Source organism: Saccoglossus kowalevskii, chromosome 1, assembly GCF_978046115.1.
Source record: "Saccoglossus kowalevskii chromosome 1, keSacKowa6.1, whole genome shotgun sequence".
Lineage (NCBI taxonomy): Eukaryota > Metazoa > Hemichordata > Enteropneusta > Harrimaniidae > Saccoglossus > Saccoglossus kowalevskii.
The window spans coordinates 40705960-40778048 of NC_140641.1; positions in this window are offsets into that span (position 1 = coordinate 40705960).

Below are 72089 nucleotides of genomic sequence, written 5' to 3' on the forward strand. Positions count from 1 at the left end.
CAGTTGACCACCATGACTGCATAAATAGTCAGTCGTGTGGGTGTAGGTGTTTGACAGTAGAACACCATGACTGCACGAATAGTCAGTAGTTTGGGTGTAGAAGTATGATAGTTGACCACCATATCTGCATGAATAGTCAGTAGTGTGGGTGAAGTAGTATGACAGTAGACCACCATGACTGCATGAATAGTCAGTAGTGTGGGTGTAGTAGTATGACAGTAGACCTCCTTGACTGCATGAATAGTCAGTAGTGTGGGTGTAGTAGTATGACAGTAGACCACCATGACTGCATTAATAGTCAGTAGTGTGGGTGTAGTAGTGTGACAGTAGACCACCTTGACTGCATGAATAGTCAGTAGTGTGGGTGTAGTAGTATGACAGTAGACCACCATGACTGCACGAATAGTCAGTAGTGTGGGTCAGGTGTAGTAGTATGACAGTAGACCACCATGACTGCATGAATAGTCAGTAGTGTGGGTGTAGTAGTATGACAGTTGACCACCACGACTGCATGAATAGTCAGTAGTGTGGGTGTAGTAGTATGACAGTTGACCACCATGACTGCATGAATAGCCTGTAGTGTGGGTGTAGTAGTGTGACAGTTGACCACCATGACTGCATGAATAGTCAGTAGTGTGGGTGTAGTAGTATGAGAGTAGACCACCATGACTGCATGAATAGTCAGTAGTGTAGGTGTAGTAGTATGACAGTAGACTACCGTGACTGCATGAATAGTCAGTAGTGTGGGTGTAGTAGTATGACAGTTCACCACCATGATTGCGTGAAAAGTCAGTAGTGTCAGTGTAGTAGTATGACAGTTGACCACCATGACTGCACGAATAGTCAGTAGTGTGGGTGTAGTAGCATGCCAGTTGACCACCATGACTGCATGTATAGTCAGTAGTGCGGGTGTAGTAGTATGACAGTAGACCACCATGACTGCATGAATAGTCAGTAGTGTGGGTGTAGTAGTATGACAGTAGACCACCATGACTGCATGAATAGTCAGTAGTGTGGGTGTAGTAGTATGACAGTTCACCACCACGTCTGCGTGAATAGTCAGTTGTGTGGGTGTACTAGTATGACAGTTGACCACTATGACTGAATGAATAGTTAGTAGTGTGGGTGTAGCAGTATGACAGTTGACCACCATGACTGCGTGAATAGTCAGTGGTGTGGGTGTAGTAGTATAACAGTTGACCACCATGACTGCGTGAATAGTTAGTAGTGTGGGTGTAGTAGCATGACAGTTGACCACCATGACTGCATAAATAATCAGTCGTGTGGGTGTAGGTGTTTGACAGTAGAACACCATGACTGCACGAATAGTCAGTAGTTTGGGTGTAGAAGTATGACAGTTGACCACCATATCTGCATGAATAGTCAGTAGTGTGGGTGAAGTAGTATGACAGTAGACCACCATGACTGCATGAATAGTCAGTAGTGTGGGTGTAGTAGTATGACAGTAGACCACCTTGACTGCATGAATAGTCAGTAGTGTGGGTGTAGTAGTATGACAGTAGACCACCATGACTGCATTAATAGTCAGTAGTGTGGGTGTAGTAGTGTGACAGTAGACCACCTTGACTGCATGAATAGTCAGTAGTGTGGGTGTAGTAGTATGACAGTAGACCACCATGACTGCATGAATAGTCAGTAGTGTGGGTCAGGTGTAGTAGTATGACAGTAGACCACCATGACTGCATGAATAGTCAGTAGTGTGGGTGTAGTAGTATGACAGTTGACCACCACGACTGCATGAATAGTCAGTAGTGTGGGTGTAGTAGTATGACAGTTGACCACCATGACTGCATGAATAGTCAGTAGTGTGGGTGAAGTAGTATGACAGTAGACCACCATGACTGCATGAATAGCCAGTAGCGTGGGTGTAGTAGTGTGACAGTTGACCACCGTGACTGCATGAATAGTCAGTAGTGTGGGTGTAGGATTATGACAGTAGACTACCATGACTGCATGAATAGTCAGTAGTGTGGGTGAAGTAGTATGACAGTAGACCACCATGACTGCATGAATAGTCAGTAGTGTGGGTGTTGTAGTATGAGAGTTGACCACCATGACTGCGTGAATAGTTAGTAGTGTGGGTGTAGTAGCTTGACAGTTGACCACCATGACTGCATGAGTAGTCAGTCGTGTGGGTGTAGGAGTTTGACAGTAGACCACCATGACTGCACGAATAGTCAGTAGTTTGGATGTAGAAGGATGACAGTTGACCACCATGTCTGCATGAATAGTCAGTAGTGTGGGTGAAGTAGTATGACAGTAGACCACCACGACTGCATGAATAGTCAGTAGTGTGGGGGTAGTAGTATGACAGTAGACTACCATGACTGCATGAATAGTCAGTAGTGTGGGTGTAGTAGTATGACAGTAGACCACCGTGACTGCATGAATAGTCAGTAGTGTGGGTGTAGTAGTGTGACAGTAGACCACCATGACTGCATGAATAGTCAGTAGTGTGGGTGTAGTAGTATGACAGTTGACCACCATGACTGCATGAATAGTCAATAGGGTGGGTGTAGTAGTATGACAGTAGACCACCATGACTGCATGAATAGTCAGTAGTGTGGGTGTAGTAGTATGACAGTAGACCACCATGACTGCATGAATAGCCAGTAGCGTGGGTGTAGTAGTGTGACAGTTGACCACCATGACTGCATGAATAGTCAGTAGTGTGGGTGTAGGATTATGACAGTAGACCACCATGACTGCAAGAATAGTCAGTAGTATGGGTGTAGTAGTATGACAATTGACCACCATGACTGCATGAATAGTCAGTAATGTGGGTGTAGTAGTATGACAGTTGACCACCATGACTGCATGAATAGTCAGTAGTGTGGGTGTAGTAGTATGACAGATGACCACCATGACTGCATTAATATCAGTAGTGTGGGTGTAGTAGTGTGACAGTAGACCACCATGACTGCATGAATAGTCAGTAGTGTGGGTGTAGTAGTATGACAGTAGACCACCATGACTGCATGAATAGTCAGTAGTGTGGGTCAGGTGTAGTAGTATGACAGTAGACCACCATGACTGCATGAATAGTCAGTAGTGTGGGTGTAGTAGTATGACAGTTGACCACCATGACTGCATGAATAGTCAGTAGTGTGGGTGTAGTAGTATGACAGTTGGCCACCATGACTGCATGAATAGTCAGTAGTGTGGGTGAAGTAGTATGACAGTAGACCACCACGACTGCATGAATAGTCAGTAGTGTGGGTGTAGTAGTATGACAGTAGACCACCATGACTGCATGAATAGCCTGTAGTGTGGGTGTAGTAGAGTGACAGTTGACCACCATGACTGCATGAATAGTCAGTAGTGTGGGTGTAGTAGTATGAGAGTTGACCACCATGACTGCGTGAATAGTTAGTAGTGTGGGTGTAGTAGCATGACAGTTGACCACCATGACTGCATGAGTAGTCAGTCGTGTGGGTGTAGGAGTTTGACAGTAGACCACCATGACTGCACGAATAGTCAGTAGTTTGGATGTAGAAGTATGACAGTTGACCACCATGTCTGCATGAATAGTCAGTAGTGTGGGTGAAGTAGTATGACAGTAGACCACCACGACTGCATGAATAGTCAGTAGTGTGGGGGTAGTAGTATGACAGTAGACTACCATGACTGCATGAATAGTCAGTAGTGTGGGTGTAGTAGTATGACAGTAGACCACCGTGACTGCATGAATAGTCAGTAGTGTGGGTGTAGTAGTGTGACAGTAGACCACCATGACTGCATGAATAGTCAGTAGTGTGGGTGTAGTAGTATGACAGTTGACCACCATGACTGCATGAATAGTCAATAGGGTGGGTGTAGTAGTATGACAGTAGACCACCATGACTGCATGAATAGTCAGTAGTGTGGGTGTAGTAGTATGACAGTAGACCACCATGACTGCATGAATAGCCAGTAGCGTGGGTGTAGTAGTGTGACAGTTGACCACCATGACTGCATGAATAGTCAGTAGTGTGGGTGTAGGATTATGACAGTAGACCACCATGACTGCACGAATAGTCAGTAGTATGGGTGTAGTAGTATGACAATTGACCACCATGACTGCATGAATAGTCAGTAATGTGGGTGTAGTAGTATGACAGTTGACCACCATGACTGCATGAATAGTCAGTAGTGTGGGTGTAGTAGTATGACAGATGACCACCATGACTGCATTAATATCAGTAGTGTGGGTGTAGTAGTGTGACAGTAGACCACCATGACTGCATGAATAGTCAGTAGTGTGGGTGTAGTAGTATGACAGTAGACCACCATGACTGCATGAATAGTCAGTAGTGTGGGTCAGGTGTAGTAGTATGACAGTAGACCACCATGACTGCATGAATAGTCAGTAGTGTGGGTGTAGTAGTATGACAGTTGACCACCATGACTGCATGAATAGTCAGTAGTGTGGGTGTAGTAGTATGACAGTAGACCAACATGACTGCACGAATAGTCAGTTGTTTGGGTGTAGTAGTATGACAGTTGGCCACCATGACTGCATGAATAGTCAGTAGTGTGGGTGAAGTAGTATGACAGTAGACCACCACGACTGCATGAATAGTCAGTAGTGTGGGTGTAGTAGTATGACAGTTGACCACCATGACTGCATGAGTAGTCAGTCGTGTGGGTGTAGGAGTTTGACAGTAGACCACCATGACTGCACGAATAGTCAGTAGTTTGGATGTAGAAGTATGACAGTTGACCACCATGTCTGCATGAATAGTCAGTAGTGTGGGTGAAGTAGTATGACAGTAGACCACCACGACTGCATGAATAGTCAGTAGTGTGGGGGTAGTAGTATGACAGTAGACTACCATGACTGCATGAATAGTCAGTAGTGTGGGTGTAGTAGTATGACAGTAGACCACCGTGACTGCATGAATAGTCAGTAGTGTGGGTGTAGTAGTGTGACAGTAGACCACCATGACTGCATGAATAGTCAGTAGTGTGGGTGTAGTAGTATGACAGTTGACCACCATGACTGCATGAATAGTCAATAGGGTGGGTGTAGTAGTATGACAGTAGACCACCATGACTGCATGAATAGTCAGTAGTGTGGGTGTAGTAGTATGACAGTAGACCACCATGACTGCATGAATAGCCAGTAGCGTGGGTGTAGTAGTGTGACAGTTGACCACCATGACTGCATGAATAGTCAGTAGTGTGGGTGTAGGATTATGACAGTAGACCACCATGACTGCACGAATAGTCAGTAGTATTGGTGTAGTAGTATGACAATTGACCACCATGACTGCATGAATAGTCAGTAATGTGGGTGTAGTAGTATGACAGTTGACCACCATGACTGCATGAATAGTCAGTAGTGTGGGTGTAGTAGTATGACAGATGACCACCATGACTGCATTAATATCAGTAGTGTGGGTGTAGTAGTGTGACAGTAGACCACCATGACTGCATGAATAGTCAGTAGTGTGGGTGTAGTAGTATGACAGTAGACCACCATGACTGCATGAATAGTCAGTAGTGTGGGTCAGGTGTAGTAGTATGACAGTAGACCACCATGACTGCATGAATAGTCAGTAGTGTGGGTGTAGTAGTATGACAGTTGACCACCATGACTGCATGAATAGTCAGTAGTGTGGGTGTAGTAGTATGACAGTAGACCAACATGACTGCACGAATAGTCAGTAGTTTGGGTGTAGTAGTATGACAGTTGGCCACCATGACTGCATGAATAGTCAGTAGTGTGGGTGAAGTAGTATGACAGTAGACCACCACGACTGCATGAATAGTCAGTAGTGTGGGTGTAGTAGTGTGACAGTAGACCACCATGACTGCATGAATAGTCAGTAGTTTGGGTGTAGTAGTATGACAGTAGACCACCATGACTGCATGAATAGTCAGTAGTGTGGGTCAGGTGTAGTAGTATGACAGTAGACCACCATGACTGCATGAATAGTCAGTAGTGTGGGTGTAGTAGTATGACAGTTGACCACCATGACTGCATGAATAGTCAGTAGTGTGGGTGTAGTAGTATGACAGTAGACCAACATGACTGCACGAATAGTCAGTAGTTTGGGTGTAGTAGTATGACAGTTGGCCACCATGACTGCATGAATAGTCAGTAGTGTGGGTGAAGTAGTATGACAGTAGACCACCACGACTGCATGAATAGTCAGTAGTGTGGGTGTAGTAGTATGACAGTTGACCACCATGACTGCATGAGTAGTCAGTCGTGTGGGTGTAGGAGTTTGACAGTAGACCACCATGACTGCACGAATAGTCAGTAGTTTGGATGTAGAAGTATGACAGTTGACCACCATGTCTGCATGAATAGTCAGTAGTGTGGGTGAAGTAGTATGACAGTAGACCACCACGACTGCATGAATAGTCAGTAGTGTGGGGGTAGTAGTATGACAGTAGACTACCATGACTGCATGAATAGTCAGTAGTGTGGGTGTAGTAGTATGACAGTAGACCACCGTGACTGCATGAATAGTCAGTAGTGTGGGTGTAGTAGTGTGACAGAAGACCACCATGACTGCATGAATAGTCAGTAGTGTGGGTGTAGTAGTATGACAGTTGACCACCATGACTGCATGAATAGTCAATAGGGTGGGTGTAGTAGTATGACAGTAGACCACCATGACTGCATGAATAGTCAGTAGTGTGGGTGAAGTAGTATGACAGTAGACCACCATGACTGCATGAATAGCCAGTAGCGTGGGTGTAGTAGTGTGACAGTTGACCACCATGACTGCATGAATAGTCAGTAGTGTGGGTGTAGGATTATGACAGTAGACCACCATGACTGCACGAATAGTCAGTAGTATTGGTGTAGTAGTATGACAATTGACCACCATGACTGCATGAATAGTCAGTAATGTGGGTGTAGTAGTATGACAGTTGACCACCATGACTGCATGAATAGTCAGTAGTGTGGGTGTAGTAGTATGACAGATGACCACCATGACTGCATTAATATCAGTAGTGTGGGTGTAGTAGTGTGACAGTAGACCACCATGACTGCATGAATAGTCAGTAGTGTGGGTGTAGTAGTATGACAGTAGACCACCATGACTGCATGAATAGACAGTAGTGTGGGTCAGGTGTAGTAGTATGACAGTAGACCACCATGACTGCATGAATAGACAGTAGTGTGGGTGTAGTAGTATGACAGTTGACCACCATGACTGCATGAATAGTCAGTAGTGTGGGTGTAGTAGTATGACAGTAGACCAACATGACTGCACGAATAGTCAGTAGTTTGGGTGTAGTAGTATGACAGTTGGCCACCATGACTGCATGAATAGTCAGTAGTGTGGGTGAAGTAGTATGACAGTAGACCACCACGACTGCATGAATAGTCAGTAGTGTGGGTGTAGTAGTATGACAGTAGACCACCATGACTGCATGAATAGCCTGTAGTGTGGGTGTAGTAGAGTGACAGTTGACCACCATGACTGCATGAATAGTCAGTAGTGTGGGTGTAGTAGTATGACAGTAGACCACTATGACTGCTTGAATAGTCAGTAGTGTAGGTGTAGTAGTATGACAGTAGACTACCGTGACTGCATGAATAGTCAGTAGTGTGGGTGTAATAGTATGACAGTTCACCATCATGATTGCGTGAATAGTCAGTAGTGTGGGTGTAGTAGTATGACAGTTGACCACCATGACTGCGTGAATAGTCAGTGGTGTGGGTGTAGTAGCATGCCAGTTGACCACCTTGACTGCATGTATAGTCAGTAGTGCGGGTGTAGTAGTATGACAGTAGACCACCATGACTGCATGAATAGTCAGTTGTGTGGGTGTAGTAGTATGACAGTAGACCACCATGACTGCATGAATAGTCAGTAGTGTGGGTGAAGTAGTATGACAGTAGACCACCATAACTGCATGAATAGTCAGTAGTGTGGGTGTAGTAGTATGACAGTTCACCACCACGTCTGCGTGAATAGTCAGTTGTGTGGGTGTACTAGTATGACAGTAAACCACCATGACTGCATGAATAGTCAGTAGTGTGGGTGTAGTAGTATGACAGTAGACTACCATGACTGCATGAATAGTCAGTAGTGTGGATGTAGTAGTTTGACAGTAGACTACCATGACTGCATGAATAGTCAGCAGTGTGGGTGTAGTAGTATGACAGTAGACTACCAAGACAGCATGAATAGCCTGTAGTATGGGTGTAGTAGCATGCCAGTTGAACACCATGACTGCATGTATAGTCAGTAGTGCGGGTGTAGTAGTATGACAGTAGACCACCATGACTGCATGAATAGTCAGTAGTGTGGGTGTAGTAGTATGACAGTAGACCACCATGACTGCATTAATAGTCAGTAGTGTGGGTGAAGTAGTATGACAGTAGACCACCATGACTGCATGAATAGTCAGTAGTGTGGGTTTAGTAGTATGACAGTTCACCACCACGTCTGCGTGAATAGTCAGTTGTGTGGGTGTACTAGTATGACAGTTGACCACCATGACTGCATGAATAGTTAGTAGTGTGGGTGTAGTAGTATGACAGTTGACCACCATGACTGCGTGAATAGTCAGTGGTGTGGGTGTAGTAGTATAACAGATGACCACCATGACTGCGAGAATAGTTAGTAGTGTGGGTGTAGTAGCATGACAGTTGACCACCATGACTGCATAAATAGTCAGTCGTGTGGGTGTAGGAGTTTGACAGTAGACCACCATGACTGCACGAATAGTTAGTAGTTTGGGTGTAGAAGTATGACAGTTGACCACCATATCTGCATGAATAGTCAGTAGTGTGGGTGAAGTAGTATGACAGTAGACCACCATGACTGCATGAATAGTCAGCAGTGTGGGTGTAGTAGTATGACAGTAGACCACCATGACTGCATGAATAGTCAGTAGTGTGGGTGTAGTAGTATGACAGTAGACCACCATGACTGCATTAATATCAGTAGTGTGGGTGTAGTAGTGTGACAGTAGACCACCATGACTGCATGAATAGTCAGTAGTGTGGGTGTAGTAGTATGACAGTAGACCACCATGACTGCATGAATAGTCAGTAGTGTGGGTCAGGTGTAGTAGTATGACAGTAGACCACCATGACTGCATGAATAGTCAGTAGTGTGGGTGTAGTAGTATGACAGTTGACGACCATGACTGCATGAATAGTCAGTAGTGTGGGTGTAGTAGTATAACAGATGACCACCATGACTGCGTGAATAGTTAGTAGTGTGGGTGTAGTAGCATGACAGTTGACCACCATGACTGCATAAATAGTCAGTCGTGTGGGTGTAGGAGTTTGACAGTAGACCACCATGACTGCACGAATAGTCAGTAGTTTGGGTGTAGAAGTATGACAGTTGACCACCATATCTGCATGAATAGTCAGTAGTGTGGGTGAAGTAGTATGACAGTAGACCACCATGACTGCATGAATAGTCAGCAGTGTGGGTGTAGTAGTATGACAGTAGACCACCATGACTGCATGAATAGTCAGTAGTGTGGGTGTAGTAGTATGACAGTAGACCACCATGACTGCATTAATATCAGTAGTGTGGGTGTAGTAGTGTGACAGTAGACCACCATGACTGCATGAATAGTCAGTAGTGTGGGTGTAGTAGTATGACAGTAGACTACCGTGACTGCATGAATAGTCAGTAGTGTGGGTCAGGTGTAGTAGTATGACAGTAGACCACCATGACTGCATGAATAGTCAGTAGTGTGGGTGTAGTAGTATGACAGTTGACGACCATGACTGCATGAATAGTCAGTAGTGTGGGTGTAGTAGTATGACAGTAGACCAACATGACTGCACGAATAGTCAGTAGTTTGGGTGTAGCAGTATGACAGTTGACCACCATGACTGCATGAATAGTCAGTAGTGTGGGTGAAGTAGTATGACAGTAGACCACCATGACTGCATGAATAGTCAGCAGTGTGGGTGTAGTAGTATGACAGTAGACCACCATGACTGCATGAATAGTCAGTAGTGTGGGTGTAGTAGTATGACAGTAGACCACCATGACTGCATTAATATCAGTAGTGTGGGTGTAGTAGTGTGACAGTAGACCACCATGACTGCATGAATAGTCAGTAGTGTGGGTGTAGTAGTATGACAGTAGACCACCATGACTGCATGAATAGTCAGTAGTGTGGGTCAGGTGTAGTAGTATGACAGTAGACCACCATGACTGCATGAATAGTCAGTAGTGTGGGTGTAGTAGTATGACAGTTGACGACCATGACTGCATGAATAGTCAGTAGTGTGGGTGTAGTAGTATAACAGATGACCACCATGACTGCGTGAATAGTTAGTAGTGTGGGTGTAGTAGCATGACAGTTGACCACCATGACTGCATAAATAGTCAGTCGTGTGGGTGTAGGAGTTTGACAGTAGACCACCATGACTGCACGAATAGTCAGTAGTTTGGGTGTAGAAGTATGACAGTTGACCACCATATCTGCATGAATAGTCAGTAGTGTGGGTGAAGTAGTATGACAGTAGACCACCATGACTGCATGAATAGTCAGCAGTGTGGGTGTAGTAGTATGACAGTAGACCACCATGACTGCATGAATAGTCAGTAGTGTGGGTGTAGTAGTATGACAGTAGACCACCATGACTGCATTAATATCAGTAGTGTGGGTGTAGTAGTGTGACAGTAGACCACCATGACTGCATGAATAGTCAGTAGTGTGGGTGTAGTAGTATGACAGTAGACCACCGTGACTGCATGAATAGTCAGTAGTGTGGGTCAGGTGTAGTAGTATGACAGTAGACCACCATGACTGCATGAATAGTCAGTAGTGTGGGTGTAGTAGTATGACAGTTGACGACAATGACTGCATGAATAGTCAGTAGTGTGGGTGTAGTAGTATGACAGTAGACCAACATGACTGCACGAATAGTCAGTAGTTTGGGTGTAGCAGTATGACAGTTGACCACCATGACTGCATGAATAGTCAGTAGTGTGGGTGAAGTAGTATGACAGTAGACCACCACGACTGCATGAATAGTCAGTAGTGTGGGTGTAGTAGTATGACAGTAGACCACCATGACTGCATTAATATCAGTAGTGTGGGTGTAGTAGTGTGACAGTTGACCACCATGACTGCTTGAATAGTCAGTAGTGTAGGTGTAGTAGTATGACAGTAGACTACCGTGACTGCATGAATAGTCAGTAGTGTGGGTGTAATAGTATGGCAGTTCACCATCATGATTGCGTGAATAGTCAGTAGTGTGGGTGTAGTAGTATGACAGTTGACCACCATGACTGCACGAATAGTCAGTAGTGTGGGTGTAGTAGCATGCCAGTTGACCACCTTGACTGCATGTATAGTCAGTAGTGCGGGTGTAGTAGTATGACAGTAGACCACCATGACTGCATAAATAGTCAGTTGTGTGGGTGTAGTAGTATGACAGTAGACCACCATGACTGCATGAATAGTCAGTAGTGTGGGTGAAGTAGTATGACAATAGACCACCATGACTGCATGAATAGTCAGTAGTGTGGGTGTAGTAGTATGACAGTTCACCACCACGTCTGCGTGAATAGTCAGTTGTGTGGGTGTACTAGTACGACAGTTGACCACCATGACTGCATGAATAGTTAGTAGTGTGGGTGTAGTAGTATGACAGTTGACCACCATGACTGCGTGAATAGTCAGTGGTGTGGGTGTAGTAGTATAACAGCTGAACACCATGACTGCGTGAATAGTTAGTAGTGTGGGTGTAGTAGCATGACAATTGACCACCATGACTGCATAAATAGTCAATCGTGTTGGTGTAGGAGTTTGACAGTAGACCACCATGACTGCACGAATAGTCAGTAGTTTGGGTGTAGAAGTATGACAGTTGACCACCATATCTGCATGAATAGTCAGTAGTGTGGGTGAAGTAGTATGACAGTAGACCACCATGACTGGATGAATAGTCAGTAGTGTGGGTGTAGTAGTATGACAGTAGACTACCATGACTGCATGAATAGTCAGTAGTGTGGGTGTAGTAGTATGACAGTAGACCACCGTGACTGCATGAATAGTCAGTAGTGTGGGTGTAGTAGTATGACAGTAGACCACCATGACTGCATGAATAGTCAGTAGTGTGGGTGTAGTAGTATGACAGTTGACCACCATGACTGCATGAATAGTCAGGAGTGTGGGTGTAGTAGCATGACAGTTGACCACCATGACTGCATGAATAGTTAGTAGTGTGGGTGTAGTAGCATGACAGTTGACCACCATGACTGCATAAATAGTCAGTCGTGTGGGTGTAGGAGTTTGACAGTAGACTACCATGACTGCATGAATAGTCAGTAGTGTGGGTGTAGTAGTATGACAGTAGACCACCGTGACTGCATGAATAGTCAGTAGTGTGGGTGTTGTAGTATGACAGTAGACCACCATGACTGCATGAATAGTCAGTAGTGTGGGTGTAGTAGTATGACAGTTGACCACCATGACTGCATGAATAGTCAGTAGATTGGGTGTAGGACTATGACAGTAGACTACCATGACTGCATGAATAGTCAGTAGTGTGGGTGAAGTAGTATGACTGTAGACCACCATGACTGCATGAATAGTCAGTAGTGTGGGTGTAGTAGTATGACAGTTCACCACCACGTCTGCGTGAATAGTCAGTTGTGTGGGTGTACTAGTATGACAGTTGACCACCATGACTGCATGAATAGTTAGTAGTGTGGGTGTAGTAGTATGACAGTTGACCACCATGACTGCGTGAATAGTCAGTAGTGTGGGTGTAGTAGTATAACAGTTGACCACCATGACTGCGTGAATAGTTAGTAGTGTGGGTGTAGTAGCATGACAGTTGACCACCATGACTGCAGGAATAGTCAGTCGTGTAGGTGTAGGAGTTTGACAGTAGACCACCATGACTGCACGAATAGTCAGTAGTTTGGATGTAGAAGTATGACAGTTGACCACCATGTCTGCATGAATAGTCAGTAGTGTGGGTGAAGTAGTATGACAGTAGACCACCACGACTGCATGAGTAGACAGTAGTGTGGGGGTAGTAGTATGACAGTAGACTACCATGACTGCATGAATAGTCAGTAGTGTGGGTGTAGTAGTATGACAGTAGACCACCGTGACTGCATGAATAGTCAGTAGTGTGGGTGTAGTAGTGTGACAGTAGACCACCATGACTGCATGAATAGTCAGTAGTGTGGGTGTAGTAGTATGACAGTTGACCACCATGACTGCATGAATAGTCAGTAATGTGGGTGTAGTAGTATGACAGTTGACCACCATGACTGCATGAATAGTCAATAGGGTGGGTGTAGTAGTATGAGAGCAGACCACCATGACTGTATGAATAGTCAGTAGTGTGGGTGTAGTAGTATGACAGTAGACCACCATGACTGCATGAATAGCCAGTAGCGTGGGTGTAGTAGTGTGACAGTTGACCACCATGACTGCATGAATAGTCAGTAGTGTGGGTGTAGGATTATGACAGTAGACCACCATGACTGCATGAATAATTAGTAGTGTGGGTGTAGTAGTATGACAGTAGACTACCATGACTGCATGAATAGTCAGTAGTGTGGGTGTAGTAGTATGACAGTAGACTACCATGACTGCATGAATAGTCAGCAGTGTGGGTGTAGTAGTATGACAGTAGACTACCAAGACAGCATGAATAATCAGTAGTGTGGTTGTAGTATTTTGACAGTTGACCACCATGACTGCATGAATAGCCAGTAGTGTGGGTGTAGTAGTGTGACAGTAGACCACCATGACTGCATGAATAGTCAGTAGTGTGGGTCAGGTGTAGTAGTATGACAGTAGACCACCATGACTGCATGAACAGTCAGTAGTGTGGGTGTAGTAGTATGACAGTTGACCACCATGACTGCATGAATAGTCAGTAGTGTGGGTGTAGTAGTATGACAGTAGACCAACATGACTGCACGAATAGTCAGTAGTTTGGGTGTAGTAGTATGACAGTTGACCACCATGACTGCATGAATAGTCAGTAGTGTGGGTGTAGTAGTATGACAGATCACCACCATGATTGCGTGAATAGTCAGTAGTGTCAGTGTAGTAGTATGACAGTTGAACACCATGACTGCACGAATAGTCAGTAGTGTGGGTGTAGTAGCATGCCAGTTGACCACCATGACTGCATGTATAGTCAGTAGTGCGGGTGTAGTAGTATGACAGTAGACCACCATGACTGCATGAATAGTCAGTAGTGTGGGTGTAGTAGTATGACAGTAGACCACCATGACTGCATGAATAGTCAGTAGTGTGGGTGAAGTAGTATGACAGTAGACCACCATGACTGCATGAATAGTCAGTAGTGTGGGTGTAGTAGTATGACAGTTCACCACCACGTCTGCGTGAATAGTCAGTTGTGTGGGTGTACTAGTATGACAGTTGACCACCATGACTGCATGAATAGTTAGTAGTGTGGGTGTAGTAGTATGACAGTTGACCACCATGACTGCGTGAATAGTCAGTGGTGTGGGTGTAGTAGTATAACAGATGACCACCATGACTGCGTGAATAGTTAGTAGTGTGGGTGTAGTAGCATGACAGTTGACCACCATGACTGCATAAATAGTCAGTCGTGTGGGTGTAGGAGTTTGACAGTAGACCACCATGACTGCACGAATAGTCAGTAGTTTGGGTGTAGAAGTATGACAGTTGACCACCATATCTGCATGAATAGTCAGTAGTGTGGGTGAAGTAGTATGACAGTAGACCACCATGACTGCATGAATAGTCAGCAGTGTGGGTGTAGTAGTATGACAGTAGACCACCATGACTGCATGAATAGTCAGTAGTGTGGGTGTAGTAGTATGAGAGTAGACCACCATGACTGCATTAATATCAGTAGTGTGGGTGTAGTAGTGTGACAGTAGACCACCATGACTGCATGAATAGTCAGTAGTGTGGGTGTAGTAGTATGACAGTAGACCACCATGACTGCATGAATAGTCAGTAGTGTGGGTCAGGTGTAGTAGTATGACAGTAGACCACCATGACTGCATGAATAGTCAGTAGTGTGGGTGTAGTAGTATGACAGTTGACCACCATGACTGCATGAATAGTCAGTAGTGTGGGTGTAGTAGTATGACAGTAGACCAACATGACTGCACGAATAGTCAGTAGTTTGGGTGTAGCAGTATGACAGTTGACCACCATGACTGCATGAGTAGTCAGTAGTGTGGGTGAAGTAGTATGACAGTAGACCACCACGACTGCATGAATAGTCAGTAGTGTGGGTGTAGTAGTATGACAGTAGACCACCATGACTGCATGAATAGCCTGTAGTGTGGGTGTAGTAGTGTGACAGTTGACCACCATGACTGCATGAATAGTCAGTAGTGTGGGTGTAGTAGTATGACAGTAGACCACCATGACTGCTTGAATAGTCAGTAGTGTAGGTGTAGTAGTATGACAGTAGACTACCGTGACTGCATGAATAGTCAGTAGTGTGGGTGTAATAGTATGACAGTTCACCATCATGATTGCGTGAATAGTCAGTAGTGTGGGTGTAGTAGTATGACAGTTGACCACCATGACTGCACGAATAGTCAGTAGTGTGGGTGTAGTAGCATGCCAGTTGACCACCTTGACTGCATGTATAGTCAGTAGTGCGGCTGTAGTAGTATGACAGTAGACCACCATGACTGCATGAATAGTCAGTTGTGTGGGTGTAGTAGTATGACAGTAGACCACCATGACTGCATGAATAGTCAGTAGTGTGGGTGAAGTAGTATGACAGTAGACCACCATGACTGCATGAATAGTCAGTATTGTGGGTGTAGTAGTATGACAGTTCACCACCACGTCTGCGTGAATAGTCAGTTGTGTGGATGTACTAGTATGACAGTTGACCACCATGACTGCATGAATAGTTAGTAGTGTGGGTGTAGTAGTATGACAGTTGACCACCATGACTGCGTGAATAGTCAGTGGTGTGGGTGTAGTAGTATAACAGCTGAACACCATGACTGCGTGAATAGTTAGTAGTGTGGGTGTAGTAGCATGACAGTTGACCACCATGACTGCATAAATAGTCAATCGTGTGGGTGTAGGAGTTTGACAGTAGACCACCATGACTGCACGAATAGTCAGTAGTTTGGGTGTAGAAGTATGACAGTTGACCACCATATCTGCATGAATAGTCAGTAGTGTGGGTGAAGTAGTATGACAGTAGACCACCATGACTGGATGAATAGTCAGTAGTGTGGGTGTAGTAGTATGACAGTAGTCTACCATGACTGCATGAATAGTCAGTAGTGTGGGTGTAGTAGTATGACAGTAGACCACCGTGACTGCATGAATAGTCAGTAGTGTGGGTGTAGTAGTATGACAGTAGACCACCATGACTGCATGAATAGTCAGTAGTGTGGGTGTAGTAGTATGACAGTTGACCACCATGACTACATGAATAGTCAGGAGTGTGGGTGTAGTAGTATGACAGTTGACCACCATGACTGCATGAATAGTTAGTAGTGTGGGTGTAGTAGCATGACAGTTGACCACCATGACTGCATAAATAGTCAGTCGTGTGGGTGTAGGAGTTTGACAGTAGACTACCATGACTGCATGAATAGTCAGTAGTGTGGGTGTAGTAGTATGACAGTAGACCACCATGACTGCATGAATAGTCAGTAGTGTGGGTGTAGTAGTATGACAGTTGACCACCATGACTGCATGAATAGTCAGGAGTGTGGGTGTAGTAGTATGACAGTTGACCACCATGACTGCATGAATAGTTAGTAGTGTGGGTGTAGTAGTATGACAGTTGACCACCATGACTGCGTGAATAGTCAGTGGTGTGGGTGTAGTAGTATAACAGCTGAACACCATGACTGCGTGAATAGTTAGTAGTGTGGGTGTAGTAGCATGACAGTTGACCACCATGACTGCATAAATAGTCAATCGTGTGGGTGTAGGAGTTTGACAGTAGACCACCATGACTGCACGAATAGTCAGTAGTTTGGGTGTAGAAGTATGACAGTTGACCACCATATCTGCATGAATAGTCAGTAGTGTGGGTGAAGTAGTATGACAGTAGACCACCATGACTGGATGAATAGTCAGTAGTGTGGGTGTAGTAGTATGACAGTAGTCTACCATGACTGCATGAATAGTCAGTAGTGTGGGTGTAGTAGTATGACAGTAGACCACCGTGACTGCATGAATAGTCAGTAGTGTGGGTGTAGTAGTATGACAGTAGACCACCATGACTGCATGAATAGTCAGTAGTGTGGGTGTAGTAGTATGACAGTTGACCACCATGACTACATGAATAGTCAGGAGTGTGGGTGTAGTAGTATGACAGTTGACCACCATGACTGCATGAATAGTTAGTAGTGTGGGTGTAGTAGCATGACAGTTGACCACCATGACTGCATAAATAGTCAGTCGTGTGGGTGTAGGAGTTTGACAGTAGACTACCATGACTGCATGAATAGTCAGTAGTGTGGGTGTAGTAGTATGACAGTAGACCACCATGACTGCATGAATAGTCAGTAGTGTGGGTGTAGTAGTATGACAGTTGACCACCATGACTGCATGAATAGTCAGGAGTGTGGGTGTAGTAGTATGACAGTTGACCACCATGACTGCATGAATAGTCAGTAGGGTGGGTGTAGTAGTATGACAGTAGACCACCATGACTGCATGAATAGTCAGTAGTGTGGGTGTAGTAGTATGACAGTAGACCACCATGACTGCATGAATAGCCAGTAGCGTGGGTGTAGTAGTGTGACAGTTGACCACCATGACTGCATGAATAGTCAGTAGATTGGGTGTAGGATTATGACAGTAGACTACCATGACTGCATGAATAGTCAGTAGTGTGGGTGAAGTAGTATGACAGTAGACCACCATGACTGCATGAATAGTCAGTAGTGTGGGTGTAGTAGTATGACAGTTCACCACCACGTCTGCGTGAATAGTCAGTTGTGTGGGTGTACTAGTATGACAGTTGACCACCATGACTGCATGAATAGTTAGTAGTGTGGGTGTAGTAGTATGACAGTTGACCACCATGACTGCGTGAATAGTCAGTAGTGTGGGTGTAGTAGTATAACAGTTGACCACCATGACTGCGTGAATAGTTAGTAGTGTGGGTGTAGTAGCATGACAGTTGACCACCATGACTGCAGGAATAGTCAGTCGTGTAGGTGTAGGAGTTTGACAGTAGACCACCATGACTGCACGAATAGTCAGTAGTTTGGATGTAGAAGTATGACAGTTGACCACCATGTCTGCATGAATAGTCAGTAGTGTGGGTGAAGTAGTATGACAGTAGACCACCACGACTGCATGAGTAGACAGTAGTGTGGGGGTAGTAGTATGACAGTAGACTACCATGACTGCATGAATAGTCAGTAGTGTGGGTGTAGTAGTATGACAGTAGACCACCGTGACTGCATGAATAGTCAGTAGGGTGGGTGTAGTAGTATGACAGTAGACCACCATGACTGCATGAATAGTCAGTAGTGTGGGTGTAGTAGTATGACAGTAGACCACCATGACTGCATGAATAGCCAGTAGCGTGGGTGTAGTAGTGTGACAGTTGACCACCATGACTGCATGAATAGTCAGTAGATTGGGTGTAGGATTATGACAGTAGACTACCATGACTGCATGAATAGTCAGTAGTGTGGGTGAAGTAGTATGACAGTAGACCACCATGACTGCATGAATAGTCAGTAGTGTGGGTGTAGTAGTATGACAGTTCACCACCACGTCTGCGTGAATAGTCAGTTGTGTGGGTGTACTAGTATGACAGTTGACCACCATGACTGCATGAATAGTTAGTAGTGTGGGTGTAGTAGTATGACAGTTGACCACCATGACTGCGTGAATAGTCAGTAGTGTGGGTGTAGTAGTATAACAGTTGACCACCATGACTGCGTGAATAGTTAGTAGTGTGGGTGTAGTAGCATGACAGTTGACCACCATGACTGCAGGAATAGTCAGTCGTGTAGGTGTAGGAGTTTGACAGTAGACCACCATGACTGCACGAATAGTCAGTAGTTTGGATGTAGAAGTATGACAGTTGACCACCATGTCTGCATGAATAGTCAGTAGTGTGGGTGAAGTAGTATGACAGTAGACCACCACGACTGCATGAGTAGACAGTAGTGTGGGGGTAGTAGTATGACAGTAGACTACCATGACTGCATGAATAGTCAGTAGTGTGGGTGTAGTAGTATGACAGTAGACCACCGTGACTGCATGAATAGTCAGTAGTGTGGGTGTAGTAGTGTGACAGTAGACCACCATGACTGCATGAATAGTCAGTAGTGTGGGTGTAGTAGTATGACAGTTGACCACCATGACTGCATGAATAGTCAGTAATGTGGGTGTAGTAGTATGACAGTTGACCACCATGACTGCATGAATAGTCAATAGGGTGGGTGTAGTAGTATGAGAGTAGACCACCATGACTGTATGAATAGTCAGTAGTGTGGGTGTAGTAGTATGACAGTAGACCACCATGACTGCATGAATAGCCAGTAGCGTGGGTGTAGTAGTGTGACAGTTGACCACCATGACTGCATGAATAGTCAGTAGTGTGGGTGTAGGATTATGACAGTAGACCACCATGACTGCACGAATAGTCAGTAGTTTGGGTGTAGTAGTATGACAATTGACCACCATGACTGCATGAATAGTCAGTAATGTGGGTGTAGTAGTATGACAGTTGACCACCATGACTGCATGAATAGTCAGTAGTGTGGGTGTAGTAGTGTGACAGTAGACCACCATGACTGCATGAATAGTCAGTAGTGTGGGTGTAGTAGTATGACAGTAAACCACCATGACTGCATGAATAATTAGTAGTGTGGGTGTAGTAGTATGACAGTAGACTACCATGACTGCATGAATAGTCAGTAGTGTGGGTGTAGTAGTATGACAGTAGACTACCATGACTGCATGAATAGTCAGCAGTGTGGGTGTAGTAGTATGACAGTAGACTACCAAGACAGCATGAATAATCAGTAGTGTGGTTGTAGTATTTTGACAGTTGACTACCATGACTGCATGAATAGCCAGTAGTGTGGGTGTAGTAGTGTGACAGTAGACCACCATGACTGCATGAATAGTCAGTAGTGTGGGTCAGGTGTAGTAGTATGACAGTAGACCACCATGACTGCATGAATAGTCAGTAGTGTGGGTGTAGTAGTATGACAGTTGACCACCATGACTGCATGAATAGTCAGTAGTGTGGGTGTAGTAGTATGACAGTAGACCAACATGACTGCACGAATAGTCAGTAGTTTGGGTGTAGTAGTATGACAGTTGACCACCATGACTGCATGAATAGTCAGTAGTGTGGGTGTAGTAGTATGACAGATCACCACCATGATTGCGTGAATAGTCAGTAGTGTCAGTGTAGTAGTATGACAGTTGACCACCATGACTGCACGAATAGTCAGTAGTGTGGGTGTAGTAGCATGCCAGTTGACCACCATGACTGCATGTATAGTCAGTAGTGCGGGTGTAGTAGTATGACAGTAGACCACCATGACTGCATGAATAGTCAGTAGTGTGGGTGTAGTAGTATGACAGTAGACCACCATGACTGCATGAATAGTCAGTAGTGTGGGTGAAGTAGTATGACAGTAGAACACCATGACTGCATGAATAGTCAGTAGTGTGGGTGTAGTAGTATGACAGTTCACCACCACGTCTGCGTGAATAGTCAGTTGTGTGGGTGTACTAGTATGACAGTTGACCACCATGACTGCATGAATAGTTAGTAGTGTGGGTGTAGTAGCATGACAGTTGACCACCATGACTGCATAAATAGTTAGTAGTGTGGGTGTAGTAGCATGACAGTTGACCACCATGACTGCATAAATAGTCAGTCGTGTGGGTGTAGGAGTTTGACAGTAGACTACCATGACTGCATGAATAGTCAGTAGTGTGGGTGTAGTAGTATGACAGTAGACCACCATGACTGCATGAATAGTCAGTAGTGTGGGTGTAGTAGTATGACAGTTGACCACCATGACTGCATGAATAGTCAGGAGTGTGGGTGTAGTAGTATGACAGTTGACCACCATGACTGCATGAATAGTCAGTAGGGTGGGTGTAGTAGTATGACAGTAGACCACCATGACTGCATGAATAGTCAGTAGTTTGGGTGTAGTAGTATGACAGTAGACCACCATGACTGCATGAATAGCCAGTAGCGTGGGTGTAGTAGTGTGACAGTTGACCACCATGACTGCATGAATAGTCAGTAGATTGGGTGTAGGATTATGACAGTAGACCACCATGACTGCACGAATAGTCAGTAGTTTGGGTGTAGTAGTATGACAATTGACCACCATGACTGCATGAATAGTCAGTAATGTGGGTGTAGTAGTATGACAGTTGACCACCATGACTGCATGAATAGTCAGTAGTGTGGGTGTAGTAGTGTGACAGTAGACCACCATGACTGCATGAATAGTCAGTAGTGTGGGTGTAGTAGTATGACAGTAAACCACCATGACTGCATGAATAATTAGTAGTGTGGGTGTAGTAGTATGACAGTAGACTACCATGACTGCATGAATAGTCAGTAGTGTGGGTGTAGTAGTATGACAGTAGACTACCATGACTGCATGAATAGTCAGCAGTGTGGGTGTAGTAGTATGACAGTAGACTACCAAGACAGCATGAATAATCAGTAGTGTGGTTGTAGTATTTTGACAGTTGACTACCATGACTGCATGAATAGCCAGTAGTGTGGGTGTAGTAGTGTGACAGTAGACCACCATGACTGCATGAATAGTCAGTAGTGTGGGTCAGGTGTAGTAGTATGACAGTAGACCACCATGACTGCATGAATAGTCAGTAGTGTGGGTGTAGTAGTATGACAGTTGACCACCATGACTGCATGAATAGTCAGTAGTGTGGGTGTAGTAGTATGACAGTAGACCAACATGACTGCACGAATAGTCAGTAGTTTGGGTGTAGTAGTATGACAGTTGACCACCATGACTGCATGAATAGTCAGTAGTGTGGGTGTAGTAGTATGACAGATCACCACCATGATTGCGTGAATAGTCAGTAGTGTCAGTGTAGTAGTATGACAGTTGACCACCATGACTGCACGAATAGTCAGTAGTGTGGGTGTAGTAGCATGCCAGTTGACCACCATGACTGCATGTATAGTCAGTAGTGCGGGTGTAGTAGTATGACAGTAGACCACCATGACTGCATGAATAGTCAGTAGTGTGGGTGTAGTAGTATGACAGTAGACCACCATGACTGCATGAATAGTCAGTAGTGTGGGTGAAGTAGTATGACAGTAGAACACCATGACTGCATGAATAGTCAGTAGTGTGGGTGTAGTAGTATGACAGTTCACCACCACGTCTGCGTGAATAGTCAGTTGTGTGGGTGTACTAGTATGACAGTTGACCACCATGACTGCATGAATAGTTAGTAGTGTGGGTGTAGTAGCATGACAGTTGACCACCATGACTGCATAAATAGTTAGTAGTGTGGGTGTAGTAGCATGACAGTTGACCACCATGACTGCATAAATAGTCAGTCGTGTGGGTGTAGGAGTTTGACAGTAGACTACCATGACTGCATGAATAGTCAGTAGTGTGGGTGTAGTAGTATGACAGTAGACCACCATGACTGCATGAATAGTCAGTAGTGTGGGTGTAGTAGTATGACAGTTGACCACCATGACTGCATGAATAGTCAGGAGTGTGGGTGTAGTAGTATGACAGTTGACCACCATGACTGCATGAATAGTCAGTAGGGTGGGTGTAGTAGTATGACAGTAGACCACCATGACTGCATGAATAGTCAGTAGTTTGGGTGTAGTAGTATGACAGTAGACCACCATGACTGCATGAATAGCCAGTAGCGTGGGTGTAGTAGTGTGACAGTTGACCACCATGACTGCATGAATAGTCAGTAGATTGGGTGTAGGATTATGACAGTAGACTACCATGACTGCATGAATAGTCAGTAGTGTGGGTGAAGTAGTATGACAGTAGACCACCATGACTGCATGAATAGTCAGTAGTGTGGGTGTAGTAGTATGACAGTTCACCACCACGTCTGCGTGAATAGTCAGTTGTGTGGGTGTACTAGTATGACAGTTGACCACCATGACTGCATGAATAGTTAGTAGTGTGGGTGTAGTAGTATGACAGTTGACCACCATGACTGCGTGAATAGTCAGTTGTGTGGGTGTAGTAGTATAACAGTTGACCACCATGACTGCGTGAATAGTTAGTAGTGTGGGTGTAGTAGCATGACAGTTGACCACCATGACTGCAGGAATAGTCAGTTGTGTAGGTGTAGGAGTTTGACAGTAGACCACCATGACTGAACGAATAGTCAGTAGTTTGGATGTAGAAGTATGACAGTTGACCACCATGTCTGCATGAATAGTCAGTAGTGTGGGTGAAGTAGTATGACAGTAGACCACCACGACTGCATGAGTAGACAGTAGTGTGGGGGTAGTAGTATGACAGTAGACTACCATGACTGCATGAATAGTCAGTAGTGTGGGTGTAGTAGTATGACAGTAGACCACCGTGACTGCATGAATAGTCAGTAGGGTGGGTGTAGTAGTATGACAGTAGACCACCATGACTGCATGAATAGTCAGTAGTGTGGGTGTAGTAGTATGACAGTAGACCACCATGACTGCATGAATAGCCAGTAGCGTGGGTGTAGTAGTGTGACAGTTGACCACCATGACTGCATGAATAGTCAGTAGATTGGGTGTAGGATTATGACAGTAGACTACCATGACTGCATGAATAGTCAGTAGTGTGGGTGAAGTAGTATGACAGTAGACCACCATGACTGCATGAATAGTCAGTAGTGTGGGTGTAGTAGTATGACAGTTCACCACCACGTCTGCGTGAATAGTCAGTTGTGTGGGTGTACTAGTATGACAGTTGACCACCATGACTGCATGAATAGTTAGTAGTGTGGGTGTAGTAGTATGACAGTTGACCACCATGACTGCGTGAATAGTCAGTAGTGTGGGTGTAGTAGTATAACAGTTGACCACCATGACTGCGTGAATAGTTAGTAGTGTGGGTGTAGTAGCATGACAGTTGACCACCATGACTGCAGGAATAGTCAGTCGTGTAGGTGTAGGAGTTTGACAGTAGACCACCATGACTGCACGAATAGTCAGTAGTTTGGATGTAGAAGTATGACAGTTGACCACCATAGTGTGGTTCTATGTGAAGTAGGTGGGTGAAGTAGTATGACAGTAGACCACCACGACTGCATGAGTAGAAAGTAGTGTGGGGGTAGTAGTATGACAGTAGACTACCATGACTGCATGAATAGTCAGTAGTGTGGGTGTAGTAGTATGACAGTAGACCACCGTGACTGCATGAATAGTCAGTAGTGTGGGTGTAGTAGTGTGACAGTAGACCACCATGACTGCATGAATAGTCAGTAGTGTGGGTGTAGTAGTATGACAGTTGACCACCATGACTGCATGAATAGTCAGTAATGTGGGTGTAGTAGTATGACAGTTGACCACCATGACTGCATGAATAGTCAATAGTGTGGGTGTAGTAGTATGAGAGTAGACCACCATGACTGTATGAATAGTCAGTAGTGTGGGTGTAGTAGTATGACAGTAGACCACCATGACTGCATGAATAGCCAGTAGCGTGGGTGTAGTAGTGTGACAGTTGACCACCATGACTGCATGAATAGTCAGTAGTGTGGGTGTAGGATTATGACAGTAGACCACCATGACTGCACGAATAGTCAGTAGTTTGGGTGTAGTAGTATGACAATTGACCACCATGACTGCATGAATAGTCAGTAATGTGGGTGTAGTAGTATGACAGTTGACCACCATGACTGCATGAATAGTCAGTAGTGTGGGTGTAGTAGTGTGACAGTAGACCACCATGACTGCATGAATAGTCAGTAGTGTGGGTGTAGTAGTATGACAGTAAACCACCATGACTGCATGAATAATTAGTAGTGTGGATGTAGTAGTATGACAGTAGACTACCATGACTGCATGAATAGTCAGTAGTGTGGGTGTAGTAGTATGACAGTAGACTACCATGACTGCATGAATAGTCAGCAGTGTGGGTGTAGTAGTATGACAGTAGACTACCAAGACAGCATGAATAATCAGTAGTGTGGTTGTAGTATTTTGACAGTTGACCACCATGACTGCATGAATAGCCAGTAGTGTGGGTGTAGTAGTGTGACAGTAGACCACCATGACTGCATGAATAGTCAGTAGTGTGGGTCAGGTGTAGTAGTATGACAGTAGACCACCATGACTGCATGAATAGTCAGTAGTGTGGGTGTAGTAGTATGACAGTTGACCACCATGACTGCATGAATAGTCAGTAGTGTGGGTGTAGTAGTATGACAGTAGACCAACATGACTGCACGAATAGTCAGTAGTTTGGGTGTAGTAGTATGACAGTTGACCACCATGACTGCATGAATAGTCAGTAGTGTGGGTGTAGTAGTATGACAGATCACCACCATGATTGCGTGAATAGTCAGTAGTGTCAGTGTAGTAGTATGACAGTTGACCACCATGACTGCACGAATAGTCAGTAGTGTGGGTGTAGTAGCATGCCAGTTGACCACCATGACTGCATGTATAGTCAGTAGTGCGGGTGTAGTAGTATGACAGTAGACCACCATGACTGCATGAATAGTCAGTAGTGTGGGTGTAGTAGTATGACAGTAGACCACCATGACTGCATGAATAGTCAGTAGTGTGGGTGAAGTAGTATGACAGTAGAACACCATGACTGCATGAATAGTCAGTAGTGTGGGTGTAGTAGTATGACAGTTCACCACCACGTCTGCGTGAATAGTCAGTTGTGTGGGTGTACTAGTATGACAGTTGACCACCATGACTGCATGAATAGTTAGTAGTGTGGGTGTAGTAGTATGACAGTTGACCACCATGACTGCGTGAATAGTCAGTGGTGTGGGTGTAGTAGTATAACAGTTGACCACCATGACTGCGTGAATAGTTAGTAGTGTGGGTGTAGTAGCATGACAGTTGACCACCATGACTGCATAAATAGTCAGTCGTGTGGGTGTAGGAGTTTGACAGTAGACCACCATGACTGCACGAATAGTCAGTAGTGCGGGTGTAGTAGTATGACAGTAGACCACCATGACTGCATGAATAGTCAGTAGTGTGGGTGTAGTAGTATGACAGTAGACCACCATGACTGCATGAATAGTCAGTAGTGTGGGTGAAGTAGTATGACAGTAGACCACCATGACTGCATGAATAGTCAGTAGTGTGGGTGTAGTAGTATGACAGTTCACCACCACGTCTGCGTGAATAGTCAGTTGTGTGGGTGTACTAGTATGACAGTTGACCACCATGACTGCATGAATAGTTAGTAGTGTGAGTGTAGTAGTATGACAGTTGACCACCATGACTGCGTGAATAGTCTGTGGTGTGGGTGTAGTAGTATAACAGTTGACCACCATGACTGCGTGAATAGTTAGTAGTGTGGGTGTATTAGTATTTCAGTTGACCACCATGACTGCATGAATAGTCAGTAATGTTGGTGTAGTAGTATGACAGTAGACCACCATGACTGGACGAATAGTCAGTAGTTTGGGTGTAGTAGTATGACAGTTGACCACCATGACTGCATAAATAGTCAGTCGTGTGGGTGTAGGAGTTTGACAGTAGACCACCATGACTGCACGAATAGTCAGTAGTTTGGGTGTAGAAGTATGACAGTTGACCACCATATCTGCATGAATAGTCAGTAGTGTGGGTGAAGTAGTATGACAGTAGACCACCATGACTGCATGAATAGTCAGCAGTGTAGGTGTAGTAGTATGACAGTAGACCACCATGACTGCATGAATAGTCAGTAGTGTGGGTGTAGTAGTATGACAGTAGACCACCATGACTGCATTAACAGTCAGTAGTGTGGGTGTAGTAGTGTGACAGTAGACCACCATGACTGCATGAATAGTCAATAGTGTGGCTGTAGTAGTATGACAGTAGACCACCATGACTGCATGAATAGTCAGTAGTGTGGGTGTAGTAGTACGACAGTTCACCACCATGATTGCGTGAATAGTCAGTAGTGTGGGTGTAGTAGTATGAGAGTTGACCACCATGACTGCACGAATAGTCAGTAGTGTGGGTGTAGTAGCATGACAGTTGACCACCATGACTGCATGTATAGTCAGTAGTGTGGGTGTAGTAGTATGACAGTAGACCACCATGACTGCATGAATAGTCAGTAGTGTGGGTGTAGTAGTACGACAGTTGACCACAATGACAGCATGAATAGTCAGTAGTGTGGGTGTAGTAGTATGCCAGTAGACCACCATGACTGCATGAATAGTCAGTAGTGTGGGTGTAGTAGTATGACAGTTGACCACCATGACTGCACGAATAGTCAGTAGTGTGGGTGTAGTAGCATGACAGTTGACCACCATGACTGCATGTATAGTCAGTAGTGTGGGTGAAGTAGTATGACAGTAGACCACCATGACTGCATGAATAGTCAGTAGTGCGGGTGTAGTAGTATGACAGTTCACCACCACGTCTGCGTGAATAGTCAGTTGTGTGGGTGTACTAGTATGACAGTTGACCACCATGACTGCATGAATAGTTAGTAGTGTGAGTGTAGTAGTATGACAGTTGACCACCATGACTGCGTGAATAGTCTGTGGTGTGGGTGTAGTAGTATAACAGTTGACCACCATGACTGCGTGAATAGTTAGTAGTGTGGGTGTATTAGTATTTCAGTTGACCACCATGACTGCATGAATAGTCAGTAATGTTGGTGTAGTAGTATGACAGTAGACCACCATGACTGGACGAATAATCAGTAGTTTGGGTGTAGTAGTATGACAGTTGACCACCATGACTGCATAAATAGTCAGTCGTGTGGGCGTAGGAGTTTGACAGTAGACCACCATGACTGCACGAATAGTCAGTAGTTTGGGGGTAGAAGTATGACAGTTGACCACCATATCTGCATGAATAGTCAGTAGTGTGGGTGAAGTAGTATGACAGTAGACCACCATGACTGCATGAATAGTCAGCAGTGTAGGTGTAGTAGTATGACAGTAGACCACCATGACTGCATGAATAGTCAGTAGTGTGGGTGTAGTAGTATGACAGTAGACCACCATGACTGCATTAACAGTCAGTAGTGTGGGTGTAGTAGTGTGACAGTAGACCACCATGACTGCATGAATAGTCAGTAGTGTGGCTGTAGTAGTATGACAGTAGACCACCATGACTGCATGAATAGTCAGTAGTGTGGGTGTAGTAGTACGACAGTTCACCACCATGATTGCGTGAATAGTCAGTAGTGTGGGTGTAGTAGTATGAGAGTTGACCACCATGACTGCACGAATAGTCAGTAGTGTGGGTGTAGTAGCATGACAGTTGACCACCATGACTGCATGTATAGTCAGTAGTGTGGGTGTAGTAGTATGACAGTAGACCACCATGACTGCATGAATAGTCAGTAGTGTGGGTGTAGTAGTACGACAGTTGACCACAATGACAGCATGAATAGTCAGTAGTGTGGGTGTAGTAGTATGCCAGTAGACCACCATGACTGCATGAATAGTCAGTAGTGTGGGTGTAGTAGTATGACAGTTGACCACCATGACTGCACGAATAGTCAGTAGTGTAGGTGTCGTAGATTGAGAGTAGACTACCGTGCCTGCATGAATAGTCAGTAGTGTGGGTGTAGTAGTATGACTGTTCACCACCATGATTGCGTGAATAGTCAGTAGTGTGTGTGTAGTAGTATGACAGTTGACCACCATGACTGCACGAATAGTCAGTAGTGTGGGTGTAGTAGCATGACAGTTGACCACCATGACTGCATGTATAGTCAGTAGTGTGGGTGTAGTAGTATGACAGTAGACCACCATGACTGCATGAATAGTCAGTAGTGTGGGTGTAGTAGTATGACAGTAGACCACCATGACTGCATGAATATTCAGTAGTGTGGGTGAAGTAGTATGACAGTAGACCACCATGACTGCATGAATAGTCAGTAGTGTGGGTGTAGTAGTATGACAGTTCAGCACCACGTCTGCGTGAATAGTCAGTTGTGTGGGTGTACTAGTATGACAGTTGAACACCATGAATGCATGAATAGTTAGTAGAGTGGGTGTAGTAGTATGACAGTTGACTACCATGACTGCGTGAATAGTCAGTAGTGTGGGTGTAGTAGTGTAACAGTTAACCTCCATGACTGCGTGAATAGTTAGTAGTGTGGGTGTAGTAGCATGACTGTTGACCACCATGACTGCATAAATAGTCAGTCGTGTGGGTGTAGGAATTTGACAGTAGACCACCATGACTGCACGAATAGTCAGTAGATTGGGTGTAGAAGTATGACAGTTGACCACCATATCTGCATGAATAGTCAGTAGTGTGGGTGAAGAAGTAAGACAGTAGACCACCATGACTGCATGAATAGTCAGTAGTGTGGGTGTAGTAGTATGACAGTAGACTACCATGACTGCATGAACAGTCAGTAGTGTGGGTGTAGTAGTATGACAGTAGACCACCATGACTGCACGAATAGTCAGTAGTTTGGGTGTAGAAGTATGACAGTTGACCACCATATCTGCATGAATAGTCAGTAGTGTGGGTGAAGTAGTATGACAGTAGACCACCATGACTGCATGAATAGTCAGCAGTGTAGGTGTAGTAGTATGACAGTAGACCACCATGACTGCATGAATAGTCAGTAGTGTGGGTGTAGTAGTATGACAGTAGACCACCATGACTGCATTAACAGTCAGTAGTGTGGGTGTAGTAGTGTGACAGTAGACCACCATGACTGCATGAATAGTCAGTAGTGTGGCTGTAGTAGTATGACAGTAGACCACCATGACTGCATGAATAGTCAGTAGTGTGGGTGTAGTAGTACGACAGTTCACCACCATGATTGCGTGAATAGTCAGTAGTGTGGGTGTAGTAGTATGAGAGTTGACCACCATGACTGCACGAATAGTCAGTAGTGTGGGTGTAGTAGCATGACAGTTGACCACCATGACTGCATGTATAGTCAGTAGTGTGGGTGTAGTAGTATGACAGTAGACCACAATGACTGCGTGAATAGTCAGTAATGTGGGTGTAGTAGTATGACAGTTGACCACCATGACTGCACGATTAGTCAGTAGTGTAGGTGTCGTAGATTGAGAGTAGACTACCGTGCCTGCATGAATAGTCAGTAGTGTGGGTGTAGTAGTATGACTGTTCACCACCATGATTGCGTGAATAGTCAGTAGTGTGTGTGTAGTAGTATGACAGTTGACCACCATGATTGCGTGAATAGTCAGTAGTGTGTGTGTAGTAGTATGACAGTTGACCACCATGACTGCACGAATAGTCAGTAGTGTGGGTGTAGTAGCATGACAGTTGACCACCATGACTGCATGTATAGTCAGTAGTGTGGGTGTAGTAGTATGACTGTTCACCACCATGATTGCGTGAATAGTCAGTAGTGTGTGTGTAGTAGTATGACAGTTGACCACCATGACTGCACGAATAGTCAGTAGTGTGGGTGTAGTAGCATGACAGTTGACCACCATGACTGCATGTATAGTCAGTAGTGTGGGTGTAGTAGTATGACAGTAGACCACCATGACTGCATGAATAGTCAGTAGTGTGGGTGTAGTAGTATGACAGTAGACCACCATGACTGCATGAATATTCAGTAGTGTGGGTGAAGTAGTATGACAGTAGACCACCATGACTGCATGAATAGTCAGTAGTGTGGGTGTAGTAGTATGACAGTTCAGCACCACGTCTGCGTGAATAGTCAGTTGTGTGGGTGTACTAGTATGACAGTTGAACACCATGAATGCATGAATAGTTAGTAGAGTGGGTGTAGTAGTATGACAGTTGACTACCATGACTGCGTGAATAGTCAGTAGTGTGGGTGTAGTAGTGTAACAGTTAACCACCATGACTGCGTGAATAGTTAGTAGTGTGGGTGTAGTAGCATGACTGTTGACCACCATGACTGCATAAATAGTCAGTCGTGTGGGTGTAGGAATTTGACAGTAGACCACCATGCCTGCACGAATAGTCAGTAGATTGGGTGTAGAAGTATGACAGTTGACCACCATATCTGCATGAATAGTCAGTAGTGTGGGTGAAGAAGTAAGACAGTAGACCACCATGACTGCATGAATAGTCAGTAGTGTGGGTGTAGTAGTATGACAGTAGACTACCATGACTGCATGAACAGTCAGTAGTGTGGGTGTAGTAGTATGAGAGTAGACCACCGTGACTGCATGAATAGTCAGTAGTGTGGGTGTAGTAGTATGACAGTAGACCACCATGACTGCATGAATAATCAGTAGTGTGGGTGTAGTAGTATGACAGTTGACCACCATGACTGCATGAATAGTCAGTAGAGTGGGTGTAGTAGTATGACAGTTGACCACCATGACTGCATGAATAGTCAGTAGGGTGGGTGCAGTAGTATGACAGTAGACCACCATGACTGCATGAATAGTCAGTAGTGTGGGTGTAGTAGTATGACAGTAGACCACCATGACTGCATGAATAGCCAGTAGTGTGGGTGTAGTAGTGTGACAGTTGACCACCATGACTGCATGAATAGTCAGTAGTGTGGGTGTAGTAGTGCGACAGTTGACCACCATGACAGCATGAATAGTCAGTAGTGTGGGTGTAGTAGTATGACAGTAGACCACCATGACTGCATGAATAGTCAGTAGTGTGGGTGTAGTAGTATGACAGTTGACCACCATGACCACCATGACTGCACGAATATTCAGTAGTGTAGGTGTAGTAGTATGACAGTTCACCACCACGTCTGCATAAATAGTAAGTAGTGTGGGAGTGGTAGTATGACAGTTGACCACCATGACTGCATGAATAGTCAGTAGTTTTGGGTGTAGTAGTATGAGAGTTGACCACCATGACTGCATGAATAGTCAGTAGTGTGGGTGTAGGATTATGACAATAGACTACCATGACTGCATGAATAGTCAGTAGTTTGGGTGTAGTAGTATGAGAGTTGACCACCATGACTGCATGAATAGTCAGTAATGTGGGTGTAGTAGTATTACAGTTGACCACCATGACTGCATGAATAGTCAGTAGTGTGGGTGTAGTAGTATGACAGTAGACCACCATGACTGCATGAATACTCAGTGGTGTGGGTGTAGTAGTGTGACAGTAGACCACCATGACTGAATGAATAGTCAGTAGTGTGGGTGTAGTAGTATGACAGTTGACCACCATGACTGCATGAATAGTCAGTAGTGTGGGTGTAGTAGTATGACAGTAGACTACCATGACTGCATGAATAGTCAGTAGTGTGGGTGTAGTAGAATGACAGTTCACCACCACGTCTGCGTGAATAGTCAGTTTTGTGGGTGTACTAGTATGACAGTTGACCACCATGACTGCATGAATAGTTAGTAGTGTGGGTGTAGTAGTATGACAGTTGACCACCATGACTGCATGAATAGTCAGTAGTGTGGGTCAGGTGTAGTAGTATGACAGTAGACCACCATGACTGCATGAATAGTCAGTAGTGTGGGTGTAGTAGTATGACAGTTGACCACCATGACTGCATGAATAGTCAGTTGTGTGGGTGTAGTAGTATGACAGTAGACCACCATGACTGCATGAATAGTCAGTAGTGTGGGTGAAGTAGTATGACAGTAGACCACCATGACTGCATGAATAGTCAGTAGTGTGGGTGTAGTAGTATGACAGTTCACCACCACGTCTGCGTGAATAGTCAGTTGTGTGGGTGTACTAGTATGACAGTTGACCACCATGACTGCATGAATAGTTAGTAGTGTGGGTGTAGTAGTATGACAGTTGACCACCATGACTGCGTGAATAGTCAGTGGTGTGGGTGTAGTAGTATAACAGCTGAACACCATGACTGCGTGAATAGTTAGTAGTGTGGGTGTAGTAGCATGACAGTTGACCACCATGACTGCATAAATAGTCAATCGTGTGGGTGTAGGAGTTTGACAGTAGACCACCATGACTGCACGAATAGTCAGTAGTTTGGGTGTAGAAGTATGACAGTTGACCACCATATCTGCATGAATAGTCAGTAGTGTGGGTGAAGTAGTATGACAGTAGACCACCATGACTGGATGAATAGTCAGTAGTGTGGGTGTAGTAGTATGACAGTAGACTACCATGACTGCATGAATAGTCAGTAGTGTGGGTGTAGTAGTATGACAGTAGACCACCGTGACTGCATGAATAGTCAGTAGTGTGGGTGTAGTAGTATGACAGTAGACCACCATGACTGCATGAATAGTCAGTAGTGTGGGTGTAGTAGTATGACAGTTGACCACCATGACTACATGAATAGTCAGGAGTGTGGGTGTAGTAGTATGACAGTTGACCACCATGACTGCATGAATAGTTAGTAGTGTGGGTGTAGTAGCATGACAGTTGACCACCATGACTGCATCAATAGTCAGTCGTGTGGGTGTAGGAGTTTGACAGTAGACTACCATGACTGCATGAATAGTCAGTAGTGTGGGTGTAGTAGTATGACAGTAGACCACCGTGACTGCATGAATAGTCAGTAGTGTGGGTGTAGTAGTATGACAGTAGACCACCATGACTGCATGAATAGTCAGTAGTGTGGGTGTAGTAGTATGACAGTTGACCACCATGACTGCATGAATAGTCAGGAGTGTGGGTGTAGTAGTATGACAGTTGACCACCATGACTGCATGAATAGTCAGTAGGGTGGGTGTAGTAGTATGACAGTAGACCACCATGACTGCATGAATAGTCAGTAGTGTGGGTGTAGTAGTATGACAGTAGACCACCATGACTGCATGAATAGCCAGTAGCGTGGGTGTAGTAGTGTGACAGTTGACCACCATGACTGCATGAATAGTCAGTAGATTGGGTGTAGGATTATGACAGTAGACTACCATGACTGCATGAATAGTCAGTAGTGTGGGTGAAGTAGTATGACAGTAGACCACCATGACTGCATGAATAGTCAGTAGTGTGGGTGTAGTAGTATGACAGTTCACCACCACGTCTGCGTGAATAGTCAGTTGTGTGGGTGTACTAGTATGACAGTTGACCACCATGACTGCATGAATAGTTAGTAGTGTGGGTGTAGTAGTATGACAGTTGACCACCATGACTGCGTGAATAGTCAGTAGTGTGGGTGTAGTAGTATAACAGTTGACCACCATGACTGCGTGAATAGTTAGTCGTGTAGGTGTAGGAGTTTGACAGTAGACCACCATGACTGCACGAATAGTCAGTAGTTTGGATGTAGAAGTATGACAGTTGACCACCATGTCTGCATGAATAGTCAGTAGTGTGGGTGAAGTAGTATGACAGTAGACCACCACGACTGCATGAGTAGACAGTAGTGTGGGGGTAGTAGTATGACAGTAGACTACCATGACTGCATGAATAGTCAGTAGTGTGGGTGTAGTAGTATGACAGTAGACCACCGTGACTGCATGAATAGTCAGTAGTGTGGGTGTAGTAGTGTGACAGTAGACCACCATGACTGCATGAATAGTCAGTAGTGTGGGTGTAGTAGTATGACAGTTGACCACCATGACTGCATGAATAGTCAGTAATGTGGGTGTAGTAGTATGACAGTTGACCACCATGACTGCATGAATAGTCAATAGGGTGGGTGTAGTAGTATGAGAGTAGACCACCATGACTGTATGAATAGTCAGTAGTGTGGGTGTAGTAGTATGACAGTAGACCACCATGACTGCATGAATAGCCAGTAGCGTGGGTGTAGTAGTGTGACAGTTGACCACCATGACTGCATGAATAGTCAGTAGTGTGGGTGTAGGATTATGACAGTAGACCACCATGACTGCACGAATAGTCAGTAGTTTGGGTGTAGTAGTATGACAATTGACCACCATGACTGCATGAATAGTCAGTAATGTGGGTGTAGTAGTATGACAGTTGACCACCATGACTGCATGAATAGTCAGTAGTGTGGGTGTAGTAGTGTGACAGTAGACCACCATGACTGCATGAATAGTCAGTAGTGTGGGTGTAGTAGTATGACAGTAAACCACCATGACTGCATGAATAATTAGTAGTGTGGGTGTAGTAGTATGACAGTAGACTACCATGACTGCATGAATAGTCAGTAGTGTGGGTGTAGTAGTATGACAGTAGACTACCATGACAGCATGAATAATCAGTAGTGTGGTTGTAGTATTTTGACAGTTGACCACCATGACTGCATGAATAGCCAGTAGTGTGGGTGTAGTAGTGTGACAGTAGACCACCATGACTGCATGAATAGTCAGTAGTGTGGGTCAGGTGTAGTAGTATGACAGTAGACCACCATGACTGCATGAATATTCAGTAGTGTGGGTGTAGTAGTATGACAGTTGACCACCATGACTGCATGAATAGTCAGTAGTGTGGGTGTAGTAGTATGACAGTAGACCAACATGACTGCACGAATAGTCAGTAGTTTGGGTGTAGTAGTATGACAGTTGACCACCATGACTGCATGAATAGTCAGTAGTGTGGGTGTAGTAGTATGACAGATCACCACCATGATTGCGTGAATAGTCAGTAGTGTCAGTGTAGTAGTATGACAGTTGACCACCATGACTGCACGAATAGTCAGTAGTGTGGGTGTAGTAGCATGCCAGTTGACCACCATGACTGCATAAATAGTCAATCGTGTGGGTGTAGGAGTTTGACAGTAGACCACCATGACTGCACGAATAGTCAGTAGTTTGTGTGTAGAAGTATGACAGTTGACCACCATATCTGCATGAATAGTCAGTAGTGTGGGTGAAGTAGTATGACAGTAGACCACCATGACTGGATGAATAGTCAGTAGTGTGGGTGTAGTAGTATGACAGTAGACTACCATGACTGCATGAATAGTCAGTAGTGTGGGTGTAGTAGTATGACAGTAGACCACCGTGACTGCATGAATAGTCAGTAGTGTGGGTGTAGTAGTATGACAGTAGACCACCATGACTGCATGAATAGTCAGTAGTGTGGGTGTAGTAGTATGACAGTTGACCACCATGACTACATGAATAGTCAGGAGTGTGGGTGTAGTAGTATGACAGTTGACCACCATGACTGCATGAATAGTTAGTAGTGTGGGTGTAGTAGCATGACAGTTGACCACCATGACTGCATAAATAGTCAGTCGTGTGGGTGTAGGAGTTTGACAGTAGACTACCATGACTGCATGAATAGTCAGTAGTGTGGGTGTAGTAGTATGACAGTAGACCACCGTGACTGCATGAATAGTCAGTAGTGTGGGTGTAGTAGTATGACAGTAGACCACCATGACTGCATGAATAGTCAGTAGTGTGGGTGTAGTAGTATGACAGTTGACCACCATGACTGCATGAATAGTCAGGAGTGTGGGTGTAGTAGTATGACAGTTGACCACCATGACTGCATGAATAGTCAGTAGGGTGGGTGTAGTAGTATGACAGTAGACCACCATGACTGCATGAATAGTCAGTAGTGTGGGTGTAGTAGTATGACAGTAGACCACCATGACTGCATGAATAGCCAGTAGCGTGGGTGTAGTAGTGTGACAGTTGACCACCATGACTGCATGAATAGTCAGTAGATTGGGTGTAGGATTATGACAGTAGACTACCATGACTGCATGAATAGTCAGTAGTGTGGGTGAAGTAGTATGACAGTAGACCACCATGACTGCATGAATAGTCAGTAGTGTGGGTGTAGTAGTATGACAGTTCACCACCACGTCTGCGTGAATAGTCAGTTGTGTGGGTGTACTAGTATGACAGTTGACCACCATGACTGCATGAATAGTTAGTAGTGTGGGTGTAGTAGTATGACAGTTGACCACCATGACTGCGTGAATAGTCAGTAGTGTGGGTGTAGTAGTATAACAGTTGACCACCATGACTGCGTGAATAGTTAGTAGTGTGGGTGTAGTAGCATGACAGTTGACCACCATGACTGCAGGAATAGTCAGTCGTGTAGGTGTAGTAGTATGACAGTAGACCACCGTGACTGCATGAATAGTCAGTAGTGTGGGTGTAGTAGTGTGACAGTAGACCACCATGACTGCATGAATAGTCAGTAGTGTGGGTGTAGTAGTATGACAGTTGACCACCATGACTGCATGAATAGTCAGTAATGTGGGTGTAGTAGTATGACAGTTGACCACCATGACTGCATGAATAGTCAATAGGGTGGGTGTAGTAGTATGAGAGTAGAGCACCATGACTGTATGAATAGTCAGTAGTGTGGGTGTAGTAGTATGACAGTAGACCACCATGACTGCATGAATAGCCAGTAGCGTGGGTGTAGTAGTGTGACAGTTGACCACCATGACTGCATGAATAGTCAGTAGTGTGGGTGTAGGATTATGACAGTAGACCACCATGACTGCACGAATAGTCAGTAGTTTGGGTGTAGTAGTATGACAATTGACCACCATGACTGCATGAATAGTCAGTAATGTGGGTGTAGTAGTATGACAGTTGACCACCATGACTGCATGAATAGTCAGTAGTGTGGGTGTAGTAGTGTGACAGTAGACCACCATGACTGCATGAATAGTCAGTAGTGTGGGTGTAGTAGTATGACAGTAAACCACCATGACTGCATGAATAATTAGTAGTGTGGGTGTAGTAGTATGACAGTAGACTACCATGACTGCATGAATAGTCAGTAGTGTGGGTGTAGTAGTATGACAGTAGACTACCATGACTGCATGAATAGTCAGCAGTGTGGGTGTAGTAGTATGACAGTAGACTACCAAGACAGCATGAATAATCAGTAGTGTGGTTGTAGTATTTTGACAGTTGACCACCATGACTGCATGAATAGCCAGTAGTGTGGGTGTAGTAGTGTGACAGTAGACCACCATGACTGCATGAATAGTCAGTAGTGTGGGTCAGGTGTAGTAGTATGACAGTAGACCACCATGACTGCATGAATAGTCAGTAGTGTGGGTGTAGTAGTATGACAGTTGACCACCATGACTGCATGAATAGTCAGTAGTGTGGGTGTAGTAGTATGACAGTAGACCAACATGACTGCACGAATAGTCAGTAGTTTGGGTGTAGTAGTATGACAGTTGACCACCATGACTGCATGAATAGTCAGTAGTGTGGGTGTAGTAGTATGACAGATCACCACCATGATTGCGTGAATAGTCAGTAGTGTCAGTGTAGTAGTATGACAGTTGACCACCATGACTGCACGAATAGTCAGTAGTGTGGGTGTAGTAGCATGCCAGTTGACCACCATGACTGCATGTATAGTCAGTAGTGCGGGTGTAGTAGTATGACAGTAGACCACCATGACTGCATGAATAGTCAGTAGTGTGGGTGTAGTAGTATGACAGTAGACCACCATGACTGCATGAATAGTCAGTAGTGTGGGTGAAGTAGTATGACAGTAGAACACCATGACTGCATGAATAGTCAGTAGTGTGGGTGTAGTAGTATGACAGTTCACCACCACGTCTGCGTGAATAGTCAGTTGTGTGGGTGTACTAGTATGACAGTTGACCACCATGACTGCATGAATAGTTAGTAGTGTGGGTGTAGTAGTATGACAGTTGACCACCATGACTGCGTGAATAGTCAGTGGTGTGGGTGTAGTAGTATAACAGTTGACCACCATGACTGCGTGAATAGTTAGTAGTGTGGGTGTAGTAGCATGACAGTTGACCACCATGACTGCATAAATAGTCAGTCGTGTGGGTGTAGGAGTTTGACAGTAGACCACCATGACTGCACGAATAGTCAGTAGTGCGGGTGTAGTAGTATGACAGTAGACCACCATGACTGCATGAATAGTCAGTAGTGTGGGTGTAGTAGTATGACAGTAGACCACCATGACTGCATGAATAGTCAGTAGTGTGGGTGAAGTAGTATGACAGTAGACCACCATGACTGCATGAATAGTCAGTAGTGTGGGTGTAGTAGTATGACAGTTCACCACCACGTCTGCGTGAATAGTCAGTTGTGTGGGTGTACTAGTATGACAGTTGACCACCATGACTGCATGAATAGTTAGTAGTGTGAGTGTAGTAGTATGACAGTTGACCACCATGACTGCGTGAATAGTCTGTGGTGTGGGTGTAGTAGTATAACAGTTGACCACCATGACTGCGTGAATAGTTAGTAGTGTGGGTGTATTAGTATTTCAGTTGACCACCATGACTGCATGAATAGTCAGTAATGTTGGTGTAGTAGTATGACAGTAGACCACCATGACTGGACGAATAGTCAGTAGTTTGGGTGTAGTAGTATGACAGTTGACCACCATGACTGCATAAATAGTCAGTCGTGTGGGTGTAGGAGTTTGACAGTAGACCACCATGACTGCACGAATAGTCAGTAGTTTGGGTGTAGAAGTATGACAGTTGACCACCATATCTGCATGAATAGTCAGTAGTGTGGGTGAAGTAGTATGACAGTAGACCACCATGACTGCATAAATAGTCAGCAGTGTAGGTGTAGTAGTATGACAGTAGACCACCATGACTGCATGAATAGTCAGTAGTGTGGGTGTAGTAGTATGACAGTAGACCACCATGACTGCATTAATAGTCAGTAGTGTGGGTGTAGTAGTGTGACAGTAGACCACCATGACTGCATGAATAGTCAGTAGTGTGGCTGTAGTAGTATGACAGTAGACCACCATGACTGCATGAATAGTCAGTAGTGTGGGTGTAGTAGTACGACAGTTCACCACCATGATTGCGTGAATAGTCAGTAGTGTGGGTGTAGTAGTATGAGAGTTGACCACCATGACTGCATGAATAGTCAGTAGTGTGGGTGTAGTAGTATGACAGTAGACCAACATAACTGCACGAATAGTCAGTAGTTTGGGTGTAGTAGTATGACAGTTGACCACCATGACTGCATGAATAGTCAGTAGTGTGGCTGTAGTAGTATGACAGATCACCACCATGATTGCGTGAATAGTCAGTAGTGTCAGTGTAGTAGTATGACAGTTGACCACCATGACTGCACGAATAGTCAGTAGTGTGGGTGTAGTAGCATGCCAGTTGACCACCATGACTGCATGTATAGTCAGTAGTGCGGGTGTAGTAGTATGACAGTAGACCACCATGACTGCATGAATAGTAGTGTGGGTGTAGTAGTATGACAGTAGACCACCATGACTGCATGAATAGTCAGTAGTGTGGGTGAAGTAGTATGACAGTAGAACACCATGACTGCATGAATAGTCAGTAGTGTGGGTGTAGTAGTATGACAGTTCACCACCACGTCTGCGTGAATAGTCAGTTGTGTGGGTGTACTAGTATGACAGTTGACCACCATGACTGCATGAATAGTTAGTAGTGTGGGTGTAGTAGTATGACAGTTGACCACCATGACTGCGTGAATAGTCAGTGGTGTGGGTGTAGTAGTATAACAGTTGACCACCATGACTGCGTGAATAGTTAGTAGTGTGGGTGTAGTAGCATGACAGTTGACCACCATGACTGCATAAATAGTCAGTCGTGTGGGTGTAGGAGTTTGACAGTAGACCACCATGACTGCACGAATAGTCAGTAGTGCGGGTGTAGTAGTATGACAGTAGACCACCATGACTGCATGAATAGTCAGTAGTGTGGGTGTAGTAGTATGACAGTAGACCACCATGACTGCATGAATAGTCAGTAGTGTGGGTGAAGTAGTATGACAGTAGACCACCATGACTGCATGAATAATCAGTAGTGTGGGTGTAGTAGTATGACAGTTCACCACCACGTCTGCGTGAATAGTCAGTTGTGTGGGTGTACTAGTATGACAGTTGACCACCATGACTGCATGAATAGTTAGTAGTGTGAGTGTAGTAGTATGACAGTTGACCACCATGACTGCGTGAATAGTCTGTGGTGTGGGTGTAGTAGTATAACAGTTGACCACCATGACTGCGTGAATAGTTAGTAGTGTGGGTGTATTAGTATTTCAGTTGACCACCATGACTGCATGAATAGTCAGTAATGTTGGTGTAGTAGTATGACAGTAGACCACCATGACTGGACGAATAGTCAGTAGTTTGGGTGTAGTAGTATGACAGTTGACCACCATGACTGCATAAATAGTCAGTCGTGTGGGTGTAGGAGTTTGACAGTAGACCACCATGACTGCACGAATAGTCAGTAGTTTGGGTGTAGAAGTATGACAGTTGACCACCATATCTGCATGAATAGTCAGTAGTGTGGGTTAAGTAGTATGACAGTAGACCACCATGACTGCATAAATAGTCAGCAGTGTAGGTGTAGTAGTATGACAGTAGACCACCATGACTGCATGAATAGTCAGTAGTGTGGGTGTAGTAGTATGACAGTAGACCACCATGACTGCATTAATAGTCAGTAGTGTGGGTGTAGTAGTGTGACAGTAGACCACCATGACTGCATGAATAGTCAGTAGTGTGGCTGTAGTAGTATGACAGTAGACCACCATGACTGCATGAATAGTCAGTAGTGTGGGTGTAGTAGTACGACAGTTCACCACCATGATTGCGTGAATAGTCAGTAGTGTGGGTGTAGTAGTATGAGAGTTGACCACCATGACTGCATGAATAGTCAGTAGAGTGGGTGTAGTAGTATGACAGTAGACCAACATGACTGCACGAATAGTCAGTAGTTTGGGTGTAGTAGTATGACAGTTGACCACCATGACTGCATGAATAGTCAGTAGTGTGGCTGTAGTAGTATGACAGATCACCACCATGATTGCGTGAATAGTCAGTAGTGTCAGTGTAGTAGTATGACAGTTGACCACCATGACTGCACGAATAGTCAGTAGTGTGGGTGTAGTAGCATGCCAGTTGACCACCATGACTGCATGTATAGTCAGTAGTGCGGGTGTAGTAGTATGACAGTAGACCACCATGACTGCATGAATAGTCAGTAGTGTGGGTGTAGTAGTATGACAGTAGACCACCATGACTGCATGAATAGTCAGTAGTGTGGGTGAAGTAGTATGACAGTAGAACACCATGACTGCATGAATAGTCAGTAGTGTGGGTGTAGTAGTATGACAGTTCACCACCACGTCTGCGTGAATAGTCAGTTGTGTGGGTGTACTAGTATGACAGTTGACCACCATGACTGCATGAATAGTTAGTAGTGTGGGTGTAGTAGTATGACAGTTGACCACCATGACTGCGTGAATAGTCAGTGGTGTGGGTGTAGTAGTATAACAGTTGACCACCATGACTGCGTGAATAGTTAGTAGTGTGGGTGTAGTAGCATGACAGTTGACCTCCATGACTGCATAAATAGTCAGTCGTGTGGGTGTAGGAGTTTGACAGTAGACCACCATGACTGCACGAATAGTCAGTAGTGCGGGTGTAGTAGTATGACAGTAGACCACCATGACTGCATGAATAGTCAGTAGTGTGGGTGTAGTAGTATGACAGTAGACCACCATGACTGCATGAATAGTCAGTAGTGTGGGTGAAGTAGTATGACAGTAGACCACCATGACTGCATGAATAGTCAGTAGTGTGGGTGTAGTAGTATGACAGTTCACCACCACGTCTGCGTGAATAGTCAGTTGTGTGGGTGTACTAGTATGACAGTTGACCACCATGACTGCATGAATAGTTAGTAGTGTGAGTGTAGTAGTATGACAGTTGACCACCATGACTGCGTGAATAGTCTGTGGTGTGGGTGTAGTAGTATAACAGTTGACCACCATGACTGCGTGAATAGTTAGTAGTGTGGGTGTATTAGTATTTCAGTTGACCACCATGACTGCATGAATAGTCAGTAATGTTGGTGTAGTAGTATGACAGTAGACCACCATGACTGGACGAATAGTCAGTAGTTTGGGGGTAGTAGTATGACAGTTGACCACCATGACTGCATAAATAGTCAGTCGTGTGGGTGTAGGAGTTTGACAGTAGACCACCATGACTGCACGAATAGTCAGTAGTTTGGGTGTAGAAGTATGACAGTTGACCACCATATCTGCATGAATAGTCAGTAGTGTGGGTGAAGTAGTATGACAGTAGACCACCATGACTGCATGAATAGTCAGCAGTGTAGGTGTAGTAGTATGACAGTAGACCACCATGACTGCATGAATAGTCAGTAGTGTGGGTGTAGTAGTATGACAGTAGACCACCATGACTGCATTAATAGTCAGTAGTGTGGGTGTAGTAGTGTGACAGTAGACCACCATGACTGCATGAATAGTCAGTAGTGTGGCTGTAGTAGTATGACAGTAGACCACCATGACTGCATGAATAGTCAGTAGTGTGGGTGTAGTAGTACGACAGTTCACCACCATGATTGCGTGAATAGTCAGTAGTGTGGGTGTAGTAGTATGAGAGTTGACCACCATGACTGCACGAATAGTCAGTAGTGTGGGTGTAGTAGCATGACAGTTGACCACCATGACTGCATGTATAGTCAGTAGTGTGGGTGTAGTAGTATGACAGTAGACCACCATGACTGCATGAATAGTCAGTAGTGTGGGTGTAGTAGTACGACAGTTGACCACAATGACAGCATGAATAGTCAGTAGTGTGGGTGTAGTAGTATGACAGTAGACCACCATGACTGCATGAATAGTCAGTAGAGTGGGTGTAGTAGTATGACAGTTGACCACCATGAATGCACGAATAGTCAGTAGTGTAGGTGTCGTAGATTGAGAGTAGACTACCGTGCCTGCATGAATAGTCTATAGTGTGGGTGTAGTAGTATGACTGTTCACCACCATGATTGCGTGAATAGTCAGTAGTGTGTGTGTAGTAGTATGACAGTTGACCACCATGACTGCACGAATAGTCAGTAGTGTGGGTGTAGTAGTATGACAGTAGACCACCATGACTGCATGAATATTCAGTAGTGTGGGTGAAGTAGTATGACAGTAGACCACCATGACTGCATGAATAGTCAGTAGTGTGGGTGTAGTAGTATGACAGTTCAGCACCACGTCTGCGTGAATAGTCAGTTGTGTGGGTGTACTAGTATGACAGTTGAACACCATGAATGCATGAATAGTTAGTAGAGTGGGTGTAGTAGTATGACAGTTGACTACCATGACTGCGTGAATAGTCAGTAGTGTGGGTGTAGTAGTGTAACAGTTAACCACCATGACTGCATGAATAGTTAGTAGTGTGGGTGTAGTAGCATGACTGTTGACCACCATGACTGCATAAATAGTCAGTCGTGTGGGTGTAGGAATTTGACAGTAGACCACCATGACTGCACGAATAGTCAGTAGATTGGGTGTAGAAGTATGACAGTTGACCACCATATCTGCATGAATAGTCAGTAGTGTGGGTGAAGAAGTAAGACAGTAGACCACCATGACTGCATGAATAGTCAGTAGTGTTGGTGTAGTAGTATGACAGTAGACTACCATGACTGCATGAATAGTCAGTAGTGTGGGTGTAGTAGTATGACAGTAGACCACCGTGACTGCATGAATAGTCAGTAGTGTGGGTGTAGTAGTATGACAGTAGACCACCATGACTGCATGAATAATCAGTAGTGTGGGTGTAGTAGTATGACAGTTGACCACCATGACTGCATGAATAGTCAGTAGTGTGGGTGTAGTAGTATGACAGTTGACCACCATGACTGCATGAATAGTCAGTAGGGTGGGTGCAGTAGTATGACAGTAGACCACCATGACTGCATGAATAGTCAGTAGTGTGGGTGTAGTAGTATGACAGTAGACCACCATGACTGCATGAATAGCCAGTAGTGTGGGTGTAGTAGTGTGACAGTTGACCACCATGACTGCATGAATAGTCAGTAGTGTGGGTGTAGTAGTGCGACAGTTGACCACCATGACAGCATGAATAGTCAGTAGTGTGGGTGTAGTAGTATGACAGTAGACCACCATGACTGCATGAATAGTCAGTAGTGTGGGTGTAGTAGTATGACAGTTGACAACCATGACCACCATGACTGCACGAATATTCAGTAGTGTAGGTGTAGTAGTATGACAGTTCACCACCACGTCTGCATAAATAGTAAGTAGTGTGGGAGTAGTAGTATGACAGTTGACCACCATGACTGCATGAATAGTCAGTAGTTTTGGGTGTAGTAGTATGAGAGTTGACCACCATGACTGCATGAATAGTCAGTAGTGTGGGTGTAGGATTATGACAATAGACTACCATGACTGCATGAATAGTCAGTAGTTTGGGTGTAGTAGTATGACAGTTGACCACCATGACTGCATGAATAGTCAGTAATGTGGGTGTAGTAGTATTACAGTTGACCACCATGACTGCATGAATAGTCAGTAGTGTGGGTGTAGTAGTATGATAGTAGACCACCATGACTGCATGAATAGTCAGTAGTGTGGGTGTAGTAGTATGACAGTAGACCACCATGACTGCATGAATACTCAGTGGTGTGGGTGTAGTAGTGTGACAGTAGACCACCATGACTAAATGAATAGTCAGTAGTGTGGGTGTAGTAGTATGACAGATCACCACCATGATTGCGTGAATAGTCAGTAGTGTCAGTGTAGTAGTATGACAGTTGACCACCATGACTGCACGAATAGTCAGTAGTGTGGGTGTAGTAGCATGCCAGTTGACCACCATGACTGCATGTATAGTCAGTAGTGCGGGTGTAGTAGTATGACAGTAGACCACCATGACTGCATGAATAGTCAGTAGTGTGGGTGTAGTAGTATGACAGTAGACCACCATGACTGCATGAATAGTCAGTAGTGTGGGTGAAGTAGTATGACAGTAGAACACCATGACTGCATGAATAGTCAGTAGTGTGGGTGTAGTAGTATGACAGTTCACCACCACGTCTGCGTGAATAGTCAGTTGTGTGGGTGTACTAGTATGACAGTTGACCACCATGACTGCATGAATAGTTAGTAGTGTGGGTGTAGTAGTATGACAGTTGACCACCATGACTGCGTGAATAGTCAGTGGTGTGGGTGTAGTAGTATAACAGTTGACCACCATGACTGCGTGAATAGTTAGTAGTGTGGGTGTAGTAGCATGACAGTTGACCACCATGACTGCATAAATAGTCAGTCGTGTGGGTGTAGGAGTTTGACAGTAGACCACCATGACTGCACGAATAGTCAGTAGTGCGGGTGTAGTAGTATGACAGTAGACCACCATGACTGCATGAATAGTCAGTAGTGTGGGTGTAGTAGTATGACAGTAGACCACCATGACTGCATGAATAGTCAGTAGTGTGGGTGAAGTAGTATGACAGTAGACCACCATGACTGCATGAATAGTCAGTAGTGTGGGTGTAGTAGTATGACAGTTCACCACCACGTCTGCGTGAATAGTCAGTTGTGTGGGTGTACTAGTATGACAGTTGACCACCATGACTGCATGAATAGTTAGTAGTGTGAGTGTAGTAGTATGACAGTTGACCACCATGACTGCGTGAATAGTCTGTGGTGTGGGTGTAGTAGTATAACAGTTGACCACCATGACTGCGTGAATAGTTAGTAGTGTGGGTGTATTAGTATTTCAGTTGACCACCATGACTGCATGAATAGTCAGTAATGTTGGTGTAGTAGTATGACAGTAGACCACCATGACTGGACGAATAGTCAGTAGTTTGGGTGTAGTAGTATGACAGTTGACCACCATGACTGCATAAATAGTCAGTCGTGTGGGTGTAGGAGTTTGACAGTAGACCACCATGACTGCACGAATAGTCAGTAGTTTGGGTGTAGAAGTATGACAGTTGACCACCATATCTGCATGAATAGTCAGTAGTGTATGTGAAGTAGTATGACAGTAGACCACCATGACTGCATGAATAGTCAGCAGTGTAGGTGTAGTAGTATGACAGTAGACCACCATGACTGCATGAATAGTCAGTAGTGTGGGTGTAGTAGTATGACAGTAGACCACCATGACTGCATTAATAGTCAGTAGTGTGGGTGTAGTAGTGTGACAGTAGACCACCATGACTGCATGAATAGTCAGTAGTGTGGCTGTAGTAGTATGACAGTAGACCACCATGACTGCATGAATAGTCAGTAGTGTGGGTGTAGTAGTACGACAGTTCACCACCATGATTGCGTGAATAGTCAGTAGTGTGGGTGTAGTAGTATGAGAGTTGACCACCATGACTGCACGAATAGTCAGTAGTGTGGGTGTAGTAGCATGACAGTTGACCACCATGACTGCATGTATAGTCAGTAGTGTGGGTGTAGTAGTATGACAGTAGACCACCATGACTGCATGAATAGTCAGTAGTGTGGGTGTAGTAGTACGACAGTTGACCACAATGACAGCATGAATAGTCAGTAGTGTGGGTGTAGTAGTATGACAGTAGACCACCATGACTGCATGAATAGTCAGTAGAGTGGGTGTAGTAGTATGACAGTTGACCACCATGACTGCACGAATAGTCAGTAGTGTAGGTGTCGTAGATTGAGAGTAGACTACCGTGCCTGCATGAATAGTCAGTAGTGTGGGTGTAGTAGTATGACTGTTCACCACCATGATTGCGTGAATAGTCAGTAGTGTGTGTGTAGTAGTATGACAGTTGACCACCATGACTGCACGAATAGTCAGTAGTGTGGGTGTAGTAGTATGACAGTAGACCACCATGACTGCATGAATATTCAGTAGTGTGGGTGAAGTAGTATGACAGTAGACCACCATGACTGCATGAATAGTCAGTAGTGTGGGTGTAGTAGTATGACAGTTCAGCACCACGTCTGCGTGAATAGTCAGTTGTGTGGGTGTACTAGTATGACAGTTGAACACCATGAATGCATGAATAGTTAGTAGAGTGGGTGTAGTAGTATGACAGTTGACTACCATGACTGCGTGAATAGTCAGTAGTGTGGGTGTAGTAGTGTAACAGTTAACCACCATGACTGCGTGAATAGTTAGTAGTGTGGGTGTAGTAGCATGACTGTTGACCACCATGACTGCATAAATAGTCAGTCGTGTGGGTGTAGGAATTTGACAGTAGACCACCATGACTGCACGAATAGTCAGTAGATTGGGTGTAGAAGTATGACAGTTGACCACCATATCTGCATGAATAGTCAGTAGTGTGGGTGAAGAAGTAAGACAGTAGACCACCATGACTGCATGAATAGTCAGTAGTGTGGGTGTAGTAGTATGACAGTAGACTACCATGACTGCATGAATAGTCAGTAGTGTGGGTGTAGTAGTATGACAGTAGACCACCGTGACTGCATGAATAGTCAGTAGTGTGGGTGTAGTAGTATGACAGTAGACCACCATGACTGCATGAATAATCAGTAGTGTGGGTGTAGTAGTATGACAGTTGACCACCATGACTGCATGAATAGTCAGTAGTGTGGGTGTAGTAGTATGACAGTTGACCACCATGACTGCATGAATAGTCAGTAGGGTGGGTGCAGTAGTATGACAGTAGACCACCATGACTGCATGAATAGTCAGTAGTGTGGGTGTAGTAGTATGACAGTAGACCACCATGACTGCATGAATAGCCAGTAGTGTGGGTGTAGTAGTGTGACAGTTGACCACCATGACTGCATGAATAGTCAGTAGTGTGGGTGTAGTAGTGCGACAGTTGACCACCATGACAGCATGAATAGTCAGTAGTGTGGGTGTAGTAGTATGACAGTAGACCACCATGACTGCATGAATAGTCAGTAGTGTGGGTGTAGTAGTATGACAGTTGACAACCATGACCACCATGACTGCACGAATATTCAGTAGTGTAGGTGTAGTAGTATGACAGTTCACCACCACGTCTGCATAAATAGTAAGTAGTGTGGGAGTAGTAGTATGACAGTTGACCACCATGACTGCATGAATAGTCAGTAGTTTTGGGTGTAGTAGTATGAGAGTTGACCACCATGACTGCATGAATAGTCAGTAGTGTGGGTGTAGGATTATGACAATAGACTACCATGACTGCATGAATAGTCAGTAGTTTGGGTGTAGTAGTATGACAGTTGACCACCATGACTGCATGAATAGTCAGTAATGTGGGTGTAGTAGTATTACAGTTGACCACCATGACTGCATGAATAGTCAGTAGTGTGGGTGTAGTAGTATGATAGTAGACCACCATGACTGCATGAATAGTCAGTAGTGTGGGTGTAGTAGTATGATAGTAGACCACCATGACTGAATGAATAGTCAGTAGTGTGGGTGTAGTAGTATGACAGTTGACCACCATGACTGCATGAATAGTCAGTAGTGTGGGTGTAGTAGTATGACAGTAGACTACCATGACTGCATGAATAGTCAGTAGTGTGGGTGTAGTAGAATGACAGTTCACCACCACGTCTGCGTGAATAGTCAGTTTTGTGGGTGTACTAATATGACAGTTGACCACCATGACTGCATGAATAGTTAGTAGTGTGGGTGTAGTAGTATGACAGTTGACCACCATGACTGCATGAATAGTCAGTAGTGTGGGTCAGGTGTAGTAGTATGACAGTAGACCACCATGACTGCATGAATAGTCAGTAGTGTGGGTGTAGTAGTATGACAGTTGACCACCATGACTGCATGAATAGTCAGTAGTGTGGGTGTAGTAGTATGACAGTAGACCAACATGACTGCACGAATAGTCAGTAGTTTGGGTGTAGTAGTATGACAGTTGACCAACATGACTGCATGAATAGTCAGTAGTATGGGTGAAGTAGTATGACAGTAGACCACCGTGACTGCATGAATAGTCAGTAGTGTGGGTGTAGTAGTATGACAGTTCACCACCATGATTGCGTGAATAGTCAGTAGTGTGGGTGTAGTAGTATGACAGTTGACCACCATGACTGCACGAATAGTCAGTAGTGTGGGTGTAGTAGCATGCCAGTTGACCACCATGACTGCATGTATAGTCAGTAGTGCGGGTGTAGTAGTATGACAGTAGACCACCATGACTGCATGAATAGTCAGTAGTGTGGGTGTTGTAGTATGACAGTTGACCACCATGACTGCACGAATAGTCAGTAGTGTAGGTGTAGTAGTATGAGAGTTGACCACCATGACTGCACAAATAGTGAGTAGTGTGGTGTAGTAGCATGACAGTTGACCACCATGACTGCATGTATAGTCAGTAGTGTGGGTGTAGTATTATGACAGTAGACCACCATGACTGCATGAATAGTCAGTAGTGTGGGTGTAGTAGTACGACAGTTGACCACAATGACAGCATGAATAGTCAGTAGTGTGGGTGTAGTAGTATGACAGTAGACCACCATGACTGCATGGATAGTCAGTAGTGTGGGTGTAGTAGTATGACAGTTGACCATCATGACTGCACGAATAGTCAGTAGTGTAGGTGTAGTAGTATGAGAGTAGACTACCGTGACTGCATGAATAGTCAGTAGTGTGGGTGTAGTAGTATGACTGTTCACCAACATGATTGCGTGAATAGTCAGTAGTGTGTGTGTAGTAGTATGACAGTTGACCACCATGACTGCACGAATAGTCAGTAGTGTGGGTGTAGTAGCATGACAGTTCACCACCATGACTGCATGTATAGTCAGTAGTGTGGGTGTAGTAGTATGACAGTAGACCAGCATGACTGCATGAATAGTCGGTAGTGTGGGTGTAGTAGTATGACAGTAGACCACCATGACTGCATGAATAGTCAGTAGTATGGGTGTAGTAGTATGACAGTTCACCACCACGTCTGCGTGAATAGTCACTTGTGTGGGTGTACTAGTATGACAGTTGACTACCATGACTGCGTGAATAGTCAGTAGTGTGGGTGTAGTAGTGTAACAGTTGACAACCATGACTGCGTGAATAGTTAGTAGTGTGGGTGTAGTAGCATGACAGTTGACCACCATGACTGCATAAATAGTCAGTCGTGTGGGTGTAGGAGTTTGACAGTAGACCACCATGACTGCACGAATAGTCAGTAGTTTGGGTGTAGAAGTATGACAGTTGACCACCATATCTGCATGAATAGTCAGTAGTGTGGGTGAAGTAGTATGACAGTAGACCACCATGACTGCATGAATAGTCAGTAGTGTGGGTGTAGTAGTATGACAGTAGACTATCATGACTGCATGAATAGTCAGTAGTGTGGGTGTAGTAGTATGACAGTAGACCACCGTGACTGCATGAATAGTCAGTAGTGTGGGTGTAGTAGTATGACAATAGACCACCATGACTGCATGAATAGTCAGTAGTGTGGGTGTAGTAGTATGACAGTTGACCACCATGACTGCATGAATAGTTAGTAGTGTGGGTGTAGTAGTATGACAGTTGACCACCAAGACTGCACGAATAGTCAGTAGGGTGGGTGTAGTAGTATGACAGTAGACCACCATGACTGCATGAATAGTCAGTAGTGTGGGTGTAGTAGTATGACAGTAGACCACCATGACTGCATGAATAGCCAGTAGCGTGGGTGTAGTAGTGTGACAGTTGACCACCATGACTGCATGAATAGTCAGTAGTGTGGGTGTAGGATTATGACAGTAGACTACAATGACTACATGAATAGTCAGCAGTTTGGGTGTAGTAGTATGACAGTTGACCACCATATCTGCATGAATAGTCAGTAGTGTGGGTGAAGTAGTATGACAGTAGACCACCATGACTGCATGAATAGTCAGTAGTGTGGGTGTAGTAGTATGACAGTAGACTATCATGACTGCATGAATAGTCAGTAGTGTGGGTGTAGTAGTATGACAGTAGACCACCGTGACTGCATGAATAGTCAGTAGTGTGGGTGTAGTAGTATGACAATAGACCACCATGACTGCATGAATAGTCAGTAGTGTGGGTGTAGTAGTATGACAGTTGACCACCATGACTGCATGAATAGTTAGTAGTGTGGGTGTAGTAGTATGACAGTTGACCACCAAGACTGCACGAATAGTCAGTAGGGTGGGTGTAGTAGTATGACAGTAGACCACCATGACTGCATGAATAGTCAGTAGTGTGGGTGTAGTAGTATGACAGTAGACCACCATGACTGCATGAATAGCCAGTAGCGTGGGTGTAGTAGTGTGACAGTTGACCACCATGACTGCATGAATAGTCAGTAGTGTGGGTGTAGGATTATGACAGTAGACTACAATGACTACATGAATAGTCAGCAGTTTGGGTGTAGTAGTATGACAGTTGACCACCATGACTGCATGAATAGTCAGTAATGTGGGTGTAGTAGTATGACAGATGACCACCATGACTGCATGAATAGTCAGTAGTGTGGGTGTAGTAGTATGATAGTAGACCACCATGACTGCATGAATAGTCAGTAGTGTGGGTGTAGTAGTATGACAGTAGACCACCATGACTGCATGAATACTCAGTAGTGTGGGTGTAGTAGTGTGACAGTAGACCACCATTACTGAATGAATAGTCAGTAGTGTGGGTGTAGTAGTATGACAGTTGACCACCATGACTGCATGAATAGTCAGTAGTGTGGGTGAAGTAGTATGACAGTAGACCACCATGACTGCATGAATAGTCAGTAGTGTGGGTGTAGTAGTATGACAGTAGGCCACCATGACTGCATGAATAGTCAGTAGTGTGGGTGTAGTAGTATGACAGTTGACCACCATGACTGCATGAATAGTCAGTAGTGTGGGTCAGGTGTAGTAGTATGACAGTAGACCACCATGACTGCATGAATAGTCAGTAGTGTGGGTGTAGTAGTATGACAGTTGACCACCATGACTGCATGAATAGTCAGTAGTGTGGGTGTAGTAGTATGACAGTAGACCAACATGACTGCACGAATAGTCAGTAGTTTGGGTGTAGTAGTATGACAGTTGACCACCATGACTGCATGAATAGTCAGTAGTATGGGTGAAGTAGTATGACAGTAGACCACCATGACTGCATGAATAGTCAGTAGTGTGGGTATTGTAGTATGACAGTAGACCACCATGACTGCATGAATAGTCTGTAGTGTAGGTGTAGTAGTATGACAGTAGACTACCGTGACTGCATGAATAGTCAGTAGTGTGGGTGTAGTAGTATGACAGTTCACCACCATGATTGCGTGAATAGTCAGTAGTGTGGGTGTAGTAGTATGACAGTTGACCACCATGACTGCACGAATAGTCAGTAGTGTGGGTGTAGTAGCATGCCAGTTGACCACCATGACTGCATGTATAGTCAGTAGTGCGGGTGTAGTAGTATGACAGTAGACCACCATGACTGCATGAATAGTCAGTAGTGTGGGTGTTGTAGTATGACAGTTGACCACCATGACTGCACGAATAGTCAGTAGTGTAGGTGTAGTAGTATGAGAGTTGACCACCATGACTGCACAAATAGTGAGTAGTGTGGTGTTGTAGCATGACAGTTGACCACCATGACTGCATGTATAGTCAGTAGTGTGGGTGTAGTATTATGACAGTAGACCACCATGACTGCATGAATAGTCAGTAGTGTGGGTGTAGTAGTACGACAGTTGACCACAATGACAGCATGAATAGTCAGTAGTGTGGGTGTAGTAGTATGACAGTAGACCACCATGACTGCATGGATAGTCAGTAGTGTGGGTGTAGTAGTATGACAGTTGACCATCATGACTGCACGAATAGTCAGTAGTGTAGGTGTAGTAGTATGAGAGTAGACTACCGTGACTGCATGAATAGTCAGTAGTGTGGGTGTAGTAGTATGACTGTTCACCAACATGATTGCGTGAATAGTCAGTAGTGTGTGTGTAGTAGTAGTAGTAGTAGTAGTAGTATGACAGTTGACCACCATGACTGCATGAATAGTTAGTAGTGTGGGTGTAGTAGTATGACAGTTGACCACCAAGACTGCACGAATAGTCAGTAGGGTGGGTGTAGTAGTATGACAGTAGACCACCATGACTGCATGAATAGTCAGTAGTGTGGGTGTAGTAGTATGACAGTAGACCACCATGACTGCATGAATAGCCAGTAGCGTGGGTGTAGTAGTGTGACAGTTGACCACCATGACTGCATGAATAGTTAGTAGTGTGGGTGTAGTAGTATGACAGTTGACCACCAAGACTGCACGAATAGTCAGTAGGGTGGGTGTAGTAGTATGACAGTAGACCACCATGACTGCATGAATAGTCAGTAGTGTGGGTGTAGTAGTATGACAGTAGACCACCATGACTGCATGAATAGCCAGTAGCGTGGGTGTAGTAGTGTGACAGTTGACCACCATGACTGCATGAATAGTCAGTAGTGTGGGTGTAGGATTATGACAGTAGACTACAATGACTACATGAATAGTCAGCAGTTTGGGTGTAGTAGTATGACAGTTGACCACCATGACTGCATGAATAGTCAGTAATGTGGGTGTAGTAGTATGACAGATGACCACCATGACTGCATGAATAGTCAGTAGTGTGGGTGTAGTAGTATGATAGTAGACCACCATGACTGCATGAATAGTCAGTAGTGTGGGTGTAGTAGTATGACAGTAGACCACCATGACTGCATGAATACTCAGTAGTGTGGGTGTAGTAGTGTGACAGTAGACCACCATTACTGAATGAATAGTCAGTAGTGTGGGTGTAGTAGTATGACAGTTGACCACCATGACTGCATGAATAGTCAGTAGTGTGGGTGAAGTAGTATGACAGTAGACCACCATGACTGCATGAATAGTCAGTAGTGTGGGTGTAGTAGTATGACAGTAGGCCACCATGACTGCATGAATAGTCAGTAGTGTGGGTGTAGTAGTATGACAGTTGACCACCATGACTGCATGAATAGTCAGTAGTGTGGGTCAGGTGTAGTAGTATGACAGTAGACCACCATGACTGCATGAATAGTCAGTAGTGTGGGTGTAGTAGTATGACAGTTGACCACCATGACTGCATGAATAGTCAGTAGTGTGGGTGTAGTAGTATGACAGTAGACCAACATGACTGCACGAATAGTCAGTAGTTTGGGTGTAGTAGTATGACAGTTGACCACCATGACTGCATCAATAGTCAGTAGTATGGGTGAAGTAGTATGACAGTAGACCACCATGACTGCATGAATAGTCAGTAGTGTGGGTATTGTAGTATGACAGTAGACCACCATGACTGCATGAATAGTCTGTAGTGTAGGTGTAGTAGTATGACAGTAGACTACCGTGACTGCATGAATAGTCAGTAGTGTGGGTGTAGTAGTATGACAGTTCACCACCATGATTGCGTGAATAGTCAGTAGTGTGGGTGTAGTAGTATGACAGTTGACCACCATGACTGCACGAATAGTCAGTAGTGTGGGTGTAGTAGCATGCCAGTTGACCACCATGACTGCATGTATAGTCAGTAGTGCGGGTGTAGTAGTATGACAGTAGACCACCATGACTGCATGAATAGTCAGTAGTGTGGGTGTTGTAGTATGACAGTTGACCACCATGACTGCACGAATAGTCAGTAGTGTAGGTGTAGTAGTATGAGAGTTGACCACCATGACTGCACAAATAGTGAGTAGTGTGGTGTAGTAGCATGACAGTTGACCACCATGACTGCATGTATAGTCAGTAGTGTGGGTGTAGTATTATGACAGTAGACCACCATGACTGCATGAATAGTCAGTAGTGTGGGTGTAGTAGTACGACAGTTGACCACAATGACAGCATGAATAGTCAGTAGTGTGGGTGTAGTAGTATGACAGTAGACCACCATGACTGCATGGATAGTCAGTAGTGTGGGTGTAGTAGTATGACAGTTGACCATCATGACTGCACGAATAGTCAGTAGTGTAGGTGTAGTAGTATGAGAGTAGACTACCGTGACTGCATGAATAGTCAGTAGTGTGGGTGTAGTAGTATGACTGTTCACCAACATGATTGCGTGAATAGTCAGTAGTGTGTGTGTAGTAGTATGACAGATGACCACCATGACTGCATGAATAGTCAGTAGTGTGGGTGTAGTAGTATGATAGTACACCACCATGACTGCATGAATAGTCAGTAGTGTGGGTGTAGTAGTATGACAGTAGACCACCATGACTGCATGAATACTCAGTAGTGTGGGTGTAGTAGTGTGACAGTAGACCACCATTACTGAATGAATAGTCAGTAGTGTGGGTGTAGTAGTATGACAGTTGACCACCATGACTGCATGAATAGTCAGTAGCGTGGGTGTAGTAGTGTGACAGTTGACCACCATGACTGCATGAATAGTCAGTAGTGTGGGTGTAGGATTATGACAGTAGACTACAATGACTACATGAATAGTCAGCAGTTTGGGTGTAGTAGTATGACAGTTGACCACCATGACTGCATGAATAGTCAGTAATGTGGGTGTAGTAGTATGACAGATGACCACCATGACTGCATGAATAGTCAGTAGTGTGGGTGTAGTAGTATGATAGTAGACCACCATGACTGCATGAATAGTCAGTAGTGTGGGTGTAGTAGTATGACAGTAGACCACCATGACTGCATGAATACTCAGTAGTGTGGGTGTAGTAGTGTGACAGTAGACCACCATTACTGAATGAATAGTCAGTAGTGTGGGTGTAGTAGTATGACAGTTGACCACCATGACTGCATGAATAGTCAGTAGTGTGGGTGAAGTAGTATGACAGTAGACCACCATGACTGCATGAATAGTCAGTAGTGTGGGTGTAGTAGTATGACAGTAGGCCACCATGACTGCATGAATAGTCAGTAGTGTGGGTGTAGTAGTATGACAGTTGACCACCATGACTGCATGAATAGTCAGTAGTGTGGGTCAGGTGTAGTAGTATGACAGTAGACCACCATGACTGCATGAATAGTCAGTAGTGTGGGTGTAGTAGTATGACAGTTGACCACCATGACTGCATGAATAGTCAGTAGTGTGGGTGTAGTAGTATGACAGTAGACCAACATGACTGCACGAATAGTCAGTAGTTTGGGTGTAGTAGTATGACAGTTGACCACCATGACTGCATGAATAGTCAGTAGTATGGGTGAAGTAGTATGACAGTAGACCACCATGACTGCATGAATAGTCAGTAGTGTGGGTATTGTAGTATGACAGTAGACCACCATGACTGCATGAATAGTCTGTAGTGTAGGTGTAGTAGTATGACAGTAGACTACCGTGACTGCATGAATAGTCAGTAGTGTGGGTGTAGTAGTATGACAGTTCACCACCATGATTGCGTGAATAGTCAGTAGTGTGGGTGTAGTAGTATGACAGTTGACCACCATGACTGCACGAATAGTCAGTAGTGTGGGTGTAGTAGCATGCCAGTTGACCACCATGACTGCATGTATAGTCAGTAGTGCGGGTGTAGTAGTATGACAGTAGACCACCATGACTGCATGAATAGTCAGTAGTGTGGGTGTTGTAGTATGACAGTTGACCACCATGACTGCACGAATAGTCAGTAGTGTAGGTGTAGTAGTATGAGAGTTGACCACCATGACTGCACAAATAGTGAGTAGTGTGGTGTAGTAGCATGACAGTTGACCACCATGACTGCATGTATAGTCAGTAGTGTGGGTGTAGTATTATGACAGTAGACCACCATGACTGCATGAATAGTCAGTAGTGTGGGTGTAGTAGTACGACAGTTGACCACAATGACAGCATGAATAGTCAGTAGTGTGGGTGTAGTAGTATGACAGTAGACCACCATGACTGCATGGATAGTCAGTAGTGTGGGTGTAGTAGTATGACAGTTGACCATCATGACTGCACGAATAGTCAGTAGTGTAGGTGTAGTAGTATGAGAGTAGACTACCGTGACTGCATGAATAGTCAGTAGTGTGGGTGTAGTAGTATGACTGTTCACCAACATGATTGCGTGAATAGTCAGTAGTGTGTGTGTAGTAGTATGACAGATGACCACCATGACTGCATGAATAGTCAGTAGTGTGGGTGTAGTAGTATGATAGTAGACCACCATGACTGCATGAATAGTCAGTAGTGTGGGTGTAGTAGTATGACAGTAGACCACCATGACTGCATGAATACTCAGTAGTGTGGGTGTAGTAGTGTGACAGTAGACCACCATTACTGAATGAATAGTCAGTAGTGTGGGTGTAGTAGTATGACAGTTGACCACCATGACTGCATGAATAGTCAGTAGTGTGGGTGAAGTAGTATGACAGTAGACCACCATGACTGCATGAATAGTCAGTAGTGTGGGTGTAGTAGTATGACAGTAGGCCACCATGACTGCATGAATAGTCAGTAGTGTGGGTGTAGTAGTATGACAGTTGACCACCATGACTGCATGAATAGTCAGTAGTGTGGGTCAGGTGTAGTAGTATGACAGTAGACCACCATGACTGCATGAATAGTCAGTAGTGTGGGTGTAGTAGTATGACAGTTGACCACCATGACTGCATGAATAGTCAGTAGTGTGGGTGTAGTAGTATGACAGTAGACCAACATGACTGCACGAATAGTCAGTAGTTTGGGTGTAGTAGTATGACAGTTGACCACCATGACTGCATGAATAGTCAGTAGTATGGGTGAAGTAGTATGACAGTAGACCACCATGACTGCATGAATAGTCAGTAGTGTGGGTATTGTAGTATGACAGTAGACCACCATGACTGCATGAATAGTCTGTAGTGTAGGTGTAGTAGTATGACAGTAGACTACCGTGACTGCATGAATAGTCAGTAGTGTGGGTGTAGTAGTATGACAGTTCACCACCATGATTGCGTGAATAGTCAGTAGTGTGGGTGTAGTAGTATGACAGTTGACCACCATGACTGCACGAATAGTCAGTAGTGTGGGTGTAGTAGCATGCCAGTTGACCACCATGACTGCATGTATAGTCAGTAGTGCGGGTGTAGTAGTATGACAGTAGACCACCATGACTGCATGAATAGTCAGTAGTGTGGGTGTTGTAGTATGACAGTTGACCACCATGACTGCACGAATAGTCAGTAGTGTAGGTGTAGTAGTATGAGAGTTGACCACCATGACTGCACAAATAGTGAGTAGTGTGGTGTAGTAGCATGACAGTTGACCACCATGACTGCATGTATAGTCAGTAGTGTGGGTGTAGTATTATGACAGTAGACCACCATGACTGCATGAATAGTCAGTAGTGTGGGTGTAGTAGTACGACAGTTGACCACAATGACAGCATGAATAGTCAGTAGTGTGGGTGTAGTAGTATGACAGTAGACCACCATGACTGCATGGATAGTCAGTAGTGTGGGTGTAGTAGTATGACAGTTGACCATCATGACTGCACGAATAGTCAGTAGTGTAGGTGTAGTAGTATGAGAGTAGACTACCGTGACTGCATGAATAGTCAGTAGTGTGGGTGTAGTAGTATGACTGTTCACCAACATGATTGCGTGAATAGTCAGTAGTGTGTGTGTAGTAGTATGACAGTTGACCACCATGACTGCACGAATAGTCAGTAGTGTGGGTGTAGTAGCATGACAGTTCACCACCATGACTGCATGTATAGTCAGTAGTGTGGTTGAAGTAGTATGACAGTAGACCAGCATGACTGCATGAATAGTCGGTAGTGTGGGTGTAGTAGTATGACAGTAGACCACCATGACTGCATGAATAGTCAGTAGTATGGGTGTAGTAGTATGACAGTTCACCACCACGTCTGCGTGAATAGTCACTTGTGTGGGTGTACTAGTATGACAGTTGACTACCATGACTGCGTGAATAGTCAGCAGTGTGGGTGTAGTAGTGTAACAGTTGACCACCATGACTGCGTGAATAGTTAGTAGTGTGGGTGTAGTAGCATGACAGTTGACCACCATGACTGCATAAATAGTCAGTCGTGTGGGTGTAGGAGTTTGACAGTAGACCACCATGACTGCACGAATAGTCAGTAGTTTGGGTGTAGAAGTATGACAGTTGACCACCATATCTGCATGAATAGTCAGTAGTGTGGGTGAAGTAGTATGACAGTAGACCACCATGACTGCATGAATAGTCAGTAGTGTGGGTGTAGTAGTATGACAGTAGACTATCATGACTGCATGAATAGTCAGTAGTGTGGGTGTAGTAGTATGACAGTAGACCACCGTGACTGCACGAATAGTCAGTAGTGTGGGTGTAGTAGTATGACAATAGACCACCATGACTGCATGAATAGTCAGTAGTGTGGGTGTAGTAGTATGACAGTTGACCACCATGACTGCATGAATAGTTAGTAGTGTGGGTGTAGTAGTATGACAGTTGACCACCAAGACTGCACGAATAGTCAGTAGGGTGGGTGTAGTAGTATGACAGTAGACCACCATGACTGCATGAATAGTCAGTAGTGTGGGTGTAGTAGTATGACAGTAGACCACCATGACTGCATGAATAGCCAGTAGCGTGGGTGTAGTAGTGTGACAGTTGACCACCATGACTGCATGAATAGTCAGTAGTGTGGGTGTAGGATTATGACAGTAGACTACAATGACTACATGAATAGTCAGCAGTTTGGGTGTAGTAGTATGACAGTTGACCACCATGACTGCATGAATAGTCAGTAATGTGGGTGTAGTAGTATGACAGATGACCACCATGACTGCATGAATAGTCAGTAGTGTGGGTGTAGTAGTATGATAGTAGACCACCATGACTGCATGAATAGTCAGTAGTGTGGGTGTAGTAGTATGACAGTAGACCACCATGACTGCATGAATACTCAGTAGTGTGGGTGTAGTAGTGTGACAGTAGACCACCATTACTGAATGAATAGTCAGTAGTGTGGGTGTAGTAGTATGACAGTTGACCACCATGACTGCATGAATAGTCAGTAGTGTGGGTGAAGTAGTATGACAGTAGACCACCATGACTGCATGAATAGTCAGTAGTGTGGGTGTAGTAGTATGACAGTAGGCCACCATGACTGCATGAATAGTCAGTAGTGTGGGTGTAGTAGTATGACAGTAGACCACCATGACTGCATGAATAGTCAGTAGTGTTGGTGTAGTAGTGTGACAGTAGACCACCATGACTGTATGAATAGTCAGTAGTGTGGGTGTAGTAGTATGACAGTAGACTATCATGACTGCATGAATAGTCAGTAGTGTGGGTGTAGTAGTATGACAGTAGACCACCGTGACTGCATGAATAGTCAGTAGTGTGGGTGTAGTAGTATGACAATAGACCACCATGACTGCATGAATAGTCAGTAGTGTGGGTGTAGTAGTATGACAGTTGACCACCATGACTGCATGAATAGTTAGTAGTGTGGGTGTAGTAGTATGACAGTTGACCACCAAGACTGCACGAATAGTCAGTAGGGTGGGTGTAGTAGTATGACAGTAGACCACCGTGACTGCATGAATAGTCAGTAGTGTGGGTGTAGTAGTATGACAATAGACCACCATGACTGCATGAATAGTCAGTAGTGTGGGTGTAGTAGTATGACAGTTGACCACCATGACTGCATGAATAGTTAGTAGTGTGGGTGTAGTAGTATGACAATAGACCACCATGACTGCACGAATAGTCAGTAGTGTGGGTGTAGTAGTATGACAGTAGACCACCGTGACTGCATGAATAGTCAGTAGTGTGGGTGTAGTAGTATGACAATAGACCACCATGACTGCATGAATAGTCAGTAGTGTGGGTGTAGTAGTACGACAGTAGACCACCGTGACTGCATGAATAGTCAGTAGTGTGGGTGTAGTAGTATGACAATAGACCACCATGACTGCACGAATAGTCAGTAGGGTGGGTGTAGTAGTATGACAGTAGACCACCATGACTGCATGAATAGTCAGTAGTGTGGGTGTAGTAGTATGACAGTAGACCACCATGACTGCATGAATAGCCAGTAGCGTGGGTGTAGTAGTGTGACAGTTGACCACCATGACTGCATGAATAGTCAGTAGTGTGGGTGTAGGATTATGACAGTAGACTACAATGACTACATGAATAGTCAGCAGTTTGGGTGTAGTAGTATGACAGTTGACCACCATGACTGCATGAATAGTCAGTAATGTGGGTGTAGTAGTATGACAGATGACCACCATGACTGCATGAATAGTCAGTAGTGTGGGTGTAGTAGTATGATAGTAGACCACCATGACTGCATGAATAGTCAGTAGTGTGGGTGTAGTAGTATGACAGTAGACCACCATGACTGCATGAATACTCAGTAGTATGGGTGTAGTAGTGTGACAGTAGACCACCATTACTGAATGAATAGTCAGTAGTGTGGGTGTAGTAGTATGACAGTTGACCACCATGACTGCATGAATAGTCAGTAGTGTGGGTGAAGTAGTATGACAGTAGACCACCATGACTGCATGAATAGTCAGTAGTGTGGGTGTAGTAGTATGACAGTAGGCCACCATGACTGCATGAATAGTCAGTAGTGTGGGTGTAGTAGTATGACAGTTGACCACCATGACTGCATGAATAGTCAGTAGTGTGGGTCAGGTGTAGTAGTATGACAGTAGACCACCATGACTGCATGAATAGTCAGTAGTGTGGGTGTAGTAGTATGACAGTTGACCACCATGACTGCATGAATAGTCAGTAGTGTGGGTGTAGTAGTATGACAGTAGACCAACATGACTGCACGAATAGTCAGTAGTTTGGGTGTAGTAGTATGACAGTTGACCACCATGACTGCATGAATAGTCAGTAGTATGGGTGAAGTAGTATGACAGTAGACCACCATGACTGCATGAATAGTCAGTAGTGTGGGTATTGTAGTATGACAGTAGACCACCATGACTGCATGAATAGTCTGTAGCGTAGGTGTAGTAGTATGACAGTAGACTACCGTGACTGCATGAATAGTCAGTAGTGTGGGTGTAGTAGTATGACAGTTCACCACCATGATTGCGTGAATAGTCAGTAGTGTGGGTGTAGTAGTATGACAGTTGACCACCATGACTGCACGAATAGTCAGTAGTGTGGGTGTAGTAGCATGCCAGTTGACCACCATGACTGCATGTATAGTCAGTAGTGCGGGTGTAGTAGTATGACAGTAGACCACCATGACTGCATGAATAGTCAGTAGTGTGGGTGTTGTAGTATGACAGTTGACCACCATGACTGCACGAATAGTCAGTAGTGTAGGTGTAGTAGTATGAGAGTTGACCACCATGACTGCACAAATAGTGAGTAGTGTGGTGTAGTAGCATGACAGTTGACCACCATGACTGCATGTATAGTCAGTAGTGTGGGTGTAGTATTATGACAGTAGACCACCATGACTGCATGAATAGTCAGTAGTGTGGGTGTAGTAGTACGACAGTTGACCACAATGACAGCATGAATAGTCAGTAGTGTGGGTGTAGTAGTATGACAGTAGACCACCATGACTGCATGGATAGTCAGTAGTGTGGGTGTAGTAGTATGACAGTTGACCATCATGACTGCACGAATAGTCAGTAGTGTAGGTGTAGTAGTATGAGAGTAGACTACCGTGACTGCATGAATAGTCAGTAGTGTGGGTGTAGTAGTATGACTGTTCACCAACATGATTGCGTGAATAGTCAGTAGTGTGTGTGTAGTAGTATGACAGTTGACCAGCATGACTGCATGAATAGTCGGTAGTGTGGGTGTAGTAGTATGACAGTAGACCACCATGACTGCATGAATAGTCAGTAGTATGGGTGTAGTAGTATGACAGTTCACCACCACGTCTGCGTGAATAGTCACTTGTGTGGGTGTACTAGTATGACAGTTGACTACCATGACTGCGTGAATAGTCAGTAGTGTGGGTGTAGTAGTGTAACAGTTGACCACCATGACTGCGTGAATAGTTAGTAGTGTGGGTGTAGTAGCATGACAGTTGACCACCATGACTGCATAAATAGTCAGTCGTGTGGGTGTAGGAGTTTGACAGTAGACCACCATGACTGCACGAATAGTCAGTAGTTTGGGTGTAGAAGTATGACAGTTGACCACCATATCTGCATGAATAGTCAGTAGTGTGGGTGAAGTAGTATGACAGTAGACCACCATGACTGCATGAATAGTCAGTAGTGTGGGTGTAGTAGTATGACAGTAGACTATCATGACTGCATGAATAGTCAGTAGTGTGGGTGTAGTAGTATGACAGTAGACCACCGTGACTGCACGAATAGTCAGTAGTGTGGTTGTAGTAGCATGACAATAGACCACCATGACTGCATGAATAGTCAGTAGTGTGGGTGTAGTAGTATGACAGTTGACCACCATGACTGCATGAATAGTTAGTAGTGTGGGTGTAGTAGTATGACAGTTGACCACCAAGACTGCACGAATAGTCAGTAGGGTGGGTGTAGTAGTATGACAGTAGACCACCATGACTGCATGAATAGTCAGTAGTGTGGGTGTAGTAGTATGACAGTAGACCACCATGACTGCATGAATAGCCAGTAGCGTGGGTGTAGTAGTGTGACAGTTGACCACCATGACTGCATGAATAGTCAGTAGTGTGGGTGTAGGATTATGACAGTAGACTACAATGACTACATGAATAGTCAGCAGTTTGGGTGTAGTAGTATGACAGTTGACCACCATGACTGCATGAATAGTCAGTAATGTGGGTGTAGTAGTATGACAGATGACCACCATGACTGCATGAATAGTCAGTAGTGTGGGTGTAGTAGTATGATAGTAGACCACCATGACTGCATGAATAGTCAGTAGTGTGGGTGTAGTAGTATGACAGTAGACCACCATGACTGCATGAATACTCAGTAGTGTGGGTGTAGTAGTGTGACAGTAGACCACCATTACTGAATGAATAGTCAGTAGTGTGGGTGTAGTAGTATGACAGTTGACCACCATGACTGCATGAATAGTCAGTAGTGTGGGTGAAGTAGTATGACAGTAGACCACCATGACTGCATGAATAGTCAGTAGTGTGGGTGTAGTAGTATGACAGTAGGCCACCATGACTGCATGAATAGTCAGTAGTGTGGGTGTAGTAGTATGACAGTAGACCACCATGACTGCATGAATAGTCAGTAGTGTTGGTGTAGTAGTGTGACAGTAGACCACCATGACTGTATGAATAGTCAGTAGTGTGGGTGTAGTAGTATGATAGTTCACCACCATGATTGCGTGAATAGTCAGTAGTGTGGGTGTAGTAGTATGAGAGTTGACCACCATGACTGCACGAATAGTCAGTAGTGTGGGTGTAGTAGCATGACAGTTGACCACCATGACTGCATGTATAGTCAGTAGTCTGGGTGTAGTAGTATGACAGTAGACCACCATGACTGCATGAATAGTCAGTAGTGTGGGTGTAGTAGTACGACAGTTGACCACCATGACAGCATGAATAGTCAGTAGTGTGGGTGTAGTAGTATGACAGTAGACCACCATGACTGCATGAATAGTCAGTAGTGTGGGTGTAGTAGTATGACAGTTGACCACCATGACCACCATGACTGCACGAATATTCAGTAGTGTAGGTGTAGTAGTATGACAGTTCACCACCACGTCTGTATAAATAGTAAGTAGTGTGGGTGTAGTAGTATGAGAGTTGACCACCATGACTGCACGAATAGTCAGTAGTGTGGGTGTAGTAGCATGACAGTAGACCACCATGACTGCACGAATAGTCAGTAGTTTGGGTGTAGAAGTATGACAGTTGACCACCATATCTGCATGAATAGTCAGTAGTGTGGGTGAAGTAGTATGACAGTAGACCACCATGACTGCATGAATAGTCAGTAGTGTGGGTGTAGTAGTATGACAGTAGACTATCATGACTGCATGAATAGTCAGTAGTGTGGGTGTAGTAGTATGACAGTAGACCACCGTGACTGCACGAATAGTCAGTAGTGTGGTTGTAGTAGCATGACAATAGACCACCATGACTGCATGAATAGTCAGTAGTGTGGGTGTAGTAGTATGACAGTTGACCACCATGACTGCATGAATAGTTAGTAGTGTGGGTGTAGTAGTATGACAGTTGACCACCAAGACTGCACGAATAGTCAGTAGGGTGGGTGTAGTAGTATGACAGTAGACCACCATGACTGCATGAATAGTCAGTATTGTGGGTGTAGTAGTATGACAGTAGACCACCATGACTGCATGAATAGCCAGTAGCGTGGGTGTAGTAGTGTGACAGTTGACCACCATGACTGCATGAATAGTCAGTAGTGTGGGTGTAGGATTATGACAGTAGACTACAATGACTACATGAATAGTCAGCAGTTTGGGTGTAGTAGTATGACAGTTGACCACCATGACTGCATGAATAGTCAGTAATGTGGGTGTAGTAGTATGACAGATGACCACCATGACTGCATGAATAGTCAGTAGTGTGGGTGTAGTAGTATGATAGTAGACCACCATGACTGCATGAATAGTCAGTAGTGTGGGTGTAGTAGTATGACAGTAGACCACCATGACTGCATGAATACTCAGTAGTGTGGGTGTAGTAGTGTGACAGTAGACCACCATTACTGAATGAATAGTCAGTAGTGTGGGTGTAGTAGTATGACAGTTGACCACCATGACTGCATGAATAGTCAGTAGTGTGGGTGAAGTAGTATGACAGTAGACCACCATGACTGCATGAATAGTCAGTAGTGTGGGTGTAGTAGTATGACAGTAGGCCACCATGACTGCATGAATAGTCAGTAGTGTGGGTGTAGTAGTATGACAGTAGACCACCATGACTGCATGAATAGTCAGTAGTGTTGGTGTAGTAGTGTGACAGTAGACCACCATGACTGTATGAATAGTCAGTAGTGTGGGTGTAGTAGTATGATAGTTCACCACCATGATTGCGTGAATAGTCAGTAGTGTGGGTGTAGTAGTATGAGAGTTGACCACCATGACTGCACGAATAGTCAGTAGTGTGGGTGTAGTAGCATGACAGTTGACCACCATGACTGCATGTATAGTCAGTAGTCTGGGTGTAGTAGTATGACAGTAGACCACCATGACTGCATGAATAGTCAGTAGTGTGGGTGTAGTAGTACGACAGTTGACCACCATGACAGCATGAATAGTCAGTAGTGTGGGTGTAGTAGTATGACAGTAGACCACCATGACTGCATGAATAGTCAGTAGTGTGGGTGTAGTAGTATGACAGTTGACCACCATGACCACCATGACTGCACGAATATTCAGTAGTGTAGGTGTAGTAGTATGACAGTTCACCACCACGTCTGTATAAATAGTAAGTAGTGTGGGTGTAGTAGTATGACAGTTGACCACCATGACTGCATGAATAGTTAGTAGTGTGGGTGTAGTAGTATGACAATTGACCACCATGACTGTATGAATAGTCAGTAGTGTGGTTGTAGTAGTATGACAGTAGACCACCATGACTGCATGATTAGTCAGTAGTGTGGGTGTAGTAGTATGACAGTAGACCACCATGACTGCATGAATAGTCAGTAGTGTGGGTGTAGTAGTATGAGAGTAGACTACCGTGACTGCATGAATAGTCAGTAGTGTGGGTGTAGTAGTATGACTGTTCACCAACATGATTGCGTGAATAGTCAGTAGTGTGTGTGTAGTAGTATGACAGTTGACCACCATGACTGCACGAATAGTCAGTAGTGTGGGTGTAGTAGCATGACAGTTCACCACCATGACTGCATGTATAGTCAGTAGTGTGGGTGTAGTAGTATGACAGTAGACCAGCATGACTGCATGAATAGTCGGTAGTGTGGGTGTAGTAGTATGACAGTAGACCACCATGACTGCATGAATAGTCAGTAGTATGGGTGTAGTAGTATGACAGTTCACCACCACGTCTGCGTGAATAGTCACTTGTGTGGGTGTACTAGTATGACAGTTGACTACCATGACTGCGTGAATAGTCAGTAGTGTGGGTGTAGTAGTGTAACAGTTGACCACCATGACTGCGTGAATAGTTAGTAGTGTGGGTGTAGTAGCATGACAGTTGACCACCATGACTGCATAAATAGTCAGTCGTGTGGGTGTAGGAGTTTGACAGTAGACCACCATGACTGCACGAATAGTCAGTAGTTTGGGTGTAGAAGTATGACAGTTGACCACCATATCTGCATGAATAGTCAGTAGTGTGGGTGAAGTAGTATGACAGTAGACCACCATGACTGCATGAATAGTCAGTAGTGTGGGTGTAGTAGTATGACAGTAGACTATCATGACTGCATGAATAGTCAGTAGTGTGGGTGTAGTAGTATGACAATTGACCACCATGACTGTATGAATAGTCAGTAGTGTGGGTGTAGTAGTATGACAGTAGACCACCATGACTGCATGAATAGTCAGTAGTGTGGGTGTAGTAGTATGACAATAGACCACCATGACTGCATGAATAGTCAGTAGTGTGGGTGTAGTAGTATGAGAGTAGACTACCGTGACTGCATGAATAGTCAGTAGTGTGGGTGTAGTAGTATGGCTGTTCACCAAAATGATTGCGTGAATAGTCAGTAGTGTGTGTGTAGTAGTATGACAGTTGACCACCATGACTGCACGAATAGTCAGTAGTGTGGGTGTAGTAGCATGACAGTTCACCACCATGACTGCATGTATAGTCAGTAGTGTGGGTGTAGTAGTATGATAGTAGACCAGCATGACTGCATGAATAGTCGGTAGTGTGGGTGTAGTAGTATGACAGTTGACCACCATATCTGCATGAATAGTCAGTAGTGTGGGTGAAGTAGTATGACAGTAGACCACCATGACTGCATGAATAGTCAGTAATGTGGGTGTAGTAGTTTGACAGTAGACTACCATGACTGCATGAATAGTCAGTAGTGTGGGTGTAGTAGTATGGCAGTAGACCACCGTGACTGCATGAATAGTCAGTAGTGTGGGTGTAGTAGTATGACAGTAGACCACCATGACTGCATGAATAGTCAGTAGTGTGGGTGTAGTAGTATGAGAGTTGACCACCATGACTGCACGAATAGTCAGTAGCGTGGGTGTAGTAGCATGACAGTTGACCACCATGACTGCATGTATAGTCAGTAGTCTGGGTGTAGTAGTATGACAGTAGACCACCATGACTGCATGAATAGTCAGTAGTGTGGGTGTAGTAGTATGACAGTAGACCACCATGACAGCATGAATAGTCAGTAGTGTGGGTGTAGTAGTATGACAGTAGACCACCATGACTGCATGAATAGTCAGTAGTGTGGGTGTAGTAGTATGAGAGTTGACCACCATGACTGCACGAATAGTCAGTAGTGTGGGTGTAGTAGCATGGCAGTTGACCACCATGACTGCATGTATAGTCAGTAGTATGGGTGTAGTAGTATGACAGTAGACCACCATGACTGCATGAATAGTCAGTAGTGTGGGTGTAGTAGTACGACAGTTGACCACCATGACAGCATGAATAGTCAGTAGTGTGGGTGTAGTAGTATGACAGTAGACCACCATGACTGCATGAATAGTCAGTAGTGTGGGTGTAGTAGTATGACAGTAGACCACCATGACTGCATGAATAGTCAGTAGTGTGGGTGTAGTAGTATGACAGTAGACCACCATGACTGCATGAATAGTCAGTAGTGTGGGTGAAGTAGTATGACAGTAGACCACCATGACTGCATTAATAGTCAGTAGTGTGGGTGTAGTAGTATGACAGTTCACCACCACGTCTGCGTGAATAGTCAGTTGTGTGGGTGTACTAGTATGACAGTTGACCACCATGACTGCATGAATAGTTAGTAGTGTGGGTGTTGTAGTATGACAGTTGACCACCATGACTGCGTGAATAGTCAGTAGTGTGGGTGTAGTAGTATAACAGTTGACCACCATGACTGCGTGAATAGTTAGTAGTGTGGGTGTAGTAGCATGACAATTGACCACCATGACTGCATAAATAATCAGTCGTGTGGATGTAGGAGTTTGACAGTAGACCACCATGACTGCACGAATAGTCAGTAGTTTGGGTGTAGAAGTATGACAGTTGACCTCCATATCTGCATGAATAGTCAATAGTGTGGGTGAAGTAGTATGACAGTAGACCACCATGACTGCATGAATAGTCAGTAATGTGGGTGTAGTAGTATGACAGTAGACTACCATGACTGCATGAATAGTCAGTAGTGTGGGTGTAGTAGTATGACAGTAGACCACCGTGACTGCATGAATAGTCAGTAGTGTGGGTGTAGTAGTATGACAGTAGACCACCATGACTGCATGAATAGTCAGTAGTGTGTGTGAAGTAGTATGACAGTTGACCACCATGACTGCATGAATAGTCAGTAGGGTGGGTGTAGTAGTATGACAGTAGACCACCATGACTGCATGAATAGTCAGTAGTGTGGGTGTAGTACTATGACAGTAGACCACCATGACTGCATGAATAGCCTGTAGCGTGGGTGTAGTAGTGTGACAGTTGACCACCATGACTGCATGAAGAGTCAGTAGTGTGGGTGTAGGATTATGACAGTAGACTACCATGACTGCATGAATAATCAGTAGTTTGGGTGTAGTAGTATGACAGTTGAACACCATGACAGCATGAATAGTCAGTAATGTGGGTGTAGTAGTATGACAGTTGACCACCATGACTGCATGAATAGTCAGGAGTGTGGGTGTAGTAGTATGATAGTAGACCACCATGACTGCATGAATAGTCAGTAGTGTGGGTGTAGTAGTATGACAGTAGACCACCATGACTGCATGAATAGTCAGTAGTGTGGGTGCAGTAGTATGACAGTTGACCACCATGACTGCATGAATAGTTAGTAGTGTGGGTGTAGTAGTATGACAGTTGACCACCATGACTGTATGAATAGTCAGTAGTGTGGGTGTAGTAGTATGACAGTAGACCACCATGACTGCATGAATAGTCAGTAGTGTGGGTGTAGTAGTATGAAAGTAGACCACCATGACTGCATGAATAGTCAGTAGTGTGGGTGAAGTAGTATGACAGTAGACCACCATGACTGCATGAATAGTCAGTAGTGTCTGTGAAGTAGTATGACAGTTGACCACCATGACTGCATGAATAGTCAGTAGGGTGGGTGTAGTAGTATGACAGTAGACCACCATGACTGCATGAATAGTCAGTAGTGTGGGTGTAGTACTATGACAGTAGACCACCATGACTGCATGAATAGCCTGTAGCGTGGGTGTAGTAGTGTGACAGTTGACCACCATGACTGCATGAAGAGTCAGTAGTGTGGGTGTAGGATTATGACAGTAGACTACCATGACTGCATGAATAATCAGTAGTTTTTGTGTAGTAGTATGACAGTTGAACACCATGACAGCATGAATAGTCAGTAATGTGGGTGTAGTAGTATGACAGTTGACCACCATGACTGCATGAATAGTCAGGAGTGTGGGTGTAGTAGTATGACAGTTCACCACCACGTCTGCGTGAATAGTCAGTTGTGTGGGTGTACTAGTATGACAGTTGACCACCATGACTGCATGAATAGTTAGTAGTGTGGGTGTAGTAGTATGACAGTTGACCACCATGACTGCGTGAATAGTCAGTAGTGTGGGTGTAGTAGTATAACAGTTGACCACCATGGCTGCGTGAATAGTTAGTAGTGTGGGTGTAGTAGCATGACAATTGACCACCATGACTGCATAAATAATCAGTAGTGTGGGTGTAGTAGTATAACAGTTGACCACCATGACTGCGTGAATAGTTAGTAGTGTGGGTGTAGTAGCATGACAATTGACCACCATGACTGCATAAATAATCAGTCGTGTGGGTGTAGGAGTTTGACAGTAGACCACAATGACTGCATGAATAGTCAGTAGTGTGGGTGTAGTAGTATGACAGTAGACCACCGTGACTGCATGAATAGTCAGTAGTGTGGGTGTAGTAGTATGACAGTAGACCACCATGACTGCATGAATAGTCAGTAGTGTGGGTGTAGTAGTATGACAGTTGACCACCATGACTGCATGAATAGTCAGTAGTGTGGGTGTAGTAGTATGACAGTTGACCACCATGACTGCATGAATAGTCAGTAGGGTGGGTGTAGTAGTATGACAGTAAACCACCATGACTGCATGAATAGTCAGTAGTGTGGGTGTAGTACTATGACAGTAGACCACCATGACTGCATGAATAGTCAGTAGTGTGGGTTTAGTAGTATGACAGTAGACCACCATGACTGCATGAATAGTCAGTAGTGTGGGTGTAGTAGTATGACAGTTGACCACCATGACCACCATGACTGCACGAATATTCAGTAGTGTAGGTGTAGTAGTATGACAGTTCACCACCACGTCTGTATAAATAGTAAGTAGTGTGGATGTTGTAGTATGACAGTTGACCACCATGACTGCATGAATAGTCAGTAGTGTGGGTGCAGTAGTATGACAGTTGACCACCATGACTGCATGAATAGTTAGTAGTGTGGGTGTAGTAGTATGACAATTGACCACCATGACTGTATGAATAGTCAGTAG